The following is a 72,089-nucleotide window of genomic DNA, read 5'->3' as shown; positions in this document are numbered from 1 at the left end:
TAATTAGTTTACTGCTATAAGCAGAACACTTCAAGAAAAAAATACTTAAGATGGTTAAAGTCTCCCAGAGAATAATCATATTTGCTCCCTTGAATCTAAGCACTTCAAAGTTAAAAATTCAAAGACATAAGAATCTTTGAAGAAGGACTATCTGAGAAATGTGGAGATCGGTCTACCTGTTTATACTTCCTTCCTAGTCCTATAGAGATACAGGAAATTCAGGGAAAACATTACATATATGCATGGAATCATCTTTGAAGCTTGAAATACTCTCAAAGTCAATGATAATTTGTAGCTAACTTCAATAGAATCACAATTTGATCCACTTTATGAACTTTCTAGTTGTAAAAAGGTCCATGAAATGGGGAGAGTAAGGGAAAGCCCACTCAATTATGGGGAGTAAAAGCACCAAGCAGTATTTTATACTAAAGAAGCTGAATTATTTAAATAATAATTTAAGTATTAGAAAAAACCCACCATGGTTTGGAATCTTGTTTGCTTTAGTCTTTTTGCAATGATGAACTACCTACATTTGCTCAAAATGACTAAAACTGAAAAGGCATTTTGCTACTGATGTTTATAAGCTGCTGAATTCCATAGGATTGCCATGCTGAAATGCTGGATTTCTTCTCTAGTACGTAGTTCTTTAGGGGAACTTGTAGAGTGAAATAGTAACAAGAAGCTTCTTTCTTCTCTGTATTTGTAATATCACAGGACAAAATTAGTTAAAAAGATCTATTCTGGAAAAGGGCACATCTGTTTGAAGAATGATAAAAGTAGAAAAAGCTACAGTCCTCTTACAGGATTTTTCTCTGTTAACTGCTGGCAAGCACATTTTTAAAATAATTCTTTTCTTCCCTTCTTTTGTACCCCAACATCCTCCTTTCATGTTTGGGGGACAGTGATGACACTTAACAGCTAAAATCAGGAAACCAGTGAGTCTTTTGTTATGTTCTCCTAAATCAGTGGTATTTGGGATGGTTGGTTTTAATTAAGAAAATTATTTGGAAAGGAAATATTTGGAAACTTAAAGCAGTTACAAATCAAAATGTTGGGTAAGTTGTCCTTAAGTAGGTGTGCATGAATAAACTTCCCATTTATAAGGTGTACACTAGTGCTTTTTTGAAAGTTCCTTATACTTCTCTCAGACTGTTTCCCACCATTTTCCAGTTCATCTATCCCCACCATGTGTTAACTCTTCTCTCACTCTCTTCTCCCCATTGGAGTGTGGAAATAGTAATTGTGAGGTTCAACATGACCTTTGCAAGACAATGTTCTTGAACAAGCTGGAAAGGAGACACAGTGAGGTCCCTCCATCCTGAGTAGAGCTGACAATAAATCATGTTTTAAAAAGTTCCTTTCATGGAAAAATCAGAGTCCAGCTATATTAATTCAAGACATAAGGCTGAGTAAGATTTTTAAGTCAATGAAATTTCTCCTGCATTGGAATTTGCAGGGAACAGACTCAGTATCAGCAGAGAGTAAAAAGCAGTTTCAAAAAGGTGCATGATTGCTCAGCTTTTTCTGATGGATTCTACTTCAGATTATTCTACTTCCTGCATTAAACTCATGGAACTATGAGCATCAATTACTTATTTCATGGCTTTTGGACAGGGAAAGATCATAAGAGAGCCTTGAATATGTCTCAGGCTTTTCCAAATTCACTAAACTAATTTTTCTGAATTCAGGTTTCCCCTCCTCAACCAAAGAACGGAAGTACAGAAATAATGTGTAATATTTCTTTAAGATCCAATCAATAAAAAAAGACAAGTATATTTAAGCCTATATACATATACACACAGTACTATCCTAAAAATATGGTCAAGCTAATAGAGGTATTCCAGCTGTTAATTTTCTTCAATTTGTCTCCTGTGTAGCTATTTGATACTCAAACAAGTTTCATGTATTGGTTGAAGTTTCTTCCTTTTGGTCACTGACCTCCACCCACTCAGCCTCAGACCTTTTAGTCTTCCACTTCTGAGCCTGCCATGGTTCTGTGAACCTTTTGTGAAACTTAATGTTCAGTGGGCACAGTGTTGGCTCCCAGGCATATGAGCTTTAGTGAATTGCAAACTGAAGCACTGCATTTATTTCAATTCACTTATCAATGATAACTTTGTTCCATGACATGCAGCTAAGTAAAAGTGGAAGGAAAGAAGTTCCTTCTGCAGGGAAAAAAAAGTGGCTAGAACAAAAAGAGGTAAAAAAAGGGAAGAGGCCAGAAAAATATCTAAGAGAATTTCCCAGAGAAAAGTAGGCCTTTCATTATGATAAAAGGGAATCTGAGGGTATTTCTTGATGACACTTCCAACTTCTCAACTTTTCACGAAAATACAATGGCCTCCAAGGGGAGGCTGGTGCTTTATGTCCTCTTCCATCAAGCTGAGTTTCTCATTTTTCTTTATGGGTCCTGGCCTTTTAAATCATTCAAGGGGGTGTAATTCCTTTTGTTAAAGAAAAGTCTCACTGAAAATTCCTATGTATATTAGCAAAAACTTCTAAAACCAGCAGCAGCAGCAAAAAATTTCTATGAATGCTTTCTGAATTTTTTTCTGTGAATAAAACCTTGTTTTGACAAAAGCTTTTTGGGCACCCTGGTTTTAGTTCAGTGAGTGATATATGGGAAACTCTGCCTCAGCTGCACTTTCTTCTGAAATTTATAAGCATTCTCAAAGTTTTACTTTTTTGACCTTGAGTTGACTTTGAGCTGAATGCTTTAGTGGTTGCTCATGTTTCAAGTAAGGTACAAGTGCCCAAGCACAGAGTTCATCCCCTCTGAGGACTTTCAGGTGAACACTCATGACGTTGGGAGCAGCCTTTCACAGCTTCCTCTCATCTGCCACTGCAGTTCAGTGATTTCCTCACTCCCAAGGAAGAAACATAAGCAATTAATCAGAAGAGATCAGTAATTCTTCTGGTTGCCCTAAGTGACAAGTTCAAAATAAACAGGGGTATGGTGACACTGTTTAGGCTTGAGCAGAATAGATGATGACAGATTATTTATGAATTGGATTGAAACAACTCCTTTCCCTTGTCTGTCCCATTTTCCAGTGGAGCAAAACATAATTTTATAAGTAGTTCTTATGACCATTACTGCAATGCAACTTGTTCTGAATTTTACCTAAGGGGAAACTGCATATTTTTGCAGGGAACAGACTGTGACCCACAAGGATCATTGAAATCCAGCTACTGGCCCTGTACAGGAAAACCCCAAGAATCCCACCATGAGACTGAGAGCATTGCCAAACATGGAAGCTGTATAAATTTTATAAAATTGTGTTATGACTGCACTGGCAGTGTTACACCATTTGTTACTGTAGATGAAGTTCTGTTTGTTTTTAGTGGAACCATAAATACAGGTGGTAAATGAAAAGGTAGGAAAGTTCACCAATACAGAACCACCTGAAGTCTTTAGGTGAATGTTAGAAAAAGCAATAAGCATTTCATTATGTTTAGATAGCTAATAACACAATGTGTCAAAGTTTAGAAGAATAGGGGACTGCCTCTGAGAAGTGGTGGCTCAAGGGCTGTGGTAGATTATGAACTGAATAGGGTAGACATGGTAGCCAGAAAAAAGTAATGTATCATAATGTATTTTTCACATGGTTACCAGATTGTACTCTGTCTCTATTTGTTGTTCCTGTTGGCAAGTATGGAGCAATAGAAAAAAAACAAGGTGTCTGGGTATAAACATTGGGGTGTTTTGAGTGTCTGAAGTTAACTCTGAGGAAAGAGTATTGAAGCTTTAGGGCAAAAAAAGCAGCAGGCATCGGTAAAATAACAGCTGTTGAAATGAAATTTTGTGGTAGGGGAGCTGTATTTCACCAAAAGATAAATGTTTGTCTTGTAGGAAAAGAATAATAAATTTACAGAAAAAAAATATTGCAATCGGATTCATCCAAATATGAGTTGAATATTCTCATTGATTTAAGCTAAATAACTAAAAACATGTAAGATTTGTTTATCTGTGGAAGGGAAGGTAGCAGTGTGAAACCAGATTGGAGTCATTTGCCTCCCTCTCTGCGCCTGTGCTGTTTAAATAAATTGCCCAGTAGTTTGTCTAATATGGACATGAGATGTCTGGTGGCTGGTTTTGTACCATCTCCTGGAAGAATCAAACAGGCTGGAAACCTGAGTACCTGTGTTTAGTATACCACATCCACTTGTAGGGAGCAAAACAAGGATGATTAAACCTAGAGAAGAATTAGAGACAGGGTATGAAAATATCAGAGAAGGAGCATTTATGTTTTGTGGTCATTTAGATATTGAGGCTTTGGTGAAAAAGGTGGAAGTCAAATATATCTTCTGTCTTTAAACCATTTGTAGCTAATGTTCATTGTTCATTTGTGTGTGTTAGTAGGTTAATCATTGCACCCAGTTGGTTGGTTAATTGTCAGCAATGTTGAGTTTATTGAGAAAAATAAAGAAGGGAAGGAGTACAAAGATAAAAACTTGAGAATTCGAGAAAACACTTGAAGTAAATTCTGTGGCCTTCCTGAATGTCAAAAGGCTGTGGGTGTCCTCTTTGACACGGTTCTTGTTGGGCCCTAAAGAAGGACACACACGGTGTTGCAGATCCACAAACTCTAATGGCACAAGGCACTGGGAAAGGTATGACCTTCCCCACCTTCCTGCCATGGGTAGACTGAACCCTGTGGTATTTTTAGATATTTATGTACCCTCTAAATGAGAATTCTATGAGACATTCTAATAGATGACCTAATTTACATGATCAATCATTATTTATGCATTTGTTTTCAGAAATTGCAGCTAACAGCTTGATTGCAAATGCTAATGCAGAAGAACAAAGTGAGTTTAAGAGGTTATGAATTTGTGTTATTGACTTAGGTTTGCCCACTCTGCACAGTCTCTCTGGTTCTCTGACAAAAGCACAATAAATATGCTTTGTATGCTGATGCCCTTTCTGTTTGCTTTAAGTCCTGAATGAACCAGGGTTAGAGCATTGCTCAGTAGATCCAGGTGTGTCACTTCTAATGATGATATGGAGCAGAAGGCTTTAAATTATGGGCCTGTTTCAGTTCAAATTAAACCAAACTGAAAAATTGCCAATTTTTGTTAGGTGGTTTGGTGTTTGTCCTGTGGTTCTTGGGTTTTTGTATTCCAGCTACAGATAATGCAGCTTAAACATTTTGAACATGGGTAGTTTAGCTAAAACAAGAGCTTTCACTGATCTGAAGCATTTTACGAAACTTCAGACTTTAAAATCACAGCAAGAAAACCATGGAAAAGTCTCAGAATTTTTGTCTATGGCTTCTGTCCTCATGATGGAGTACTGAATGATCATGTATAATGCTACTGAGTGTTAAGTGTCTGAATAACTACACAATCTGTATTAACAATCTTTCTGTGATTATATAGATATAGTTAATTCATACTTACTGCTTTATAAAAACCTCACATATACAATAGAACAGACATAAAAGACTCAATTTGTCATCTTGTGATTCTGAAAATAGTTGGGCTCTACCGTTCAAATGCGTCTGAAAGCTGAATACAAAATGCACTTCACATGTATATATTTATCATGAAAGCTTGTAGCATTTTTTGTTTCACTTATTTTCTCACTGTTTCTTCTTTTCTTGAATGTCCTTCAATTCTGGATGATAAACTAACATGCTGAAACTCAGGAATGTTGGGAAAATGTAGCATACAGTCTCTTGATAACACAATCCATCTTACTTGGTGCTTGAACTTGGGTCTTATTTATAGAAGAATAAATTATTTATTTACTAATCCACACAGTCTACCCTAATTTGTTACTTTATCTCACAAAGAATAATTAAGTTCCATCTAAACATCTTATCGGTTAATCCTTCCTAGAAAATGAGCTCATTAAATTAGTGTAGAAGGGTATTTTGTGTCACAAATCCTTCTCCTGGTTGAATAAACAGAGCTTCATTTATGTTGCTGAGTAGGAACATTTTTAATTTCTTGGTGATATTTTAATTATGACTGCTGATGCTACAGTTAGGAGCACAATGAAATCAGCACAGTGTGACAATGCCATTCCCAGACTGTGTCTAGTTGTCACATTCCAGAATACTTAGATTTTTCTTTCAGTCCACATGAGAACACATGCACGAGGGGAAACACAGAGGTAATTTTTAAGCAAAGAGAGCGGTAAATAGGGCCAATGGTGTAAGTCCAAAATGATGTGATCTTATCTGTAATTGTCACTTCATGGCTGCTTTTGTTTCTTATGAGTATCAAGCTGGTTCTCTGGACTAGTTACTGGGGATTGAATTCAGTGAACAAAATTCCTAGAATATATCAATGTAAACATTACTGTTCTAGTGAGACCCTTGTTGAAGGCCAGGAATTGAGAGAAGGTGTGAAAATGCATTTGGTGATTTCCAGCTACACTGTTACTTAAACAGAAGAGTGCTTTTTTTGTGTCAAAGAGCTGGTTAAAAAAATTAGTTTTCAAGTTGCCTTGAAAAGTCAGTAAGACCACAGTAATTTCTTTACAGTACTTTGAACAACATAGTATGGCCTCTACTTAGGATATGAATAATGATAAAGGCAGGGAGAATTAATAATCTCAGGCATTATCTATAAGACATTCATGAAGAACAGGTGACAATTCCTGCTTACTTCCCTTTATTTGAATAAATAAAATATTACATTGTCAGAAGTCTAGCAGAGGAAGACATTCTTAATTTTAGAAATGTTCATTTCCAGTATTAATTTCCCTTTTTGTAGTTCATAAAATTACACTACATGTATGCTTGCTGCATATTTGCATACACTTGTTTTCTTTGCATATGCTTTTTCAACATTTTAAGCTATTGCACAGATATTCATGAAGTGTGTTATTCTGTGTAGGTGAACTCATTTAATTTTTCATTCCTGGATGATTTCATTCATCTATAAACCTCACTAGATATCTCTGCTATGGGAAAGCTGACTATTTCTTTAAATGCCTGTCTTCAAAATAAATAAAGAAGCATGTGCAAGAACAAAGTCTCAATGAGCTAACACTAGTCTGATTACTAAAGAAATTCAGTTTTCTATTACTTTTTTTCTTTAGTCTCTTTGAATATCTGTTCTAAAGAATCCTGATTATGAACCAGTCTGACAGCTGTCAATCACAGGCTAACTGGAGTGTAACTGTGCAAAGAGCTTGGACTCAGTTATATGTTGAAAAAAATGCCTTAGAACTAACCTTGACTTCTTGTATCTTAAAGTCAAAATAAGGAAATATGTGTTTCAGTTGGGGGTTTTTTTAGGACCATATCTGTTGTTTTCAGAATGTTTTTTCTGTAAGGTAAGTAAGATAAGGAGAAAGAAAAGTAGATGCTTTTCTACTTTTCTTTCTTTTTCAAGCAAAAAGAATGCAGATTTTTCTTTTATGAATAAGTGTTAAGGATAGAAATAATGACTTTAAGGTGCCCTGCACTGTAACTCCTCTGGAGCCATTGTGGGTTAGCGGAATTTTCCAGGTCATTTATGATAATCCTTTTGTTATAGCAAGATTGGTAGAGTGATGCAAAAAGTGAACTAAGATCACTTAAATCTATTTATGACAAAGGCTATAGCACTTTGATTATCATGGGGATTCAGGAGAGACTGATTTTGTATTTGAGTGGCAAGGTCTGTCAGGGGATGGAGATTAACTTTATAAAGAGGTTATATGCAATCTCTCTCGAATCTTTGGATGATTGTTCCAGCAAAGCTGGAAAGCGAGCCTCCAATCTGTTGTCTCAGCATCTTTCAGTGTCTGAAAAGACATGGAGATAATCAGTGATTCAGATGGGGTGGATGAGGTAGGGACGTGGTGGGGGGAAGAGTCTAAGATGTAGTTTTTATATCCTGAGTGGGATGGAGATACAGTATAATATAGAAGTGACACTGGGCAAAACTTGGAAGAATTGTTTCTCTTATATTAATCTGCTCTTATCTGTGTGTCTGGCTCCCTTATCAACCTTTCTTTCTCTTCCTTTGCTAATGGTCATTTCCTGGAGAACTCTCATTTATGTAAAAGTGCCTTTTTCAAGGAAGCCACAGTATTGTCTGGGGCTCTATGCTGTCTGTTGTGCTGACGGAAACTCATGGCGGGCCAAATCAGCATTTACAAATATCTCTTTGAACTCGTCATCAATCAAGATGACACAGAGCACTCCCAGACTGGTCTGCTCATGTGCTTCTCATCAGTGTGTGCCATGATGGAGAATTAACCCTAGAGGCTTACACTTGACATGTCAGTAGGATTTGGTGATGAAGCAGATTAATTTCCTCACTTCAGATTGGGAATTTGGCTTTTCTGATAAATAATAATTCTGCCTTTACAGAGGGTATCCCAGTAGGGCAATTAATTTGAATTTGCTGCATAATATTAATTGGTTTAGTCAACGTGCTTGATTACTGCTTCTTAATGAAACAGGTAGCATGTCATTTTATGTATAGTTGTTCAAACTACTGCGCAGATTTCTTGTTTGTACCACATATTTTAATCTCTCCTTTTCTATCAGAGACAGTTTTTAATTTTAATTTACTATATTTAAAAAATTAATTCTGATCTGTATTAAGTCATATGATGTACATTAGTTGTGTTGCTCAGGCACTGTGGGATAAATTCTCATTTTTTTCTCAGCTTTCTCATCCAGAATTGAAAAGGATTTCTGTATTTAACATCCTATTGCTGTAGATGGAAAAAAAAGCAGGTACCACCAATTCTTTTTATTTATTTTCTACTTCAGTCTCGTTGGAGCTCTGATTCTAATTTTCACTTTCCTCCTTCATGACTGCATTGTATTGAGTTGAAATTAGGGAGCAGTAGCTCCCAAATTCCTAACCATGTCAGTTTGCAGCAGCATAAGCCTAGACCTCATGTCAGCACTTTTACTACTTGCTTTTGTGTTTCGTTTTCCCACTTTGGGCTTGTAGGTTTTTTTTGCTAGGTAAAAGAATCCTGCACTCATCTGCTATTTCTATCAGCTAAGCCCAGGAAGTAAAATGATACTATAATCCACTTCAAATCACATTATAACAATCCTTATTAATTGAGGCTTTGTCTTTAATCACCTCATAAGATTATGATAGAGTTTTGCCTAAAAACTGCCACCCAAGCTGTCAACTGGGCCACTGGATCTCCCTGGAATCCTCTATTTCTATACAGTTGAACATGTTACTTCATTAAAGTTTTAATTATATTTATATTGGCTCAATTACTACCCTAGCAAAATTTTGTGATGTAGCTGGAGAGGGTCCTAATTCAAATCACTACTTAGGTCTTGCTTTCTTAACATGAATCAAAAATGTAGAAATACAAATACAACTAAAGTACTGGGATGTTCAAGAATATTCTCAAATCTCTTTACTGGTGGATGTAAGCTTATTCCCTCTTATTTTTTTCTGCTGCAGCTTGTTTGAATCTTCCTTGTATTGCACATAGGGCTTTTTTACTTCTTAATACTTTCCAGCTGAATTTCTGAAATCCATTATTTGTGCTGCTTTTTTCTTCCTCTTTCTTTTTGTCTTTTCTACAGAATAAAATTTTTATACTATTCAGTATAAAATACAAGACAGACTGCAGATATGAGAATGTTTTATATAGCAGAATACACCTAACATTTATTAACTTTATTAACTCATTGAAGTTGAGCAGGATTTTATTTGTCTGCTATCTATTTCTTGTGAATCATTTGATAGCCCAAAAATAGTATTGCTACATTATCAACCTTGCATTTTAGTCATCATATATAGACCCACATTTTTTGCATAGCATCTTATAGCCTCTATTAACTTAGAAATAAAATACCAATATCATCTCATCAAAAGATTTTTTTAGAGCAAAAATATATTTCTCAAAATAAAGTATAAATATACCTTTTAAAGAAAAAAACCTTAAGGAGCACAGAAAGTAAAATTTTATGTTTCAGTATTTACCAGGCTATTTTTTATACTGATGTATAAAAATATACTCATGTCTTGCACATCATATGGTTGGATTGTATTCAGTTTAGACTAGAGCAATTGCACATTGGTCTTCCTGATTCAGGTTTCTCAAATGGTACACTACTGACTCATAAAGAGTAGACTACTCAGAGGTTGATTCTGTACCTGCTGAGTACCTGCTCATTTAGTATCATCTAATCCAAGTAAATTCCAGTATTTGTTTAACACTCACTAGGGTCAAACTCATTTCTCCAGTTTTTAAGTCCAAATGCAATTTATCATAGGGAGGAAAATTATATTAAAAAAATCCAAAAACCAAAAGGGCATTTATATTCATGCCACAGATCCAGTTTGGTAATTCAGCATCTTACTGACAGTAACAATACACTTTTGCTCCAGAAGATAATTTTTTAATCACATACAAAGGCTGTGTTAGTTCAGGATGAAAGTCTCAGAATGGACTGGAATGCAACAACTACTTAGTTATTCCTTTCTATGTCTTACTGTCTCCTTTGACTAGATTGGACATGACTAAATGGGGTGGTTTTTTTGGTATTTAGGCCGTATACAGTTGTTACAAGTCAGAGCTCTGGGGCACTGCTGTCCCAGGACTACTGCTTTCTAATTCTGACATAGGTTGCCTGCAGCCACAAAATCATTCCACAAGCTCTTGTGTTTCTTAATCCCATAGTCCCTTGTGGCATGAAACAATCTGTCATCTCACTTTTTTTCCTAAGTCTTTTCCCTATATCTTGTCCTAACAAGTCTTGGCAAAAGCAAGAGTGAAACAAAAGCATGCAATTGAAGGTTTAGCAAAATTGAGGTGAGGGAATCTGCAAGGGAATTCTAGCTCAAATGTTCCATTAATATCACTGAGAACAGAACTTCCATGATTTGTTATTTTAACAAGATCTGTTGAGAGTGAAATTCAATACATTTCAGCCTACGTGAGTCAAGAGCCCAGACTGATTTAGGCACCGACATTTCAGTTGCTAGCTGTGGTTTAGATATCTGGCCATCACGTGCTCAGTCATCGTATTTGGCCACCTTAGCTTTCCTAGTTCATGACAACTCTGTCTAGGTATGCACAGCTTGAAAAACAGCTTTGTAAAAAACTCCAGGACTGTAAAGCAAATTATGCCCATACAATAAGAATTTGTGGAGAAAAGAGGAGAAGAAAGTGGCAAATGAGTGAAGAGTTCTGCCTCTGTGTACCTGCTGAAATATCCACTTAGAATCAGACTTCCAGATTACGTGAATCAATGTAATTCACGCATTTGAGTAGCTCACCATTTATCTCCGTGCGAAATTGGAACACATTTTTGGGGGTTACTGAGATGGACATCGATCATGAGGTGCTTGCTCTGGCTCATTTAAAACTGTGGTTATGTTGTACATATGGCTTTAAGTAAAAAGGAAAGCTTGAAGTGAGTGTCAAACCCAAATTTTCCATTGGTTTCCACAGAGTTTAGGAGAAACTGTGGTTCCGTGGTTCTGTTCATCCGTCTCAGGAAATTATGCAATGTCGTATTCCGTGCATGTCAGAAACTGAAATATTGTAATTTATGACTTAAACATTTTCTTGAAGGACTTTTAAAACTGTATTACAAAAGCTGTAGAAAAGACTACTGCACCCTGAATGGGGCCCTGAGTGAGGCCTTACACGGATCACTGATGAAGGTAAGATAAAGTAACAACTCAGGGCTGGGGACATTCACGAAGCACAAGCTCAACACCTCCAAGGTGGAGACCACAGCCCCAGGGCTATCAGCTGCCAGGCTTGCACAGACCCTCCAGTAACCGGTGGAGGGAGGACAGGCTTTGGGTATCTTGGAAAGGCCTCTGGTCAGAGATGCAGTGACTGCCCACCCTCCACTGTGCAGAGGAGCTTGTCTGAGGGGTCCTCACCGGGGGGTGCGAAGCTTATCCACAGCCGAAGGGGGTGACATGACCCATCACAGGGGCCCCCTCAAAGGGGTCCCCAGACCCTGCACAAAGCACCAGAGATGATGCAACAGACCCTCAGTGTTGCAAGGGACAGTGTCAAGCTAGCCCCTGCAAGAAGAGGCACGTGGGTGTTCCCACCTGGCCCAAAGCGTGTATTCATCCATGGGATTCTGTACTCTTTGGCGTGTGGCGGTGTGGCAATGGGGGACCCTCACCACCAGCAGACCAGATGGAAGGGAGCAATGAGACGTCGTTGGGACCCTCGGATGGGTGATACGCTTCTACCTAATCCCTGTCACCTCTCCCTGTTCCCCCACCCCCCATGCACACTCCTTCCCTCCTTCCCTCCGCCTCTTTTACTATTAAATACATCAATTTTTTGGCATCAACATCTAACCTCATTTGGTTTTAATTTCGTTTCTGGGAATATTTTGAATCTTCTAAGTTCTTTCCGGTTTATGCTCAGAGACTTAGCTTTCTTTGCTTTTCTCGGTTTAAACCAGATCGCAACAGTGCATGAATCCTGTTGTGTTGCAGGTGTCTAGACAGAAAAGTTTAAGTGCAAATTAACACTGAAGCTATGGCAGATAGAACACTCACTTGAACTTGGGGAGAAAATTCATATATATGTGTATAAATTAAAAAAAAATGTTAACGGCATTTTAATAATTTGATTAGAGCTTTAGAACTGTTTCATTAGGGTTGAGAGTTCCTCATCATCATCCCACAATTTAAGCTCTAAATACACATATTTAAGACATAGCTATTTTTCCTCAACGACTTTGTGCCCTTGGCAGAGTCCCAGAGCTGATGCAAATTTCTCTAAGGTTCAGCAGGTTTTGCACTCTTTCTGTTATGTTAGCCATGGAAATATTTTTAATGTATTTTATAGAGATAAACACTCTACCATTCCCCCCCCCCCCCCAAGCAAACAGTAATTAGGAGCAATGAAAAAAAATCTGTTTTTTCTGACTTGCCCGAAGACTGTGTTTGACTGTGTTTTGTATTTACTGAACAGCAGTCTCACAGCATCCTCCTTGGAACATTCAAGAGCCATAAGGCAACTGGTTGTATTTAGTAATCTTCTGCATCGGTAGTTTTGCCTTTTGGGCTCCAGAATTGATTTTCCTCATCTTGGTGTATTTTTACAGCTCTGCCCCTTGACCTCTGTTGCTCTGCACTGGCCAGCAGTGACATGAGTGGCAAAAGAAATGTAAGTCAGACTGATGATTTCTGGAACATCGGAAGTGACAACTGTGGAGTAGAACTGATGGGTAGAGTGAGTTGAGACAGTTCTTTTGAAATATATTACAGCTGGGAATCAGTCACCACACAGAGACCATTCAAGCTTAGGAAACTTTCTTCTTTATGAAGAAATTCACTGCAAGTAAGGGAAGGTGCCTACCCTGCAACTACAAAACCCAAAGGCTGTAGAGACATTTTAGGCACCTGCTAAGAATTCCATAAACTGTGTGAGAACCATCTATCTCAAAAATCATAATGTCTTGGATTTTTCACTAGAGACATGCTGGTGTGAAAAAGGCTTCCACAAAATGTATTTTTGTTTAATTTAGAGTTCTTTTAAAGCTGACTTAGCCACAATATGCTTGTGTGCTATTGCCTAGTATGGGCTAGACTTTTGGGTATTGATAGCACATTCCAGTACTGAGAATTCTAATGTACATGAACATTACCATTACTGTAGTGAGATTTCCAGCTTTTCCACCCTTTTTCTAATTACCTGCCTCTTAGCTCTTTGTACAGCATTCACTGCTGAGAAGTCCCAATTGCACACCACAGAGCCTAGCTGCTATTAGAGACAATAGCAGTAATACCTAGCTGATACCTGACATTTTTTCTCAGCAGAATATAAAGGTCATTGAAGAAGCCAGGGAGAACAAAGTGAGTAGATACTTGCATAATTTTTTCAAATCCGGTGAAGCGCAAACAATTCTTCCTCTTAAAAGTCATTTATTTAAAGAGGGAAACATGGGCATTAGCAAGCAACTTGGCATTATTATTGCTATTTCACGTTATTGACAAAGCAACTTAGATATCTGTGTTCATCCAGAAAAAGACTTGGTAATTTGAGTCCTTGGACAGTTAAACCATACCTAAGCCTTTGGGTTATATCACCTAAAATATGGTAGTGTGACCATGGTGAATTTTTTCTCTTGACTGTGTGGAAGTGGACTGAAAGTTATGTTCAACTGAGCAATTTCCTGAATCTCAGACATCCTGAGTTACCAGTTATTGCAGCCAACAGGTTGTGGTCTGGTCTGCCTGTTTTTTTGCCCGCAGAAGTCTGAGTTTCTTGGACAGAAAACTGTTGGCATACATCCAATGTTAATGGTTTCTTGGCCTTTCTGAAACACTTGGTTTAACTGTGGAAATAATCCAGTTAATACATTTAAATAAAAATTATTCAGAGATAGGGAATAGTGTTTCTTGTGAGAACCATTTGTCTGCCTTTGGAGCAAAGACTGTTCAAGGACAACTTTGTGTCCTTTTCAACCTCATTGTTAAGTGGTGCCACAATGTTCCTCCTGAGGGGACCACAGAGATAGCCCCACACCAAGGCTGAGGATTTTCCCCAGAAAGCTGTGGCAGGCACAATTCTACTCTGTGTCAGGTCACTCCTGCTGGGAGACTGTTTGGGTCAGGGCAGCCAGACAGGGCAGTGGGCAGGGGAACATTTTCCAGGTGGTTTGGGCATGCAGGCACTGGCTGCTGGTGAAACCCAGGAGTCATGGATCAGTAGCTGTGGCATCATTTCCTCCTCCCTTCATACAGGTGCACATCTGCTGCTTGCCAGCCAGCCTCAGCCTGTGTTAAGCTGCTTCAGCTCTGACTTTACACCTTTCTTACCTTAATTATTCCCTCTGGTGTTGTATAGGCAAAGTTCCTTTGTGTTATTTTTCTCTGTGTGCACTGATGAGAATTGGATGTCCATTCTAACTATGCAAAGTACACTCTGTGTAATGGGTCAAGTGCCAGAGCTGAGATCTCAGGCAAGTTCTTTCCTGTTCCTACATAGAAACTAAAAGTAGTAGAAACAAGTTATATTTTCCATCTAAGATTGTTATGTGATTCATTGCAATTCTGTTTGTTCTGTGTTAGTTTCTGTTCACGATCCTTCACTGCACTGACCTTGATGTAAACTTGTTTTCTTTTATTCTTGCATACCATCCAGCTACAGTTATGGTGTGAAAAGAAATCAGTGATTATTTGCTTTTGCACTGACTGTGCTTTAAGATATTATCAGTCATTTTATCTTTTAAATATACTTCCCAGCTATTAAATGCTATATATAATACAACAAAATAGCTAATAATCTGCATAGCTTGCTTGCAATACAGAGATACAGTAGCTTGTCTGACATTTTTTAGAGCCAATATTTACCTTTATCACTGGTAAGTGCCTCCTGAGACTCATTATTCATGTAATTCCCATTAAGAGGCAGTAGTAAAACAGCCTGTTGTCTTACAACTCTTGTTGTTAAGTACATTATGTTTAGCCATAAATACGTCAGCTTTTGTTACACAAGAGAATTGTTATTTCTTATCTCTAGACATTTATAAATAAATGAATCATGTTTATTTATAAACTTCTTTCCATTTATTTCTTGCAGCAGCCAGATAAAACTGCTTTTCTTGAGGTACGTGGTTATATCTCTCGAAGCTTATTTATTCCTTTTGAACCTAAGGCTGTAACAAAATTAATATTCTTGCACTTTTTATCTTTTACTTTTCAATTAACCAAGATGATATTTAAGAAAAAAAAAAGTTGTGTTGAAAGATAAATTCTGTCAGTTTAGAATAATGTGGTAAAAATACCTCACAGAATTGAGTTACTTAATTGCTATTCCTACTGCCACTACTAAGGCCTGATATAGGAACATAAAAACTTGTGTCTTTGTCTGATCAATGGTTCCATGCAGATCTATGAAAACCCTCAATATAAATTTCAGGCTGTGTTATATAATTAATAAAATGTTTTGCAGCAATGTGAATATAACCTAGAATTCTTTGTCTCTTTCAAAGCCTTGAAACCCATGTTTCCATGGCTTCCCACCTAAGTATTTATGGTATTGTTCACATAGCTGCCATCGGAAGATTTTTAGCCGCATGCTCTGGTAAAATTCAGACTCAGAAAATTTTGTTTGCAGAACTTGCTGCACAATCTAATGATGTTTTTCTTGTTATAATTGCTTTTTAGCATCACCAGTATGCTTTTAAGAGTCATTCTGTACATGGAAAGAAATAATGAGGTCTTCAAAATCATCAGGCACCTGTTTAATTCTGCTCATATCCACTTGAAAGCGTTTTTGTTGTTTTATTAACTCATATGCTAGGACCAGACCAGTGCTCTCAGGGGATTGAATGATGGATGGTTAGTCATCAACTAAAGCGACAATAAGCATCTGAAAGTGGACTTTCTGCTTTACCAGTTCTTTGTATTGGTTCCTGAGTTGCAGTGTATTCTATTACCATCCTCATGAGCTGTTGAAATCAGGTGGGGCAGTGTTTCCTTGCCTCCTCCTTCCGGACTATCTTTCTGATTAATGGCCCATCAGTGCCTTGCCTCGTGACTCATCATCCATTGTGAGATGCTCCACCCAGAAGGAGGAACCAAGCATTCCTTCCTGGATATAATCTGAGATTCCAAACACCACAGGGACCTTTCCACTGGATTCCCAGGGGACAGGAGCTACATAGCAACCATTGGACTTTCCAAGGAAGAGCAGACCCTTTCTACAGGATCACCGCTTCAACAGAACCACATCCATCACTTCAGGAGGACTGCAGCCACCATTCTACCAGACTGCTACCACCATCCTGACTAACAGGGTGTCAGGTTGTATCCTGACTGTCAGTTTACCCCAGTGTTTTCTGCCTTTATTTTTTTGATTTCCCTATTGAAGTGTTATTCTGACTTGGTGCCTCCCACTGGTTTGTTTTCAAACTAGTACAATTGGCCATAATGACCTTTCTCTTCTGTCTCAGTAGTCTTAAAATTATTATTCTCTATATTGTTTGGGATCTGTCTGTTCAAAAACTGTTAAACGGATGCAGAACTTTTGGCCCTGCAACCTTTGTTGGAAAATAAAGCCTAGGTTAGGATCAGAGATGAACATAGACATTGAAATTCAGGAACTCAGTGACCAGAACAGAGTTCCAATACATTTTTAGAAGCTGCTAGTGAAGTCATGGCTGGCATCCTCTGGAACTGGAAATTATTTACCGTTTCTGAAATCTGGTTATCTTTTGAGGGGTGAGCTGACAGGGATGTAAAAGAAGTGCTTGCGGGTGAGAGCATTCTGGCTTTGCAGCCATTAAACATTGTATCAGTACATTAATTACTCTCATAGTTCACACTGTTGTAAGGGGATACACTGCTCCAGCAACTTCATTAAAGTTTTCTTTATCTTCCACAGAGAAGATGAGAGAGGTTGGTCAGGAACAAGCTGGTAAAGGCGCTAATGGACCAAAGCCCCATTTTACTTGATCTAAATTAGCTGAGTTCCTACAAATCAGGGCTGGTGAGGCAAGGTAGGGATGTGTGCATCAATGGAAACCAAACCCTGTCAAGCCCACAATGTTTTTACATTAATCTGTGTATTATTTTGTTATGTCCATGAGGCTTAGCTGAGCAATATGTGTAGCTACAAAAATACTTTACAAGATCATATTAAAGAAAATATTTATTGTAAGATTCCTATTTCCTGACAAATACATCACTATCTTGGAGAATGATGTCCCAGACCTCTTCATGCCTGCCATAGCTCCTCAGGCAGGAGAAGGAGGAAAACAGATGTTGAGTTTTGTGGGGTTTTGTACAAAAAAAAAAAGCAAAGCAAAACCTTGTCTGAAATGCCTCCTGAATTATTAAAATTAACAATTTCATCAAGAAAAAGAAATGAATTATATTTGATTCTGTGTAATTGAAAAATGTTAGTTTTCTTTCCTAAGTTTATGTGCCTACAGCAGGTCCTAATAATCAGCAGAGGTTTTTACTATGACCTCCATTGTCTTTTTCTTTGATTCAGAAGGTGTATTCATTTGAAAGATTCTTGGCTAAAATCCATTTTACTGCTTTTATAAAGTATTTAATAAAAAGATACTTTAATTTAAGAAAAAGATCTCTCTACTGTAGCTTTACTATGTTTTATATTTGGTTTTGGATAACCATAAAAGATTTTCTTTTAATTTTTTTCTGGGATTTTTCATATCCTTGCAGTAAATTTGTTACATTAATATATGTCACTACAATGGAGAGCCATCCTAGGAGCTTACAAACCACTTCTTCCAAGTGCGGTTCTGCTGCTATGGGAATAGCAGCAATGGAATAGGTTCTCCAAGTATGTGAGGTCTTTAAGAAACTTTCATTAATCCTATGGCAGCTGAATTATTTTTTTCCTATGAGGCATTGCAGTGATCTGGTGCTAAAGGATGATACATGTAAAATCAAACAAAGAGTGTAGCAAAGGTGGTGTGTGCTGGGCAGACAACAGCAAATCACTGCTAAACAAATTTAGCATCTTGGGGCTGGTTCAGATCCTTAGGCTTGTACCATTTGAGGCTGATCAAATACTGCATATATAAGGACACTTGGAAAGAAATTCATTGTATGTGTTTACATTCAAATGCCCTCGGCTGAAGAAAGAGTTCAGCAAACACATCTTTGCTCCCTTGAGAGCACATTCAGAAAAGCTGTGCCCTTTGTTGGTTGATCTGCAGGTTTTTGAGGGGAAGCATCCCTAGCCTTTGGGTGAGACCCCTGTAACAGCTGTGCTGGAAGTGCAAAATCCACTCAGATCATCTTCAAAAGCCTTAAAGCAGTTTAATCAAATAAACTTATTAGCATCTGTGAAGTCATCCTGCCAGTTTGGGTGGGCCTATGGCCAGAGAGAATGAGCCTATAGAAGCTTGTGGTTTCAAGGCTTTTACCTCTCTTCTTGTATTTGACATAGTTTGCAATCAGATGGAACATGACAGCAACAGCTTGACAAGCTGATAATACACTTCACTTACAAAATTCATGTGCTAGGACTGTAAACACTTTTTTTTTTTTAAGCTATGTCATGTTTATGCATATCACAAGGATTTTTTTCTTCAGTGGATCTGCTCTAGAAAGTCTGAGGAGATCTAGCATTTTTATATTTTAAAGTATGACTGATATTTTTACAGCCCCTAAGAATAAGTTTGACTTTGCCCAGTCACACTAATTTATTTGGACAGTCATTCAAATACAAGGTACAGGCTGAAAGAAGTTATCTTATTACTTGCTCCTTAAGTCATGTGGGCCCCATTTCCCTGACATTAGGGTGTTTCATAAGCTGTTATTATTTACCATATGGATATGGTAAAAAAATAAAAGGAGATGGAAAGAAAATCAGGTTTTTTAGGTCTTAAGAGTCCAAGAGAAAGAATTTCATTAGAAAAGTCATTTGTGTTGTAAAAAAGGTTCTTGATCACTAAGAAAATCCTGCAGTAGCTTCTAGGGATGTTTCAAGGAAAACTGAAGGAGCTTCTGTTGATGTAATATCAGAACAAACACAGAACTCCTGTGTTGGAGTGTCATGCTGGACTGACTGGTAGCTGTGAATCTGTCATCATATGAGGCTGTTCTTCCACACTGTGAAACTGAATAGTGCTATATGGTTTTTTTCCTCTGAGTCAAATCTTGTTGCCTTTAGACATTTTGACTCATTTTTACTTGAGTAAAATCCTGCCTAAAAATGTCTGAGCAATGACAAAGCTGTGAAAATCCCCATGTATGCTCTGCATCTGGCTTGTGAACATAGGAGGTGGGTGTTCAAACACTTTCTTTACCATCCTCTTCCAGAAAAGCCCATGTGGGTTTTCAGAGGCATTCATCTCTATGGAGTCAGTTGTGGGAGGCAAGGAACAAGGATTCAGACTGCGTTATCCTCATTCAAAATAGAGGAAAGCATAATAAATTAATAGAATCTGAGTCCTTCCAGACTTTCCTTCCATTTTGAAGAATCCTTCTTTAGGAATCACATTTAAGAACACTACGAACATTGTTATATACAAATATACACTTATATCAGCCTTTTGTATCCTCTAAAGCTGTATGTCTGCAATTGCTTGTCTCTCCCTACGTAAGAGGACAAGCCTTGCTTTCAAGGATATTTTCCAAGAAAATTTGAGGGCTGAATGCACTGGAAGGACTTTTCCTCTCTCTTTTTTTCTATTTGAGGGAGAAAGAGGAGTTGAAAAGTAAAATTTTCAAGCTATACATATGCTTGTTTGAAACCTATCCCTACAACTATTTTAATAAGTGAAATATTATTTTATACAGCCTGAGATTCTTCTCTAACAGTCTCTTAGATTTGTGTGTTTATTTAACCAGTTAAATCTCCAGCTTAAATAGTCATATTTTTACTCTCAATCTCTGGTTAATCTGCCATTTTATCTGGGAGACAATGCATTTTATTTTGTTCCTACCTTATATTAAAGTCAATGTTGTGTACAAAACCTTAACAATTGTTCATCTGATGCAATTAATTGCCTTACTGGATACACATGGTATGGAGTGAACTCTTTTTTCTGAATGTCAAATTAGATTTGGGAAATGTTCCTGCTATATTTGTCCCTGGAAAATACTGTACAGAAAATCACATCTTTTAAAAATGCACTCATTACCAAATTCAAGGAAGCTAAGTTTTTGAATGAATAGCACCTAATCAAGCAATGTGTCATAAAATGCAGTAACTAAAGAAAACCAAAGTAAAACATTCACTTTCATTATTGAACATTTTTAGCTTTATTATTATAATAGAATTACAGTCTGACATAAAATAAAGAGCTTTTGCTAAACTCTGTAAAGCAATACATGCTTCTGCCATAAACAACCTCTATTAGATTTAGGTTTTATTGCCACATCACTGCACTGAGGTGCAATAAACATTCAATGTCATCTTTTTAAAATTATCTCAGGAGTAAACAGAAACTGTCCTCTATAAGAGTGTATCATTATTTTCAAGGAAGACTTACTATTATTACATGGTTTAGCAAAGCATTGTAAAAAAGCTACATAGAGAATACCTTGTCTTTGATAAACTGTGCAGTCAAGTTTATACAGTATAATACTATTGGCATAGACTAACTAAGAGGTGATATAATGCAATCATTGCATAGCAAAAAGCAGACTAGTTAAGTAATATTCACATCTAATGTGCAAAATGCAGACCAAAAGGTAGCTATGAAAAGGTAGCTAGAAAGATAAAATGTCCTAAATGAACACACTAGTTTAATGCCAAAAATAACAAGATAAACAAGTACACAGAAGTTAAAGAGCCATAGTTTATTTTTTTCTATACATATATCTACACATGATACCAGAGATGAAACATCCCCTTTTAAATAAGTTCCAATCAGATAACTTACCAAGTTTAGACGGGACTAAATTTTAGACAATGAAGCATTATTAAAAAAAAAATCTCTAAATAAAACATTAAATATTTTCTTTTGTAGATAGAGAATATCAACTTTTTGATTTATTAAGAATTTAGAAATCTCTGCCTATTAAACTTGACTCTCAGTAGCTGTTTTTCTGGATGCCCATGTAGCATTGTTTCAAAATCCATTCAATACCATATATTACATTTTTTTAATTGATGCTTGCAAATATCCACCATTCTTCCAATGTCTTTGAAAAAACTTTATCTGAAAGTTTACTTCTAAGAATCAGCAGTAATGATACTGACTATAATTTTTTTAAAGGGAGCACAATACCTGCAAAATGGACATCTTGTATTTAAAGCCCTTACATATTGTTCCTACAAATATATTGCTACAGTAAAAATGAAATGTAGTAAGTTTACTCAATAAAATCTATTTTCCTGTACATTCTTTTATGTATGACTTCTTTGTATTTAATGCTACATATATTACATCACTTATTGTAACAGTTATGTTTCAGGAAATATAGCAGTAATATACAGATGAATTTCTGTCTTAACAAATATTTCACCATTTTTACCTACCAAATATAATCCCATACTTCAGTGTTTATGCATGACCTGAGCAGACCAGTCATTAATCTAATAGTATACAATGGATGACATTGTCAAATTGCAAGCTGCTGTACACTTAACCACTTTACAAATGGAATAAATTCCAAGCACTTTCTGCTTATTTGTTTTTGTAAGCTTTCCAGTACCACTTATTTATTTCTTCTCCTTTAATCCAGGCTCTAAATATGTTTTATAGAACATTTAACAACATATTAAGAGCTAAGAGGTGAATCCTACACAATGTTTTAAGAACACAACTTTAAAAAAGTAAAAAAATGTACAATCTCATGCTGCTTATTTACAGATATTATTTAAATACTATATTTTATCTTTCTGCTATTCATAAATCTCAGTCCAAAGCTTCTTTTAATGTATCATTTTATAAAAGAATACATTCAACATATCTAGAGCTTGCAAAAATTTTGTTGTGTGTTTTTTTTTGTTTTAACCCCCTAAAACATAGTGATGAGTAAAAGCTATCTTTAAAGCATCCAGGAATTGTTTGGATTACACAGGTGATAGTAGAAATTTGGGATCTGCACTTGGTTGTGCAACAGGTTTTTAATCTAGTCTAGTGACAACTTAATGCTTGGAACAAGCCTGCAGTAAGAGAGCAGATTAAAGCATTTGTTACCATTAGATCTTATGTGCTATACAGTGACAAACTGTACCTAGAGTGAGTAGATTACCTTTCTCATTAAAGACTATTTAATATTATAAGTCAGGTAGTTTGGAACATAGAAGAGAAAAGGGATTATGAAAATAACATATCTTATGGGAATCAGCAAATGGAAAATTTTACATCCTTGAAAAGATTATAAACAGTGGCTGAATAAATGATACCGTCTAGAGTGTGCATCAGGAATGTCATAAAGAGTATTTCCCCCCTCCCTACAATCCTCTGAATAAAAATATCTTTTTCATGTACATATACAATATCTTTTGGGGACATTCAGTACTAAGCTTGCTACAAATAGTTTCTTTTTTTTTTTCTGCCCTCCCATTACTTTATAACTCTTTTCCATTTCTAAAATCACTTTTCCAAAGTATATAGTTTATAATGTTCTCTCCCTCACATACAGGTTTTTTAAATATACAGATATATTTTACCTTTAGCTAACTAAAGAAACCTTTATTTTCTTTAAGACAGAGGCAATGAAGTAAATGGGAATTACCATATGTGAAAAAGGAAAGCAATTCCCAGAGCAAAAGACAAAACAGAAATATACGAATAAATGAGGTTATTGATGTGGAGTTTGAACTTTTAGCTGGGGCTCCCGGTTTAGATAGGTAGCCCAATAGACTAAGTTAAAGATTCCAAAAAGCAATGGGAAGGCTATTCTTGATAGCCGATCAATTTTACTGACACTGTTAAAAGTTTTCTTGGGTTCTGCAGGTTTTGTTTCTGGCTTAACTTCTTTGGGCTCAATCGTTGCACTTTTAGCAATGGTTGCCAGCCCAGGGTCCCTTGCAATATTAGGGGTGTAGCTCGTAGCTGCAGCTGTGTATGTGTTGTTTTTCTTAATGAGAGGATCCTTCACTTTCTTTGGCTGAAGAAAGAAGAAAATATTTTATTCTTAATATCTTTCTGAACAGATGAAATTATGAAAAAGCACTGTAACATTTTGCAATTAATTGAATTCATACCACAAAGTGTAATAAGCTGTAAGAGAGAAGTTAGTTCTGGATATTTAACTCATGCAAAATATTTAGGTGACAACAAAGACAAAATCATCCATTTGTATTACTTGTATTAGGTAAACCATATTAGATGATAGATAAAATATAATGAGACCTGATAGCTAGGCTCACTGGCAAAATCACCTTTAAAGATAATCTGCAGTGAAAAACCACTCATATTTCAATATTCCCTTATTCAACTGTTTTCCTTGATCAGGATGAAAACTTGTAAGATGCCAAATTCTTAATGTAGCTTTCCAACATTACGACAAATATTATGATATGAAGACTTTTAACATAATTCATACAGAAAAATACACACTAAATTATCATGTAACCATGCACTAAAGGAGTGGTTTATGCAATAAGATGCAAAGCTGCCAGTATTCTACTCACTAATGGTTTACACCAAGGGCAAGTGCATTATGGATTAGGAACTTAATGTTCTTGTTTGAGTGTTACAGTCAGATCATCATGGCTGAGATGGCATTCTATATACAAAGACTTTAATATCTGTATGACTTTTTCATCCACCTACTTATATTGTTAAAGCAGGAATATATTGAATATCTTTTGAGGGAGGAGGACTTATTGATCTTATTTAAACTTATTTTATCCCTAGGTCCTTATATTTTCTAGTATTCTATATTTGTGATCTAGTTGTAGGAAAAAATTTAAATTTTGACATCTGGGCATACCAGTTAGAATTCAACTGTCCCAGTTTCTGGCAGACCAAACCCCTTCTTCAGCCACTGCCCAAGGATAAACACAGAAGAGAGAGGTAGTGGGTCATTAAGAAGGTGTAAGTATTTGTCCAATCATGAGAAAAAAAACCCAACAACAAAACATATAGCAAAAACCAATTCTAACAGTTTAGAAAAATCTTCAGGCAGTATTTGCCACAAAACGAAAGGCAAATGTTATCCCTTTAGTCCTCTTGGGATGGAGGGAAAGATATGGTTGGAGAGAAAATATCAGTGGAATTTGATCTATTATGTCATTTCACAAGACAGCAAACACAATTCTCTGCTTTCAAGAAGCAGCTGTCCCAGGGAGGCAATATTTTTTATGTGGTCACAGTACTTTTAATGACAGATCAACTATAGGTTAATGGCTACTTTGACCCCCTAATAGTGGAGTTTTGATAAAAAATTCTCATTCAAGACGTGAACATTTCACGGAGTGGACAGCTCCTGTGGGACACCTGGGAACAGGAAACGAAGCTGCAAAAGCATGAGGGCAAGTGGGAAGATGCTTGTGGAGGAACGGCTTGGAGCCCCATGCTGGAAGGAAATGTATGCTCAAATGTTAAAATTATGCTACTTAGTAAGGCAAGGGATTCACCTAATGACTCTGATGTAGATGTTCTTTAATTCATGGCAATAAAATTCTTAGCTTTGGGCCAGAAAAAGCTTCAAATCTTTTTAGAATATTTCTACTGAAAAGGAAGAACAAAGAGGTTGAAAAAACATTAAAAAAAAAAAAATGCATGTCAGATTTTTTTTCCCTGCCCCCCCTCCCCTCCCAGGTGGGGAAGCTGCTAACATGGTTGCTGAGTGTGAAAGCCAGTCCTGTTTGTTTCTTATTCAGATACTCTGGAGAGCAGCAATAAATCCAGCAGACAAAGAGCAGCTTCACTGACGTCTCAGAGGAAACCCTTTCTATGGATTTAAATGTCACTAGTAATCTGATGCACAGAAAACATTGGCACCAGCCTGGGCCTTAATATTTCATGTCAAACTCAACTTCATGAAAAAGCAGTATGACAGCTAATTAGAGCTCTAAATTCGTTTAAGCTATGATGCTCTGATCATTGTGAGCTTGCCTTGCTTGCTTTTCCTCACTGCAGAAAACTCACATCACCAGGTACAAGCAAATGACACGTAAAGCCCCTTACCTGCTGAGGAACACAAAGTCATAAATCTTCCAGTGTTTTAAGCAGAGTTTATTGGTGTGGGTGTTTTTTAGAATGTAATTTTCTTTGTAACAAATGAAACAGCTCATTATAGTAACTACATTACAAGGGAGGATAAATTAGCAAGGCAGTATTTAATATTTAAGGATACAGTTCTATCAGTACAGCTCATTTTTATAACAAATGCAATGAAAACAGGAAAAAAATAATCAAAAAAATTATTTTCAGTGAAAGCATCATCAATAACTGAAAGCTCAACATTCAGCAGCAGTTGTGCAACTCATTACTGTAAGTTTGTTTTGTTACTTCACTCGTTTGTTCTACAATACTTTTGTATTAGTTGTCATTGTATAAATGCCCTAATTTAATTTGGGGTTTTTTTCCCTGACTTATGCAACTAAAATACATAAATAATATATAGGCCTATAATCCTGAATTAAAAACATATCTTTGCATACCAGTGAGTTACATCTGCTCCTCCACATATCTGTTCTGTTGAATCTCTAGTCTGTGAATGCTCATGATAACCAGTTTGGCAAGTTAAAATAACCCAGCCAAATGAGCTTGCTCACAGAAGAAGCTGACGTGGTAACTCATAGGAAATGGGAAACTTCTTCATCCTCTAAATGTCCTCAACAATTTCTTGGTGCACTTGTGATTTACAGACCAGGTCTCATCCCAGAAAAAGGAATCAGTGCAAGTTTTCTCTAGTGCATTCAGGGAGGTACGGATCAGGATTGCACACTCCCAGCACAGGTCTCAATGTCTCCTTCTAAACAAACACATATTTCCTATAGTTAAGAAAGGAAGAAAGAACTCCTGTGATGATTTTTTTGGTCATGATGATAGAGCAGCCCTTCTGAACTTCATGTTGGGGAGCACTATACCTTGGGAACTGTCAAATACTGCAGCCACAAGATTTTTTTCCTACATATATACTAAGACATCCACACTTTCTCTTGTTCAAACACAAAAAATTAATTGCCTTCCCTAAAAATTATACACATTTGTCTTTTTTTCTGCTCAGTTGCAGAAATCAAAATCTCAGTAGAATATTTCATTATTAATAGCATTAAGTATCATCCAGTATGTCAGAAGTAGTATGTAGGTACTCAATGTCTAAGTAATCATGGTGTAGAAATGCTATGTGTGGACACAGAAGGAAACTCTTTTGGAGTAATAACTGCTCTACATAATAAGAATTTTTAGTGTGCTAAACCCTCTCCCACAGAGTGACCAGGCATGGCCGAGTATGATGTTTTGGGATGGGTATGAGGGTGTTACCTTTTCTGGAACGACGCTTTTGCCATCCCACGCGTACCCTCTCTTGGTGAAATAATTGACTGTGGCAAACTCAATAAGTGCTGAGAAGACGAAGGCGTAGCATACAGCTATGAACCAATCCATAGCCGTGGCATAGGCCACCTTGGGCAGCGAGTTCCTCGCACTGATGCTCAGCGTAGTCATTGTCAGCACAGTTGTCACTCCTGCAAAGCAAAGAGTTTGTGTCTTCAGGGCAGGGGCTGGTTTTTGTGCTTCATTTCCCAGCTGCTGCTATAGGTGGGAAAGCCTTTTCTTACACCCCTGGTTCTTACAAACTTCACCACCTGAGTTCAGTTTCTAATTGAGGATATCAGATTTCACGTTCTGTGGAAGTTGCAGGATTTTCAAAACATTTTTCCTGCTTTTATTATTCGATGTTGTTATAGTAGAATATTATTTTTGAAGCTGGAATAGAAATATGATTTGTGAACTACTTGTATTTGAAGGATTTGTGAAACACTTCCTGCTATTTGAAGGATCATTGTCGCTGTTCTTTATTCATGCCCTGCAAATTGTACTACAGATGTAACAATTTAAGATCTTTAGTTTTTTCTTGCAGCATTTCTGGGATACTTAGAAAACTAAAAAACTTGTTTCAGCTTATTTGGGATATTATACTTCAAAGGTATACTCAAGGGCACCAAGATTTATGTGTTATTTCATTTTTTTAAATTGTTGTTTTTACAGATTTCTGTCCCTTTGTTCACTGACTCCCTGAAAATAGCAAAGACTTTATGTAAGAACAAAGACAATGTAATTTGCATTTCTGATATCAGAGCTTCTCACTGCTGAACCTTTCCTCTTACCTGGCCCCAGAGAGCAAGCAGGACTGTACTGAATTCACTCTGCTTGCAGCTGCTTAGAAAAATTAATCTCCAGGTGCACACAAGGCATTTACATCAAATCATATGTCCACAAGTTACCTTGACAACTGCACTGTCAGGTCTTGAATGTGTCTGGTGAGTTCATCTTCACTGCACTGAGTGTTAGTGGAAATGAGCAGTGGTCTAAAATAGGCCAATCAATGAACAACATATTTACACTGTAGTGTGAAGAGCTTGAATTATTAGTGCCTAATGAAGAAGCAATTTCTCTTTCCTGAGACACAACCAAATGGGTTTTTTTGACTTATTACTAATGAGCTTATGGTTCTCTTACATAGTAGCAAAAAAAAAAAAATTATCATTTTTATTATCTGTGGTACTAAGTGGGGTAAAAGATGAAAGTTGTGCTTCTGTGTGTATATGCATTCATGTAAGATGTTCTGAAACTGTTCTTTTTGAAATGAAAAAGCTATCTTGATACATAATGATGGAGTAAACACAAGAGTATTTGCTAAATAACTGCCTTCTAAAAGAAAAACTGAGAAATTTGTGGGTTCTTGAGCCTGTGAAGATAGCAGTCTGAAAATTGTGCAGTATTATATATTATTCATTGAGACTAGAAAATTCTGTTCTCCATTTAGTGACAGTGAAGTACAGCATTTCAAACTGATGATCAGACATTTCTTTTTAAATGGTATGTGCAAAAAGAGGTAAAATAGTTACAATTTCAATAGCTTTGACTATAAAGGGCCATAAAAGTCCCTAGTAGAGTAGTTCTCAGCAAAGCTGATGTTAAAAATTCTGAATTAATTTTAGTAGCTAATCTAAACAATATTATGTAAATCAAATTTAATTATACCATAGTCTAAACCACTGTTCTGTAAATACACATCTGTATATCAATGGAAAGCCATTGCTTGGTTCATGAGGTCTAAGGTTATGCAAGTTGTGATTGATTTCTAGAATAAACTGGAAAACTAAAGCAGAGCTGTGAAGGATGCAAGAAAAGATCCATAAAAATAGCTCTTGTTCAACAAGAGTTTCAGAGGCTGCATTTCTCAGCACTGGCTCTCTGGCTTTGCCATTTCCAGAATAAATGGGTTCATTCTCTTTGGCAAAGCCAGAGGGCCTAAAGCATCCCGCCCTTGCAGTGCTCTGAGGCAGTGAAACGAGTGTCAAAGCCAGTTTGGCTGGGGGTGCTTCTACCTCCTGCCAAAGGTGTTCAGCAGTCCCATCTGGATATCATCAAAGACTAGGTCACATAGCAGAAATATCAGGCTGTAGTTTTCCTTAATGAAAATTTGGTGGGGTTTTTTTTTTAAGTATGTACTTGACTTGGATTAATATCTTCAAAGAATATGAAAGTTGTTTGTTTCTAATTTTAAGATAAGCATTTGCAAGCAGTGGTTAAACTCTAGGGATCAGCTGTATAAACTTGAGAGTCCTTTCGATTGCCTTCTCACTGCATTCCTTGAGTGCATGTATTCACTGATGCACAATAAATTGTTGCTGATCTCAACAGTAGCCTGTAAAAGTGATTAAGGAAAAAAAATTTAAAGTAAGAATTTCCAGAGGGCCTAAAGATGTCAAATGATGGATACCCTTTGATTAAAGCCTTTTTGATAATCTCATGATTAACATTATTGCCATTGTCAGAGATGTTTTATTCATATTCTGATTACTTTGGAAAATACAAATGGTAATAGATGGCTTGAGGTATTTTCAGGTCTCTTTTTACAAAGAGTTTATCAGTTTAAGATCAGTTTAAAAGCTTTGGACCTATGTCTTCACAATGAAATTTGTCAGCTCTTGTGTACTGTACCATGTCTAGGCTTACACCGTTCTCCAATACTGCTTTTACCATAACATTTCTGAAACCAAATTGCCTCATTATTGCCAGGAGGCTTATAGGTCTTGCTTACCAAATACAGTTCTTGCTGGAACAGATTCTCTGTTAAGCCAGAAGGACACCTGTGACAGTATCACTGTCATGATGCATGGCAGATAAGTCTGGATGACAAAGTAACCAATCTTCCTCTTCAAATGAAAATGTGTAGTCATAACAACATATTCCCCTAAAACCAAGAAAAAAGAACATTAAAGCTTTTATAAATATACAAATCAGAGGTCTTTATAGGAAGTATTTTTTTTTATTATATTAACTCCTATTATAAATAGAAGTCCTCAAATCAAAGTGGGTCAGCTTTAAAGAAAACACTTAATAAACCTGGTGCGTTTTTTAAATTTTTCCCTAATAATACAAAATTAGACATTTCTGGGAAATGCTAAGTAAATGTACATATTTTCATCTCTGCTGAATAGTGAATGAAAGCCTGCATTAACTGATGGCTGTTCAAAGCTCTTGTGGAAGAAGATGGACAGCCACCACAGCATACCCACGTAAACATCATCTAAAAACTAAATCAAGACAGGCTCCCAGAAGTGTTTTTGTTGGGCCAAGCTTAAGATGTAATTGCTGATGTGATGTTATCTGCATTACCACTGTCAGTGCTTTATGTACTCTGAAGTGTCCCTGTTCAGCTAATTTAGTACCTCAGTAAATTATTATTCTCTCCTGAAGTAAATTATTACTGCAAGAATAACACACAATATTTTCATTAGCACTAATGCTTTTGGATCTAAAAAATCATATGAGCTGGGTACTACAAATGCTATGAAAAGGAATTGTTATATATATAAATACATTTTATTTATACTTTTAATAATTAAATATAAATATATTTAATATTCTACTATACCAATGTCGTTCCATAAACTTTTCTTGCCAGCAGAGCAAATAATGCTCATTTTCAGATCATTATTTATATAATTTAAAATGGATTTTGAAAAACAGTATATTCTCCAAAGATTGAAAAAAACTTTTTTTTTTTTTTTTTTTTTTTTTTTTTTTTTTTTTTTTTTTTAAGTAGACTGGTTCTTCTTATGCAATAAACACCTTAGGAATGAAACAAGAAGACACATAACTGAATGGAAACTTCTGTCTATATCAGAGATGATGTGAAATTACTGTAGTTCTATTTTAAAATGCAGGCAGCTGGAAGGAGAAAACTGCTCTTGTACAAGAAAAGCTTAAACTTGTTTGAAAAACTATGTCTAGACATTGATTACTTATGCATTGAGCATGTCAAATGCCCATTTCTGTTATGCAGAGTCCAGAAGAACATTAATTTGAACAATCTTGCTCAACATCTAACCCCAAGGAAAGCTTATTTATAAGATGTGACAATACTCCCGGTATGTTTCAATATAAAAGACAGTAGCAAAGAGGGAAAAGAGAATAAATTTTAAATTGAGAGGAAAAGCAAAGGATATACAAGGAAATCTTTTTATTTCAAAAATAGGAGTGGCTATAGTATAGTGGGAATTATTACTTGAACTTTGCTCATCTTTTTTTAATTTTCACTGAAACAACCTCCTTCTCCTCTGTACGAGAGATTATGATTTTACGAAGGGTGCCAGTCTTGGCTAGGAGAGCCAATAATTTAATTTTATCTACTTAAAATATGATGTGGGAAGCTCTTCTAATGCAATCAGATATAGAATGTGCACAACGGTATGTCAGAATTAATTTAGTGATTGTAGATGGCAAGCTAAGAATACAGAGTGAACACACCACTGTACTCTGAAGCTTTATTTAGCTGCTTAAATTATCAAAGTATTTTTAACCTCTGGAAAAATGAGAACAAGATCCAAAGCATAAAGGCAATTAAAAAGACAGGGATTACTCTGGTCTGTTAAGCACTGCAGCAGGTCTCAGCTGGAAATTATCTAAAGGTAACGCTGGGAAGAGTGAATTAGGCAAAGCAGAGGCCTGGAATAATGCTCTGCACTTCAGTTACAAGGCAAAACCATGCTCTTAAGTTTCCACAGTACCAATGGACTGCACTTATTGGACAGTCTCTTATTAAAAGGTAGTAGATGTTTGATAAGATTGATTGAAATTACTCTAGGACATGAAAGCACTCCAGTTACTTACTGAATCTTTAGCTTCCCATATTTTATGGCTTTCTTTAATTGAATAGCGTTGCCACGTTTGTGACAGCTGCTGATCTGACTCTTGTAACTTCCCAATTCCTCTGTAATTCTATCTTGAAAGCATTGCAATACAGCCATAAAATTCCCTACAATCTAAAATTTCAAATAGCTCTTGAGCAAAATATTGCCTATATTCACAGTGTCTGATTGCTAGTGCTGATTTCACAAGTTGTAGCTAATGCATATGATATTGTCTTATCGCTTATCTTTTCTTATCCAAGGAAGTTAGAAAGGTATTTCTTCTTAGCTTAATCTTAATTCCTGAAGTCTACAAATAACTGTGTTGTGCAGATAAATCTGGTTTTCATTTTATTTATTCCAAGAAGTTTAAATTAGTTCATATGTAATACATGATAGGAAGCATTTAGAAGTTGTCAAACAAGTTCTGCATCTATATTAACTTAATTTTTGAATGACTGTCCATGTTGGAACATTTCCAGAGGTCTGGAAGAGTCTGTATCTGTGTTCAGTGCTTCTGTAGCTGCAGTTTTTAATCAGCCCTTAATTCTACAGTATACTGCAATAATTGAGTCAAATGTGCAGGTGCTATAAACTAACCTGTGCCCTTAGAAGAAAGTAGTTGATAATTCAGTAAAGTTACATTAAAGCTATTTCTCAGTGGTTTGTAAACTATTTGTAAAAAGCCAGATTTATCAGCACCTAAAGTTAATGTGCATCACATCGAAAGTAAGGTTTGAGGTGGGGACTGAGTTAGAGCTATAACAATACTTTTCCTATTACTGTAAGTAGAGACATAGGCTTTCCTTGCCATTAATTTAAAACAACGTATTTATCATTTCGTATTTATGCCATGTAACTCAGTAAAAAAAACTCTTAAGAACAACATTATCTCTGTAGATTTACAAAAGATAAGAAAAAAATAGACTGTTTTGAGTTTGAATCCTGATGATTCTCAGTGCAAAGCAATGTTTTCAAGGTGGCAAAGTAATTCTATATAAATAGAAACTTGCACAAGCCCTTTAAGTGTTTGTTAAGTGCTCACAAAAAGGATCATTTTAAACTCTTTCTGAGTCAATATGAATCCATAACTGGAGAGTGACACAAATTTTACATGCAAATAAAAAATGGATGACTCTGCTTAAACAAAACAGCAGCAGCAATAATTATCATTTCACTTAATACTATTTTTAAGCCTGTAGTACCTGCATATTCCATTGCTAGAATAGATGAATAAACTATACAATAAAAAAAGTTTTCTTGTTTCAAGCTTCTCTTGTCATTAAAAAAACAGTGTTTGTAGTTATCTTGCTCTATATCCATAAATAAGAATTGCAGGTGGCCTACTAGCCAAGGAAGAAATTAAAGAAGAAAAAAGCACTCTATAGATTGTGTTGGTTTTGCAGGGCCTGGTTTTGGTAGCAGGGCAGCCACAGAGGTGGCTTCTGTGAGAAGCTGCTGGAAGATTCAACTACGTCCAGCAGAGCCAATCCCTGATGGCTCTGAAGATGAACGCGCTGCTGGCCAAAGCTGGGTGAATTAGAGATGACAGTAAAACCTCTGTGATAACACATTTAAGAAGAAAATCAAAACAAAGTACACCCAGTTTTTCTTCTAGTCAGAGAAGAGGAGGAGGTGAGAACATGTGAGAGAAACAACATGGACACACCAAGGTCAGTGAAGAAGGAGGGGCAGGAGGGGCTCCAGGCTCCAGAGCCAAGATGCCTCTGCAGGCCGTAGCGATGACCATGGTGAAGCAGCTGTGCCCCTGCAGCCCATGGGGATCCACGGGGGATGCAGAGATCCACCCACAGCCCGTGGGGGAGGTGCCCGTGCCGGAGTGGGTGGGTGCCTGGAGGAGGCTGTGATCCAGTGGAAGACCCAGTGGAGAGAGAGGGCCCTGCTTCCAGGCTGGAGCAGCCTGTCCTTGGAGGACTGCACCCTGTGGAGGAGTGACCCACAGCACAGCAGTTTTGGGGGACTGTGTGCCCGTGGGAGGGACTCATGTTGCAGCAGGTGCAGTAGGACTGCTGCTTGTGAGAGTGGACCCACGTTGGAGAGGTTCATGGAGAACTGTCTCCCATGGGAAGGGACCCCGCGGTCTCACAGGGGAAGGACTCCTCTCCCAGAGCAGTGGAAAAAAAATCTCGGATAAATGAACTGACCAAAAACCACCATGCAGTGTCAGTGGGAAGGAGGGAGGGGTTGGGGAAAAAAAAAAAAGGTGTTTTAAGGGCTTATTTTACTTCTCATTATCCTCCTCTGATTCTGTTGGTAATGAATTCACTTTGCAAATTAAGTTGAGTCTGTTTTGCCCTTGAAGTGTTTTCTCCCGGTCCTTATCTCAATTCATGAACCCTATGTTAATTTTTTTCCTCTCCTCTGCCCAGCGAGCGACTCTTGTAGGTGCCTGGCGTTGGGCCAGTGTCAAACCACAACAAGATCCATGAAATCATTTAATAGTTTTGAGAATGTTTAGAATAACCTGGCTCCACCCGAATCCTTGGGCAAACAAGTATCTAGAATTCCACACAACTCTGAGTATCATCTTAGAGTTGCCCAAGATGTTGTATATTGCTCTGGTGATGCACTGAATTAGCTGCAAAAGAGCTTTATTTTCTGGCGTAATAAAGGTGTGTTGAGAACTCTTAAGTGAAGATTGACTTCAATTCCTTTTGTCTTTTTGGAAGATGAGTCACTATCCATGACTCTGAAAGCGGGGAGGAATTTCATAATTTTCATTAGATATGTCGCATCTTAAACCAGAGATGATCAGAGGACAAAGATGTGCTGGAAGATTCTGTTGAGACTACCTGCCCACCTACTTCAAGAGGGAGAAAAGGAATTATTAACTACTTCTGATCCTCACCTTTAGTATGGGGAAAGCAAAGTATTTTTCTTTCCAAAGCAAGTAATGAAAAATTTTCCTTGAAGACTTTGAATTTGCTAGCAATAAATATGTTTCTTCCATAACTGTATATTCTTATCAGCTACTAATTAAAGAGGATTGTAAATTTGTAAATACTAAAAAGATTCTCTAATGGGATTGGTTTTAGTTTTGGTAACTATTGCATTTAGTTCTTTGTATGGTTTATCAGCATCTAGACAACAATATCTTCATCTCAGCATATTTTATATATTCACTATACTGTATTTAACTTTATAGATAGGAATGGTAAAGAGTTTCTTCAGGTAGAAAAAGGAGGCAGAATTCAAACCCTTGAAATAGCATGGGCAAAAAAAAATTGGTTTTTAATGGAAATGCATAAAGAAATCTTACACTTATGTTTCAGTTCTGTTTGAAAATTTCTTATCTGCCCTTCTTAACAATTTATAGCATGCTCCTCACATTGCTCTCTAATTACCCTGAACCATGTCTGGCACTTCTATTTGGTTTAGTTATGTTCTCAAACTCATGAGTCTTTTCTGATTATCCTACTGCCCTTAGAGCACATGCAGCAAGCAGGGAGCAAAGGCAGCCCCACAGGCTGGTGAGGTCACTCTGAGAGAACCAGGAGCTGAGCTCCCTCTGTTCCCCTCAAATCCTATTGACTTTTCAGCAAAGGGCAGTTGTGGTGAATTACTGGCTGCAGAAAAGCCAATGGCAACATTTCCATCTGTGGGAAGGTCAAGAGTTCTCCCCTTTTCTTTTTACCTGCCTGTTGCACACCTCTGTGCTCAGCAATGAGAGCAGTTGTGTTGATGCTGTTCTTATGCAAAGTTCCTATTATTGCCATCCCACTTACTTTTACAATTATATCAACTGAACAGAAGCTTCCAAGCAGTAACCTAGAAACTTGTCTATGAGAACTTTTCTAGGCTTAATAGAGCTTATGAATATATTTTAGCAAGCTAAATAAAAAATTCAGACATAAATTACAGCTCGCCTTAAACTGACTCACTTTCCCTTAAATGTTCATTGACTTTAACAACAACACATTAGGGAATTTGGTTTATGCAGCTGTAAGTGAACTTCTCGCTAAGTCACAAAGCAATACAACCACTTCTCCTAAAGTAGTGTTGCTTTTGGTCCATTGACCAGTCAATCTGGTCAACAGAGCTCTTGTTCATGTCCAGTGCTCAGTTTCTTACTGCATTTAGATCTTCCAAATTATTAGAAAATAAACTAAAAAAAAATTTACATCTTGAAACAAACACTGCACAGTTAAAAAATAAGGGGCTCTAGCCAGCTTCAAGGTTACAGGTATATCATACTAAAAATGTCAGCTGTATTTCTGTATATCATTAAATTTTTGGAGTTAAATCTGGTGCCAGCATTAAACTAAATACTGTTTGGGTAGTTCAGATGGTTTTGAATTTGATGACAGTTTTTTTCATTCTCTAAATACCTCCCTGAGAAACTGTACTTGCTTTTAGCAACTTCACTGCCTCCAGAAATATGATCTTTGAAGATTCATATTGTTATGCTATTTTTATAAGTCTGTATAGTAAGCAGATAATATAAGAACATGAGAAGTGCTTCTTTATAATGTAAATTATTGGTTTTTCTGTCTAGATATGACACTGTAGGAAGCTTTTTAATTGTTAAAATATTTTTACTACCAGTTGAGGTAGGAAAATAATCCCAGAATGTATTATCTTTTCAGAGTCATGTTTGCCTAATCTGAAGCACCTATATTATAATTTACCCCTCAGTCTTATGTCTTTGTATTTTTTAATCCTGCCTGAATTATGTAATGACAGTTAAATATCACCCTTCCAAAAAAATTTTCACAGACCTGTACTGGACTGCACAATTCCAGAGTCCACAGTTTGTCCAAGCAGATCATACTGGTTTAGTCGAGAGCCATCTTCAGCCACAACCACTGACCTTGCTGGTTCCCGTGTCCATTCATACACAACCTCTGCTCTGGTGTAAGCATCTAATTTAAAAGAAATACATTGCATTTAAGCTTTGCACTTTCTGTTGCCTTATGGCTTTATCAGAACAATGTTTTGACCAGTAGTTCGAATATTTAATTCTCTTTAATTATCTGTGGAAACCCACAACTATCTTACTGGAATTAATCTGTGGGAAATACAATTGACTTTTATAAAATTGCTAAATACCTGCTGTAGGGCTGGATTAAGTTTGGTCCTCAATGGCATGAAAATATTTCTCTCTTATATATTTCCTGCCTATGTAAAGGAGTGAGAGTGAGAAGTGGAATTTCACAAGCATGTAAGAACCCCAACCCTTTTTCTAACTTTTAGCAATTTTCAGGTAAGTTGAGCCCCAGACTTTTCAATTTTTCATAGTGTGATGTTATCTGGACCTCTGTAAGTCCTTCTCAGAGTGGCTTCAGTGATCTTCTCATCCTCAGCCTGGCTACAGCTCCCCATTTGGTCATGCCCCCATCACACTGCCCATGCTGTAAAACAGGCCTAGCAGACATGTCTGAGGCTGCCTAGGAGAGAGTGCATTTAAAGCACGATTACTCTATTTTTTTTTTTTGCTTTCATTATTTCTGAGTAGTTCTCACACTCAAGACTTGAGTTTGGAACAAGGCAAAAGAAAAGCACCATGGGCTCTCCAAACCCAAGCAGTCTGGTGTGTTACAGAGATAGTTCAGTACCATCTACATATGCCACTGAGGGCTTTGTGCTGTTATTTATGTTATTTCGGGAATCGAGGTACACATAAATATTTTTAATCCTAATTCCGTAGTAAAATTCTCCTGTCAGTTTGTGCAGTCTGGAATCTGGCAGCTCTCACTCAGAGTATTTGGGTGGGAGTTAATTGACTACACAGAGGCGTTTCATGTAATTCTTTACACCTAAAGAGTATCCAAAGGCATGAATGGGAATGAACGTGTGGCCAGAGCCTACATCAAGCTTGCACCCAACAAAGGCAGCTGAAGTCATATGCAACATCTTAGGGCATCCAAAATGACAGCAGGATTCTACCTACAACATGAGAATTTCCCTTTTTTCAGACTGACAAGCAGGAAGGGAAAGGGAGGAATCTGATTCACTTGACCTCATTTGTGAGTCAGCAATTTTGTCTTACCAGTGTAAGAGATAACAGCTAGTAATTGACGAGGTGGTTGGATAGAATGTGCTAGTAAATTAATTGCATGGCATTTGATTCTGCATTATTGAAGCTGAAGGGGGCTTTGATCCTCGAGCTTCATATTTGCTAAGCACTGTAACTTACCTTGGAATATGTTTTTGGAATCAATGGCAAAAGCAAATCTGCATCTTAATAATTCTGACTTTAAAAATAATGGACACAGTAAACAGAGAAATTGACTTGCTAATCTAGTCACATAAAGACAGAAATAATATTAATTTTCAAGCATTTGTTCTGGAGTAGGAGAATATCTTGGAAGACAGAGGAGTGCTTTTCTGAGCTACTGAGAACAGCTGGATTGGGTTAAAAGGAAGGGAGTGCACTGGGCAGTACTAGAAATGAGCTGCCAGATTTGGTGCTCGATTCAGCTGCCCCCCTTGGCTTCCAATTCACGTTGCATAAGCAGCAACACAGCCGTCTGGTCCTGTCACTGCTGGTTTCCAGAATGGACACAGTTTTAAACTGACAATCAGATGTTTGTGGTAAGAGTTGAGGAGAGCATCTGCCTTTCTGATTTTGTTTTGCCAACATATGGCATTTTGTTTTTCCAGAATTTCTTTAGCATTTGTCACATTGAATTTACACGGAAGTAACCTCTAGCTTAAGCTGCTGTTCGGCAAATCACTTTAGCCTTGGAGCTGGGTCAAACATTTATTGGTCCCTACAGTATGGGCAGAGTCCACAGGAGATGTACAACTTCTTCATTGTGAGGCTTTTAGGAATCCAGCTCCAACAAGTGATGAGTAACAGTGGAGGATATAAAAAACCTCTTATCCAATTTAAACTAAAACAAATGGAGCTAGGCAAACACTACCTTGGGGAGCTAAGTGTTAGATTGTAGTCTGCACTTTAAGCATGGATTTTGTGACAATTAAATGCATTTTTCAGTAAATTTTCCAGTCCATTAAGATTATTATAGTTAATTGCTTTAGTTTGACAAAAATGTCCCAAATGTATTTAAATATGATTCTCACTTAAAAAGTGGCAATTAATTATAAGATCTGTTCTTTTTCTATGTATAACAGTGAGTCCCACTTTCATAACGTGCTTGGGTCCAGCCATTTGTCCTGTGGGAGATATTTCTATTTATATCAATAAATATTGAGAGAAATATTCTGTAACTTGATAATTATGGCATATGATCTGATGAGAAGGAAGGGATAGATCCAGCTTTAAGGGCTGTTTTAGACAGTGAATTCTTCATGCAGTGTTTGCAGTAAAACCCTGTTACAGAAGGAACTCCTCCCTATGAGGATACCAGATTAGGAGCTCGTCTGAATTAGTGGGTGAATGCAAAGTTACCCTGAAAACTCCCTGATTTTGTCTAATGATCCTTCCAAGCATTTGGAGTTACTTGTTTTTCTAGGCCCAATTTAGGACAGCTGCATGGAACATTAGTGTTCAAACAAAAAAAAAATTTAAAAAACCTGTAAAACATGACAGTCCACAGCTGTACTCTGAGCTTAGAATGTCAGTTATTGCCTTTGAGTGGTGTAAGAAATGGCCTTTCGATAAAAAATATCAGTGATTTTTTTTGGTCAATTAAGAAAATTATGTGCATTATGAAAATATTTTTTTTAGGAAAGAAATCAATTTAGATACAAAAGATGCAGATACACTTGCATGTTTTTCTGCTGTCTTGTTCTTGCCTTCTGGTGTGGTTCTGGACTTTATGCAGATCCACATTATCTATCCCTTTTATTTAATAATTTCTGCAAATCTTAGTCATTTAACTGAGGCAAAGTCCTCAGTAATCTGGAAAGCCGTGCACTTTGTGAACGAAGAGTACACTAATCTGGGACAAAGTGAGCCAGAAAGAACTCAGTGTAGGAAAAGAATGGGAAATATTGTTCATACTAGGGAAGGTCTGGTATTTGGGCTATGGTTCAGTGATGCACAGATGTGGTGATACGTGTCTTGTCAAATCTATATAATTTAGTCTAGTAAGTCAAATTTGTTCGGAAACTGTTCCTGGTTTAAATTGTCATTAGCAGGTTTTTTGCAAGATTAGCCATCTCCCTACCTCGAAGTTCCAGCATGGACCCCACAGGGACACTTTAATGAGGACATCAGAAGAAATTTGATCCTGCAGCCCAGATCTCACTGGGATCTCGGGTGCACAGATCTCTTATTAATCAAGAACCCACTGCAGTATCTGTCCTATTATAAGCTGGAGTAAAGCTCCCTCCCACTCCTCTCTGTTTCACGGGAGATTTGGAAAGATTTATTAGAAGTGCTCTAAGAAAACATTCAAGGAGTAAACTATTCTTGTCAGTTATACTCCAAGGTTGTATGAGCTTTTTGTTCTCTAAGCCTTATCTAGGAGATTAGCAGCTCTTTAAAAACAAAACACCAGTGCTGTCTCATGGCAAACATAGAGCTGTTCAGCCCAAAGTAAATTATCACCCTGTTGGGTACCATGTGAAGAATGAATTGTGTTTTTTTGTTTGTTGACTTCTAAAATTGATCAAGCCACTAAGTATCCATTATCAGTGAAACGACCAATTTCTGTTAGAAAAAAAGTAGCCATTGAGGAAACAATTTGTACACTTCCATCTTCCATATATTTAACTTCCCTGTCTGTTAAATGAACTATAGTAAATTAGTCTCCCTCCCCCCTTCCCTTTTTTTTTTTTTTTCATTTAATTTCTAAAAATATTATGTTTAACCAAGTGTCAGGTTGGTTGCTATTCAAATTGAAATTTTGGGGAAAATTCTCAACTTAGGAAAAGCTTTGTCAGTTATTGCACTGATTTCAATTATATGACTTTGTTCAGTATGTTCTCTCATCTAGGGCTATGTATGCTGCTGCAAGTGTAGGACTCTATTTAGAGATTTCTGAGATTTTTCACTTCCAAAAATGTTTCATGGTGTAATATGAGTATCTTCTAATCCTAGGAAAAATGTTGATCTAAACATACCGAGACTATGGTAGCAGAACTGTTTTCACCTAAACCAATTCAGTTATCCATGGCGTGTACTACTTTTCTTTAACTTTCGGTCAACTCTAGGTTTCAACAAAACAAAGCAACTGTAAGATTAACAGCATTTTCTATGTGACAAACTACTCTTCTAGCTATTTAAAGCACTGTCATTTTCATCTTTTGTGAATGTCCAGGCATCACATTGTAAGATATTTAAGATAAATAAAAGAGTTCCATTATATTAAATATATATATATTAAATATATATATATAAAATACATATAAATATACTTTATATTAAATATATATATATAAAAGAATAAAAATACAATCCTGACAAAACCGTGAAAAACACACAAGATTAAAACCTTGAGGTTTTCTCAGTTGCAAAACACTCTTTTAAAGTGGCCTAAAAAGGGAGAAACCTCCATTTAAAATAAACTTACAGCTTCCAAATTTCAAGGGGCAAGCATGTGCATCCATAGGAAAGTCTTCTAAATGCATTGGACATTCTGCTCTCACAGTCAATCTATAATGGATTAATGAGCAAAAGGATACATTTATTCTAGTTTCATAGAAATAGCAAATAGATTTCTATTAAGATACATAGCATAAGTATAGCACAGTACCTGTTATGTGATTCATAAGCAGTTACAAAGGGACCAGAATTGTCTGGCTAGGGGTATGACTGCTCTGCCCCTCTGCCCTTCCTCACGGTACATCAGAGGCAGTCTCAGGCTTCTAACTTGGTGTGAGTATTAAAATCTATTAGCAACTGCAATTGCTTCCTTGCTGCCATCATTAAATTGGCCCACTCTGGATGCTCAGACATTTGCTGAAATCATTTCATTGCTATCAGCTTGAGTGCGAACATGTTTCTCAACAAAAGAGATTAAATGAACTGGAAACAGTCACATACCACGCATCAGCAAGGAGTGAACAGTAGTACTTGAATAGTAGGCAGAAGATTGCACTAAGGCACTTGTCTTTACAGTGAGGAAATAGAAATGTTTATGATCAAAAGAAGAGACACATGTGAACAATATGCTGCCACGGTAGTTCTCCTGTGGATTAAATCCCTAACAGCTGAGCATTTAGAAAGACAAGAAAAATTGATTGACCTAGGCTTGTGTAGCTACCAGCCAAGCAGATTTTGCTTCAGTCTAGGCAGTCGTGAAAGATGTTGCACAATAAATTGAACATCCCAAATGCCTGGAGACTTTGTTTTCTCCAAACCCTTGCTCTGATTTTAAAAACATCTTTAAAATTTTTTAAAGAAAACTCAGTGTTTACCTGTGTACTAAGTTATCCATTTTGACTTGAAGTCAACAGAATCCCTTTATACCTTGTTTTGATTCCATGGGAGACATAAAGGGGGGATGTGCAGCTCTATAGAGACAACATACCGTTCTTTTCATTCTTTAATTTGTAGGTTTTTAATCCAGGATGTTTACATGACTGTATATCATCATTATTTCAAAAGGATTTATTAACTCAACTGGACAGGTAAAGTTCAGTTATCCATGAAGAGAATAATATATTTCCAATGAATGCTGTCAGCACAAAAATAATTTTTTCTCCTAACTTTCCAAATGCTTTAATCAATGGAACAAGAAATGTCTATTTTTATGCTGTCATGCTTTATAATCCCAAGCACAAGAAATATTAAGAATGGTCAATGAATTCTGTGTGCATCTGTTAGTTGTTAGAATCTGCTTTCTATGGGATCCAAAGATTAAAGACCCTTGCACACAATTTAGGAGTACAGATTATATTAAACTTTCAGGTTTTATTATACTTGCTTATGGAATCCTTGAAAGCAATGCCAAATTAAGATCCTCTGCAAACTGATGGATTACTAATACCATAAGAACTCTTTTAAATGCAAGCATTAAGACACATCCAAGGACTATAGAGGTAGCACAGCAGGAGAGGAAAAATAAACACTGCAAACAGCTCAGTTTGCCCATCATCTCAAGGTCTATTGTGAAAATAATTATTAAGCAGGAATCAAATTATGCTCAAAAAGGAACCAGTTTCCTGTCTGGAAAATATGCTTTCACAAGTTAAATTGTAAAACTAAATGAACAATGTAATTTTTAGGGCTCACCTCATTGTGTATAGCAACGTCCCATCCTCTGTAATTCGTAATAGTTTATTTGGCATCGTCATGTTATGAGCCACTGACTTCTTTCCATTGTGAAAAAAGGTATCAGGTGTCCAAATTTTGCTGGCCATTAAATTATTTAACCGGAGAACTGTCATAGGTCCTTTGAACTTTAATCTCTCATCTTTCCAGCTTTGGCGGAAAAATACATCTATAGTGTATTCCTACATCAATTCAGAAAAAAAGGGAAACACTTAGGATGTCATGTGTTGCAATATGAGAACTTGAAAAGTGTGTTCTTACCATTCCCTAGAAGCAAGATGACTATTAATGAAATTTGTCATAAGCAGAATGTTTATTTTCTGTATTACTTACAATGTACCTAAAGCTGGTTATTAAACAGTTACAGTATCATTACTGTGTTCAACAGAATAAACATCAGGAAGAATAGTATTTCAAAATTTGCACATGAGTTAGATATGATAAAATGGAAACAAAATAATTCACCCTTTTCCCACTTAAACTGTAATTTAAAGCTGCAGCTGGGTGGCCAGTATGCGTGGCACAGGAAATGTGTGTCAGAGTAAAATAAGCCTTGTGAGACCGGACCTTTTGTTCTAAAAGTCTCGTTAGCATAAACACGTAATCAACCTGCAGAAAGTTCACAGTTCACTAAAATTATGTGGTCTGATTGATGAGATGTGGAATGGTGCATTGGGCTAAATCATTGGACTACAAAGAGCACAAGCTGAGGACAGCTTTGGGCCGAAAGTTACAATCTGATTACACATGGACTGGGCCAGTGCAGAGAGAAGCAGTGGACATGGGGACAACCAAAACAACCAACACTCACTACAATATGAAAGAAATATGAAAGAAAGTAAGAAAGATATGTTGGAATATTTTACACAAAATATAGAGGTATGTGTGGTAAAAATGTGAAAAACTGAATGCAGTGCAATATAGCATTTTCCTGAGGAAAAATTCCGCCCTGACATGGGAGTTCAGTATGGGATTATCCTGCCCCTTCCATCTTTGATATTGTGATAAACACCAAAAGCAGTTATCTAAATGTGTTTCTAAACTACCCTGAATGAGACTCTCTTGGCTGAGAAATGGAACCTTTGCTGAGATGTCCCACCAATGGAGATGACAAATCCTGAAATAGAGAGAACTTCCGTGTGTGAAGGCACACAGAGCTATAAGGAAAAGAGCTGTCCTGATACACATGTGAGTAAAGAAGAACATTCAGGAAGGAGTATACAAAATGCCTCCACAGCAAATTCCTTTAGATTTGTGGTTTTTTCTTTTTAACAACCAGCAACACTCTATACTACATAAGCACTTTTGAGCTGTTTATTCCTTGTGCAACCATTAGCAAGAAAGAATGGTGATTCTTACTGATGGGTATTTTTCCTGCTTTTAGGGTATGAAATGCCTGAATAAATTTTTTGTTGACATGGAAATGTAGTTATGTGGGGTGTTATCATTTTGGGTTCATTTGGTGGATTTTTAAATTTAATTTTATTTTATTTATATCCCATACCTGTGAATCATTTGGGTGCATACTTAGTTGTATTTCCATTTTTTTAATCACTTGCTTAGTGAACTGCTGAAGCCTGAATTTATTCAGCTTCAGCGAAAGCAGTTTGCGCTTGTAACCAATTACTTGCTTCAGAATTTTGCTGGGTCATGGCCTTATGTTGAACTGTGACAAAATCCTGTCCCAGGTGTGCAGCAGAGTAGGAGAGAAGGAGGTGTAAAAGACAGTATCAATCATTAAAATTTTGGATTTCCTCCATGTTTTACTAGCACCAAAGAACATTTTCTCCTACACACATGGGAAAGGTAAAAGACATGCCCAGAAGGTGACATCATTTCAGTGTGCATGTTAGCCATTCCCTTTTTCTCTTTCAACTGCAAAGGAAGTGAGTGGGAGGTGGAATAGGTTGAGAAAAGAGAGTATGGCTTTTCACTTTATACAAACACAAGGTTCATTTGCTGGAAAAGGACAAGGAGTCAGAAAGATTTGATAACAGTCCTGACAGCTTAAGATAAAAATCAACTAAAAAGTAGCTGACAGGTCATGCCTGGCACAGACTGAATCTTTCCCTGTCCCAGGCCATCGCACTATATAGAATGAATTAATTTTGGCTGAGATATCTCAGCTTTTCAGCTTTCACTACCTGCTTTAGCATGTACATTAATTCTCCTCAAATGGATCCTGACAGACAGCTGATCTTTAGGGACAAGCCATCAGATACTCTGATTAGGGCTTTCTTCTACAGCAGGGGGGCATACAGAACAAGGGAGCGGAAGGATTTTCTCCAGACTGTGTACAATAGCAGTGGCCTCTGTTCAAACATATGAGTGAGATGGAAGTTGGAATTAATTCTCCGCAGCAGAAACTCTTCATTCCATAGTATGCAAGTTAAAAAAAGAAGATTCCTATCTGCAATTTGAATAAATTATATGGTATTGAATATTTTTAACACTTTGACTTAAATGTTCTCTAATTTATTCTTCTAATACCTCTCCCTGGAGATTTTTTATTCACAGACCACTCTGTGGTCTACATGAGGTGCTGTACAGGAAGATAGCAAGACAGATAATCATTCCTGAAAAGCTTACAGTACAGAAAAACTGGGAATGAAGGGTTACTAGAAAAAAAAATCTGTCTTTATGAAAAAGTTAATTTTAAAATGCTTCTTATTCCAAATAATACACTTCAAAAAAATTCAAAAAAATGCCAATTTTTATGAGAACAGCCAAATAGCTGTTGATCAGTTCAATCCACCATGTGAACATGCCTGAAAACCTGCAAAGTTCTTCCATAAAAAGGTTTCATTTTAGAAAGTGCTTTTCTCCTGTTTAACTTTATTCACAAGTATAAGAACAAGCCAGGACAGTCTCTTTATAGAATAACAGGTTATGTCTATGCTGCTCTTAGAAGAGTGTATTGAGAGTGGGTAGGAATACCACGCACTCCCTGATTTATCCATGGAAGTGCCTCACTGGCTCCCTGCAAACAGATGGCTGAAGTGTGCCGGCATCTCAGCGTGGCTGTGCTTTCCTTACACTCAGTGTGAGCTGGAAGAGCCCCTGGCCAGCCTCAGCCCCAGCCCGGGCTCAGACACAGCACATCCTCCCTTTGCCTGCCAAAACCGCTGCTTGTGCAGCCTCCCGCACCCCACAGTTTGGGCTGCAACACAGGGGGAATCTGGGGAGCCCTCAGCTGAGGATGTCTGCAACCAACCTGTCATATGCAGAGGACTTTGCACTAAGTGTGCAGTGAAATTAATATAAACTCTGCATTCTGGTAAACTCTTTAATTTATCTTTCTGTCTCTGATTTCACACCTAGTTCCTCAAGCAAAAGATTTAACATGAGTAGGCTGCACATGTTACTTTTTATGGGAGGTGAGTAGGAGTTTTAGACTAAATACTTTTCTGTGAATTCTTTAGTTTTCAAAACATATGAACACTTGCCTCTGTGTTTCTTTGTCACACACTTTACTAAGAGGATGATGGGTTCTTTCTCCTGTTTAACTGACTGAAAAAGAGGAGCCAGTGTGGTATGGGTATCATGACACTGGTTGCAATTATAAATTTGACTGTAGTTTTATGAATGCTGTTTTCCGAGCAATCAAAAACTGGTGTCTTTTCATAAAGTTCACTTAGAAAAATAAACTTGTCTTGTAAAAGTTACTTTTTCTGGTTTTCCATTCCTTAATATTGTTTTGAGTAGTCAGAAACTTGTAATAACCTGGTGTTTAAGGCCCGTCTACATTTTTAGTTCAAATTAAGCAGCCGACAATTTTGTAGTAAGAAATGGTACTTGTTTCCTCTAATTATTTTTTCTTCTTCTTTTTTTTTTTTTTTTATCTTTCTTTTGGTAAGTGTATTTAGCTAAATGTAGCCAACTACAAGTTTGAACTGCTTTCATTTCTTCATTTAAATTAATAAGGATGTTTCTAGCATTCATACTAATACAGCATCCACCAGATACTGGTGGCTGCAGACCAGGCTTTCCCTCTCAGTAGCAACGTCCTTGTGCAAACCTCATTTATATGCAAAATTTTAAGTACCTCATCCGTATTTCTACACAACTCTTAATATCTCTTAAGACCAGGGCTCACAGCATCTTCATTCAGTTTTCTGAACTTCTCCATTCCCTGCAGTTATCTAGCAATTTGATTTTAATATTCATTCCGTAAAGAAGTGACACTAATTCTCTCATTAATCTTCTCTTCTCTCTTTAGCAGCCAAGATCTAGGAAATTCACTTTCCATTGATCAGTAGCTTTTAATATAAAAATACAGGTTAGACTGTACAGATGTCATACCGTAGGCGTGTTAATTGTGTTTTCAGATGATCATCTTTCTTGGCAAATTGGATCAGTGATGTGCCAGCAAGGACCTAAGCAATCACTCTCAGAAGAATACTGATCCAAACCCTAATGCATTTCATAATATATTATGTAGCAAATATAAAGTCTGTTAAAACATGTTATTAAAGTCACTGAGGCTTCTAATTTCAGGGCACTTAAATGCAGGGACAACAGCAGGAATGGTAGCACATAAAAGCTGATGGCATTTTTGGATCAAGGGCTTAAAGAAAGCCCAGCCTTAAAAGGGGTAAATAAGTTATTGCATAGATCTTTCATCCTCCAAATTAAAAAAAGAGAAAATGAGTGCTGTAGAAATATAGGCCATCACTTACCATATCATGGTCTGAAACAGGCCCAAAACTGGTGACGAAGATGTCAGTTTTCACTTCAGTTACACGCTCTGATGAAGCAGGAAATTATGACAGTGAGTGACTATCAACAGTCTTCATTAGATCTAGCCACTACCAATTCTCACAATAAATAGGAAAATTACTGGCTTTGATTAGCCATTCTGAAATTGGTCTGCAATATGGGCCTGGTAATTTAATGCTTCTAGATGTAATTTCACAGTCAGTATTGTCAGCAACAGTTTTTTTATTAGAGGTTTTCCACAGAACTTTTTGAGATGTAACAGTACAGCAGCTGCAGTTATGCTGTTGTGGAAATCTTTTCACTATTTGATAAATCATCTTGTCTGACACTATAACCAGTGCTCTATAATCTCATTGGGTACTCAGTTTCTGGGAAAACTAAAATAAGGTCTCTAATAATTAACCCTGGGCTTGCGAGTTATGTATTTTGTATTGGGACACAAGAACACAGAAGAAAGAAAGAGAGAATACATTATGGTGTATACAAACATGAATATACTTTATTGGTATGAGTTAGAAATGGCTGTATTACCCTTTACGTCAATAAACAAAAAGGAGTTTAAACTTTTCCAAATAAACATCAGCTAAACTTCCCTACTGAAATAATCTGTGTAAATGTTTTTTGAAAGTGAGCTCTCCAGTCCTATAAGCCTCAATGATAGATTCGTATAAATAATACTTCAGAAATCTGTAACATGTACATAACACAGATTATATGTATATGCTGTATCATGCAGCTGGACTCCTCTGTGGTTTCCAGGATGTACATTTGCTCCATGGCACAATGCCTTTGGACATTTCAGAAGAAACTAGTGACTTTAGTGGTCACAGGTGTTGAGACACCTAAACCGGTGTTGACCTCGAGAAAGAGATCAAACATCTGACTTCTGTAGATGGACTGGCAAAAGAGCCTTTGAGAAAGACCCAGGCTTCACCTCCCCCCTTCCTCTCCTCTCCCTCTACACACACACAGGATCAGTCACTTCTGAGCATACTGGTATTTTATAGGGCACACACAGCAAAATATTCACCCAGGATGGCATATATCAAAATAACTCTGTTGAATTAAATATAGCTGCAGGGAGTAACACCACCTGGAGGCAGGAATCCAAGCAGTGTTGAGTGGAGCTAACCCCATCAGCTTTCCAAAGTTACGGTGACATAAGTCTGAATGCATTTACTGAATACATTTACTATTGTGATTCACGAGTCAGCATGGGGATTTTGGTAGAAGTTTCAAATGTGTGCGTTTCTGAAATAACTTTCAAAAAATAAATAAATTGAGCAATCTGGAATATTAAAAGTAATCCTAAAGAAAATACAATAGTACATGTATAGTAAGCAGACATGCAGCAGACAAATTTTTTCTAAGACTAATAAATATATATGTAGCTATTTGTATAATGTTATTTAAATATTGTAAAATAATTAATGAAACCCCCCCTAATTTAATACAACCCTCTGAATTCGAAAGACTTTGACCTGCTTAAATATGATTTAATTCATCTGACAAGAAAATTTAGACTGAAGGGAAATAAAATAAGGAATCAGCATTAAGCAGCCAGTTACAATATACATTTCTGTATCTGTGCAAAAGTTCTAATAAGAATCAGTGTTCCACAATGCTCATACAGGTCTTTCACTTTCATTCAAAAAAAGTGTGCAACTTCTAAATATATAAAAACAGAAAAGAGTTCATATAAATATCTAGTATAGATACAGTAAAATATAGGAGACACAGCAAAAATCAAGAAGTAATATTAGATCTGATTCTACTGTCAATCTAGAAATGCAGTGGATGACCCATAATCTGTTAATAAATTAATGCAAAAATTATGCGGTATCAATATTAATCTTCAGGACTCATAAAAATGATGAAATTTCCAATTTATTATTCACAATCAAGGAAAGTAAAATACTGGGTTGTGGATGAACTGCTTAATATTATTTTTGTTCTTTATATCTGTGACTGAGACATGTACAAAGTACAGTGAGTATTGAGAAAAGCACTGGATAGGTGAAATTTCCTCCTTAGGTGTCCAGTTGAATTAATATGGGACCTCATTGTTGCTTACAAACTTTGCAATTGACTTAAAGAAATTTCAGTATTTTCTTGACATCTAGTGGTCTCTGGACTTAAAAAAGTTCATGGTGAGAATTTGACTTTCTGGAACTGAAAAAGGCATATGGTTGTTCAGAAATTACTTGGCTTGAGAGGAAAGGATTCTGTCTTTCAACCCATCACTGTCACAAAACTCAAGAGGCTATGGTCATGTATGAAATAGTGGGCAGAAAAAGGACATGGAGATTTCACAGGGTCCAGTAAAACTTTGCTGAATGGACTCCAGCTACCAAATCCAGCTGCCTTTTCTTAAGACTGAGAAACTGATACCATCCTGTAATCTATTGGCCTTTTAAATACTGAAAAGTGAATCTCAAATAGCTTTTATATCTTTCATGCTTCTTCCCCACCCCTCTGTCTTCTTTCCTCTGAGGCACTTTGGGAGAGAGAAGATTCTAGAAGCTCTTCAGACGCAAAAGGATGCTCCTTAAGAGTCCCAGCTCTGAGCAAGGCTCTATTTAATATGATTCAGCTGGTTTGCCTTTCACAAACACAGAATATGCTCTTTGAGTCAGCAGCAATCCATGTTGTGCTATCCTCAATTCTGGCTTTGGGAGACAGGTAGTCATAGAAGAGAGGCTGAAGCTTAAGGAAATCACTTGAGGACACAAAATAGAGACTTAAGACTTTTGCACCAAGGAGGAAGATTTCCAAGGTAGTGAAAAAATAAGCAATGCTTTTTATTTCTATATGATGTTGAAAATAATTTAAGTGGCATGTAAATCACATGAAAATTAGAAAATTCAGATTGTGAACTCAGAAGAGATTGTGTTATCTTCACACTGATTACACTTTTGCAGTGCACCTAATCACTTCAAATGCAGATAAACCAATATACAAACCACCAATTTTTTTTTTCCTTTGGTGTGTACCTCACTTTCAAGACCAATGAAAAAGTGTGTATCAACACAGAAAAAGATTAGCCACTCCAAAATCATATGGAAATTTTGAAATTTTTGTTTACTGTTTTACTAATTAGATGATTCAACTGTGCTTTGTTAAGTGCTTCAGAAGTTGTGAGTCATTCCTGCACAGGACATGTGTTTACTCATACAGTTAGGATATATATTTAGAATCAAGGTTATCCATGTTCAATTTGCATCTTGATTATCATGGGAAGGCTTAAATTGTGCTTCAAATGCTCAGAACGCATTTTTCAGGAACCACAAATCCCGAGTTATATTCAAAAGCTTCACTGAGAACTAGAGAAAATCTTAGTCATTGACGAAAACAGGCACAGGTCAGGAGCTGGCTGGATTGCTGAAGAGAAATCCAGCAGTTCTAAAGATGTATTAAGTATGTCTCTTGATCATGCTGTCTATCTCATGAACCAGTAGTAAGTAATGTAGAGATATCTGTAGAACATGTAACTATTTAAGTAAGAAACCCTAAGGAAATTATTAATGACTTACTGGTTTTACTATAAGGCAACCACAGGGTCTGAGTAGTTACTGAGCAGCAAAAAAGCAGATGAATACCACACCCAGACACTCTGGAATACAGCTTTAGGCAATTGATCCACATACAGCTATGAAAGCATCAGTCAACATCAACTGCTGTAATTTTACTGTTCACAAATACCGTGTTTTGCTAATGATGCTAGACTCGCGTAAACTCAAAATTAGTAACAATAAATATTTTGATTTAAACTCCCAGGGATCTCATTATTGCTAGAATTGTGACTGGATTATAAATTGAGAACAAAATAAGAAATACAGATTTATTTAAACAGCAGGAAATAAGCCTATTTATCAGGAGAGACCATACATTAACTGTTTTCCTTTATGACCTGTTGGTATTTGAGCACAAGGCTTATTTGAATTCCATGTTTTAGTGGTTTAAGTTAATTCCATTTTTTGGTAATGCAATTGTTCTTCCTGCATGTCTTGTGTACGTCTGTGCTACAATTATTAATATGGAGGAGACTTTCTTCTGGCTTTGAACAAAAGGAATTTTGATACCTTAGACTAATCAGCCCATCTGTGTCCTGTGAACTGTTTTGATTGAAGAACCACAACAAATGCACTCATAGGAATTTTGTGCTGCTGCTTTAGTAAGAGTAGAGACCAAAAGGGAGAAGAGGGAGCCGTCCTGTGACCGCCCACTGCAGCCTGCGCTGGATTTACTGGGACTTGCACATGCCAATTAACAGCTCAAAACTGTATCCTACCTACCTGCTCATATCCTACCTACTTCCCTACTCCTTAATTAAATCAATTTTCCTAGGATTTTCTAACACTTTTTACAGTTGTCTTTACATTAGTGTGGTGCCTACAGAGTGGAAAAAAAAGACCATAATCAGCCCCTTCAGTTTTACAAAGTGTAGCATCTGGTCCTTTACTTACAGAATCATGTGTAGGGGGTGAGGTCTTTTCATTTAGAGGAGGAACACTTAAGTTTAATTTTGGTTATGCATACAAACAAAACCCTTATTTTCCCTAAACTTTATATTAGTTCAGATATGTTAAAATAAAATGCAATTTCCATTTGGACCTCAATAACCAAGAGGAAATTTTATCATGTTTATGTGTAATGTTCTCATGCAACTGAATCTTAAAATTTAATTAACATGCGAGGTTCATTTTCCCATCCCTTCCGCTCTGCAGAAGTAAAGAATTGCCTGAGATTGACTGATGTTCCACTTAAGGGCAGTCCCACTCAATTTTGATAAACATCACACAGGAGACATCAATAAATACCTTTTACTAATAGCATAAAATAAGTATAATTCTGTTCAATACTCAAGTTGATAATCTACTTGGGGTGATCTACTGGGCATTCAACCCAACAATAAAACCAAATTTGATTCAGGAAGATTCTGGTCTGTCAAATCAATCAAACCATTGTTGTTTGCTCTGTATTAACCTTTCTACTACAAAATCCCTCTCAAAGGGATAAGCCACATTTACCATTATTCTATTTTAAAAGGCCCCAGAGCATGTGGTATCCTTTAGTTTTAGGGAGAGGAGATGTGCTATGAAAACGTGAAAGTCTTAGAAAATCTGTAGCTGCCCCTGATCTCATGTTAATGAATCTCATCACCAAATACAACCTGCCCTAAGTAAGTCTTCCCTGTCTCCACTGTGGCACTTCAAATCTGCTGTGGTGGCAACCGAGGGATCATCTTTATGCCCCACATGAAGACAACCCTGAACAGGGAATGGTATATACATTTACCTGAGGAACCTATTTTTCCCACCCTTTTTCATTGCTCTTCAATTCTTTTAACTCCTAATCTAGACACAGCGCTTCACTAGGAGACATCACTACACACTGAAGTGAATTTTTTTTCTTATTTCACTCCTTCCCAGCACATTTGACCCTTCATTTTTTTCAGGACTGTGTATTTGAATAGAGATCAGCATCTTTATTATTTAAGCCATTTTGATCACTTCTAGTTCTACAGTCCAGGTAGTTCCCACAGAAAATTATGCCATTACCTCAATGACTTCCCTTGGTTTTTTTCCCCTAATGTCTGGCATGATTTCCTCTTTTCAGCTTCAATACGTTACTCTCTGCAAATGCTCCTCCTTGCTTTTTGTAAATGATTATCCTCTCATAGAGTCAATAGGTGTCCTCTAGTATGATTCACAACATTTTTACATTTATTTTGGAAATTCTATTTTCCATGCATAAATAACTAAATGTAACTACTTGTTCATGTTTATGGATGGGTACAACAGATGCTATTTCCTAGCAGTGTCTAAGTGACTAAGCCCACATACGAAGGAGGAAAAACAAGTAAATAACATAATTTATATCAATAATTATTGATAAGAAATGCAAATGTGCTAATGCATAATATGGTGTTGCATGCTCTTTTAAAAAAGAATAAGATTAGTTTTATCAATGATGTCTTTTTTTGAATAACAAGCATATTCAATCACTATAATTTTTCTTTGTGGGTCACCAACTCCATTGTTTTATATTCTGGTTAATGAGAAATAATTCCTTCTTTCCCCCTTGTTTAATGGTAAAAAGTTCAGAGTTTCTCATTTCATTTCAGATATGGCCTTATTGGGTTATCTGATGAATGATAATTTCCATTCCCATACTTTTTATGGAGCATATATGAATTTTAGTTTCCCTTTTGAAGTAGTATCTCAAAAGAAGATATTAAAAAAGGCAAGGGTGGAGTTAATTTTAATCTATCACTTATTCTATGCATGCTCAAAGAGGGATTCAAAATTCAGCACCTCTAAATTTTTCATTATCTTAATGCTCCACCTTTTACCCTGGCTTTCTCATGAATACACACTATAGCTCCTACAACGAATCTTTGTAATGAGATCTCTCCAGAAGGTTGTTCTTGGCTTCATGGTACCTCATGAGCTGCACCAGAATAGTTCTACCAAACAGTGAAACTGTTCACCACACTAACAGGATGCTTGCAAATTTGAAATTGAGAAATATCATGGTGTTTATTTCAAAAAAGGATTAATTTAGTCCTCTAAATAAGTAGAGTCAAGATCAAGATCAAACCCCTTTCACAATTCATTACAATTCTTCAGTAACAAAAGATACCTTTTCATCAGTGAATTCTTCATGCATACACATAATGGCAAGGAAGGAAAACCAAAAAATCTTACTGAAGAAATTCTATCATCTCCCTTTTATCCCATAGGTGAGAAATAAATTGGTCTCTTTTCTGTTTCTGTTCCTGTTCGTGCACACAATTTTGTTTCTGTAGGTGTAGAGATTTGTAAAAAGTGCACTACAGGAGGAGAGGTCGTACTGGGATAACCAGAGTTTTCAGCAATGTGCCCTTTTCCGTAAGACAAAGTAACTGCACCACACATTGTTTTACCTCATCTGCTGTATCTCAGAAGGCATAGAAAGAACAAAACAGACATTTTGGATGATTGGAAAAGTGCTATAGTGCACTCAGTGAGACACAGATTTACACTGTTCTTAACAGCATAACATTTATCAACGTAATATATAAGGAGGCTGTCTGGTCTCTTAAATTCTCAAATAGCTACATTGCAGCTAATATGGAAGGAATGAGTTTTAGAGCTAATTCTATATATCTAAAAATGCTGTAGCATTGGTAGATTTCTTAACTTTTGCTTCAGAATGGATAAAGACTGTGTTCTGATCAAAATATTTAACAAGAAACCATCACTTATGTTGGGAAGAAAAATGAAACCACTGCTTTTCCATACATTTTAAAATTTCCAGTAACAAGTCGTGATATCATGGAAAGCTATTGAACTTCCAACTCCAAAACCCATGCTACATTTGATATATTGATTTCGATTTCTCACGGGATATTTTTATGCATGGATCATTCCAGAATACATTTCCCCATTATACCAAGGATCTAAATCAACTGTCACAATTGAGTCATCCTGAGGTGCTTCACTCATATTTAGATTTAGATACCTGAGGAAGAAGGTATTGAAGATGTGAATTTCCGAATTCCTGAGCACATCCTTTATTGTAAGTTGCTACCAGGACTGAAAACATCAGCCTAGGTATTTGTCTCTAGTTTTTGAGTTCTATAATTTATATCTTTTGAATAATGCCTTATACAATAGTTAAAAGAGTAAATCTGTTTCTTACTATACCTGATTTAAAACATTAATTTACTGCCCACAATTTAATCAGATGTGGAATTATTTTTTAAAGCCATGGTACTCTTATTTCTCGTGTTCAAAGCTAACAAGCATAAGAGAGAAATTTGCTGAACTGACACTGTGAAAATATAGTATACTGTGAAGGAGGAAAATTGTGATATTTGAGGTTCTTGGTTACAGGCAGGAACAGGCAACACAGTTCAAAAAAGGAAGGATGCAAAGATTATTCAAACTTCTCTAACCCTTAAAGAAATTACTCAATTCTTCCTTCTCTCCAACCCATATTTCCCATCACTCACTGTTGCTTTCAAAAGCCATACAAATTGCTATGTAACTTTGTGAAGAGATTAATTTCCTTTCTGTCAGGAGTAAATTTTAACTCAACCAGATGATTCTTTCATGAGTACACTTTTGAAGTCTGCATTCAGAAACATATAGATAAAGACACTGACATAAGAGTTTATACTGATGTGCTTAGTTCTCTAAATTGCAATCCAGAGAGTTAGAGAAAATCCTTTCCCTGCATCTCCCTTTGTTTTCTCTTCTAGTATCTGTTAAACAAATCAAAATAGCTATAAAACTCATATAGGAAATCATCATATGCTCAGATTTTTCTTGTAGACATGTACCAGACTCTACAAAGTTTACAGAGTCTCATTTATTTATTGTCTTCTGAGCTTTATTTACTGTGATAGAGTAGCTGACTGAACTCTACAGTTCCATTAAACAAAGAAAAAAGGAGCATTTATCTACCCTAGGTCAAGGCTTCACAAGAAAGCAGGCAATAATACTGGTAGAAAAAAGTGAAAAATTACTCTTTTGTTGTATATTACCTGAAATTGCACACAAAGATTTACAAACCAAGACATTTTTTTATGTGTTAATTAATACTTTTTGAACAGAATTTTATCTTTAGCCATTCCTCAAAATCAGTGAAGTCAATTTATTGAGGAGCCTGGCTCACAATTCAATAACAGCTGCAAGATGGTAGCCTCAAACCACAGAATAACCTTACGCTTAATTACCTTCCATTTCATCCACACAAGATGATACAAGAATTCTTAATGCAATACCCCCTTATATTGCAGTTCCTCTGAGAGTGATTAAAGGAAAACAATCTGAACTATATTTTTGAGGGGTTGCTCTGTTTTATTTTACCTGAAGGGTCCAAAAGGGAAAAAAAAAATCTGAAAGAAGTAAAGCCAACCTTTACATGCACTGGAAAGAACAGATTTGTAGATTTGTGCTTGTCTGTTTAGAATTTCCATGTTTGTGAACAGTAAGCTTTTAAGACCCAATTTTGGGAACATGTCACAGTAGAACAACTCAAAGAGTGAACACAGAGGTGTTGATGAAGACCAGGCTTTGTAACAATGTTTTTATAAAGACATAATTGCTATGTGGTTTTATGCCTTTCTCAGGATTCAGCACCAAGTGCAGAAAAATAAATGCATTTTTACCAAACTGTGAAGAAAAAAATGTTACAGAAACAAATCATTACATACCTAAGTAGAAAAAAAAATCTTAAAAACTTCTCTGAGACAATCTACTAGATTGTATCTAGATTGATACTTTCACTTTAAAAAGCCCAATTCATTTTATGAAAATAGTCATAGATATATGGGCTATTTAGGCCTCATTCATGAACTTGTCATTTGTCAGGTCACAGGTTGCATTTTTTTATCTTTTATTCTTTATACATTCAAAGTTTTACTACCCATTCAGCAGTCTTCTTGAATTGCAAACCATTTTCTTCTTTTAGGTACAAGTGTGAGAAAACCAAGTATGTGAAAGACAGGGAAGGCATGGCTTTTGGGAAAAAAAAGCTATGTATCAGCATTACTTTATGTATATATATAAACAGAATTTAAATAAGTATATTATGGAAAAAATAATAATGTTTTAACTGATTTTTTATCCAGCATGTAATACTGAAAATCATAATACAACACACCTCCCAGTCCTGGTCTCAAGCGGTTGTCGTAACCATCCAGAAGACGATCCAATATTCTGGTGAACACTGTGGTGTTGTCTTTAAGTTCATCTTGTGATGAGGTTTGTCCGTAGCTGAAATACACAACAGTTAACACTGAAAAACAGTAATCCACCAATAACCTTAGAAAATGGTAATTCCAAAATCCATTTAATCTTGCTTACACTGGTTTATGGTCACATAACCTCCTCCATTTAACAAGGCTAGTGCTTTATAGAGTTCTTGCACGATTACATTTTCTCCTTAAATTGTAAGTTTTTAAAAATCATTAAAAAATCAGTGCCCCTCTATAAATGGTGAGCAAGTAGAATGTTAGTTCCTTAATGTTTATCTCATTACTCCTTAATGTTTATAATGTGCTAATATGTGTTTTCCTCAGGAAAATGCTCGTTTGTCAGCAAAGAGTAATGTGTTTAATTCGTAATAGCTATAAATGGTTTGCATACAAAGAAAGATACAGTAATTTAGAACACTGAAAAGTACTGACAAAAATAGAGATATCTTCTTTTTAAATATAGAAGTAGATCGAGTGAGTGTGCATTTTCATAGATCGACATATAATTTTGCTTTTATTTCTCATTTTTTGGTAGCAGTTATATTTGGAGGAATATCCCCATCTTTGCCTTTCAAATGCGTAACAAAACCATCTGTTGATATGAAAATCTCTCATGTCTATAAAGCTTCCCTTAAAGATACCTATGTATGTCTCTAACTCAGTCAAAGGTCCTGAAATTTTACTTGAAGAAGGATAAAATTAAAACTCTTTGAACTCAGCTACCAAAATCTAAACTTCCGTCAATACAAATCAGAACTAAATCCTTAGGTTTAAGGGTTTCTGTCTGCTGTAGATGACACAAGAATCAACCTCTTTCTTAAATCTGAGACCTTTACCTAATACTCTGCCACAGATGATTTTTTTAATCATAGATTACATGATAGATTAAATCCTAACCCAGTAGAGGTTTTTCATTCATTGCTGGGAAGACTTCCATTACAAACAAGTGGAGTCATCAGGGCTAAAAGCTGCTTTTCAAAACATCATTTTGTTGCACACATTACTACTGAACTGGAGAAACAGTGCAGCACCAAAACTTCTTCTTAGGATCAGGTCTAGTGACAGAAGTGATTCTTCCACTGGTCAGCCTGTCTCCATTCAGAGTACATGGTTCTTGGTGCCCTGCCAGTCCTTCCTGCTCTAACCACCAAAGACTTTCTCAGGAGGAATATGATGCTACATGAAATGATCAGGTTCTGTTAAACTATGAAATTATTTTTCTGTGTGCTGCATCAGTCAGACATCTTTTGTGTATCCTACGCTTACATTCCACTTGGATCAAATACAGAGAGAAGGAGGAAGGATACTCTGAATATAGGTACTCTGGAAATGCTTCCAAGTTTATTTTGCAGCACAGGTTTAAGTATTTAACACTATAAATTTAAATCAGTTTCAGCACTGACATCCACAGAAGTTTTAATAATTTTTGGTTTATTTCCATAGGGTGTGATATTTTAATGCATATAAATCACTATTTCCAATTAAAAGGCAAAATCCCTAACAGTTAAAAAAAAATATTATGAATTTCCTCTAACCGTATCATACAACTTCATAAAAAAATAAATTGATTTATATTTATTGATCATACCTACAGTTGAATTTCAAGTCACACATACTAATTTTTTTTATGATTCCTCTGTTACCAAATAACAAGTTCTTCTGCTGTCTGTAGCCAGCATTTTATCTTTTAAAGGATCTTTCCTCAAAAAGCTTCCCCAGAATTTCAACACAGGACCTTCAGTGGATTAAATTTTATATTAACACTCATTGTCAGAAAAAAAGCTGCTCTTTATACATATCTCAAGGATATCAGAAGGTCATCAGTATTAAGGTGGAAAAAGGACACAAAAACACTTCAGAATGTTAATGGTAAATAAATGAGTATGTTTGTGAGGAGGCATCAGGAAGATGGGCTGGAGGCAGCGCAGTTGGATATTATGCACCACTTCCATGCTGGGAGTCACATTTGTCAGTGCCCTCACCTGTTCTTCCCACCATTTTAACAAAGGTAAAAAGCACCATGAGGGCTGGGTTTAATTGGCATATGAGGGCTGGGTTTAATTGGCATATGGTCACAACAGGAAGATTCTGAACATTTATGCACATGTGGGGTAGACTGTAACTCCAGAGTGATTGTGACTTTTCATTCAAACCACGTATTAAAATAGTCCTATTGCTGGGCTTTTTTATGATAAAAAGAGTGACACGGGAAGACTGTCTTTCTGTATCTCACACACTTTATCTAATTTATCAATTGTTTTTTATCATAAAGCGTTCACAACACTCCAGAGGGAAAGCAAGGCTACTAGCTATGACAAAATGGCTTTAAACCCACATCTGCTTCTTGTAAGGTGTGTACATTTTGAGAAAAATATGACTGTATGCAATTGTGTTTTCACATTAAACCCCAGTCTCATAAAAAAACTGTGCAGGGACTCCATCTACAGGTCATTATAATCCTGACACACCATCGGATTTTTAAACTCTGGTCCAGTGCGTTTTAATTCTCACATTAAGAATGCACATGCACCCATTACAGCTACGATAAATATCTGTGCATAGATGTCACTAACAACCTGCACATCTATAGAATAAGCATGTTTTCAAAAAATTCCCTAGCTAGGTCAGATGAAGTGCTTCAGGAAGACTTCAAATCTTGCCTTTAATATATTATAAAAAATAAATGTATTGTTTCTGAAACATTATTCAATACAGCAGCTGTTACATGAATCACCCACTCCACAAAAATTTAAAATCTTCAAGGCAGTAAGAAAATAAGTTCCTCTAGAACCGTGAATGCATAAGAAGACAAGACTAACCGTAGAGATCAAGGCACAAATAGATCTTTTAGGGATCACTATTGACAACAACAACAGTCTACTGCTTTCTGGTCATTAGGTAACATCATTTTCAAGCATATTAAATGTGTTTTATAATACAAAAATATATCTGAGAGTCTTCTTAAATGTCTTCACTGAATTTTGAATTGGAGACAGTACTTCAAGCATACCTCAAACTGCTTTATAATCTTTAGTTAGGCTACTAGTTGTTTGATGAGGTGTTTTATGATTACAAATTGTTCTTTAATTAACGTTATTTTTAGATTATTATTTCAACAAATATTCCACAAATACAAGTGCAGAATGGTCTTTCAAACATAACTGTCATGGGCTTTGAGCTTACAAATTCTTCTTCATGCAAGCAATCTCCCTTCACCAGGAAGGTCTACTTCAGATTTTCAATACAACTACTAAGAAAGCACACAATCCCGACCAACAAAGAAGTGAAATTATGCCTCTGCTTGCAGGCACAATTAAGTTACTAAAAGCATTTACATGAGATTTAAAAAAACCCTTCATTATACTTTTTTTCCCTCTGAAGAAACTTGTATTTCTGAATAGTCATTACATAAGAATAGAAAAAAATTGCACAGGTTTTTAAGAGTTAGTTTAGTTTCAATTTGTTTCAGAAAGCTTTTGCTTTATTTTTTCACGGTATTGACCAAAAAAGTTTCATGCAAAAAAATTGTAGTTTCCTTTTAAACTTCCCTTACATTTAGCTGGGACTTGAACAGGGATTAACTTCCCCCAATACACTTAGTGGTAGTGCAGCCCATGCAGAATTTGTTTTATGCTGCTACACTAAATTAAAGGTTCCTAAAATATGAAAAAATTTAAAAATATCTCCCCACCTTCTTTCAGTCAGTGCATTCAGGAGAAGGCTCCAGGCCCAGAGGCAGTCACAAAGCACCAGGAATCCCTTCATGGTGGACTCTGGAACTAGAAGGAAAATAACCATTAACATCCCCCCTGATTAAAACAGGTATTAGGGAAAAAAAATCTGACATTGGAAACTTCTGCAGAATAATTTGATGTCAGGCAATGGCCTCACAACAGTAGAGCTCATGGCATTCAGAATAGGGGTGCACGGCCTTGGTTATTCTCCTGGTTACCTTTTACTTTTAGACCCAGAGACTGAGGATGAGGTTTATTTTGTGGTAAGGGTGTATTCTTTTTGCATTACTATTGAACTTTAACAAAAAAAATTACATGTAAAAGCTGCTGTCCCCAAACCCTGTGGCAGTTCTTACTCAGTTTCCCCCTGTGCTGACAATGTGTCAAGGCACTTCCACAGCATTTCCAGATAACCAAATGTAATTGGTTTTTTGTTTGACTTGAACCAGCCTGAGCCCTTCCAAACCTCTGGGAAGGTGTCAGTATATGGTAGTGTGACTGAGGAAAGTGATGCTTTCCTCACAGCCACTGCTTTGCTTTGGTGTGACGGAAACAACTTTCTTCTACAGATACAACAATCCTCCTCTTCCCTGAAATAACAGCATCAGAAAAGGACTAAAATGAGCAGATTCTAGCTCTGTGATCTGCTGCTACATAGGCACTCTTTAGGGCTAAGGGGCACAATTAGTAGTGAAACCATGTGCTGACAACATACACATCATCTCCTAAATCTCTACCAGTCTCTGAATGCTGCTAGGAAATGTTTTTGCATTAGCAGCCTTTTCCTCCTCTCCAAGCATTTTCTGTACTCTCTCCAGACTTCACTGACTTACTCTCAGTTTACCTTTGAGTAAAAAGTAACACAACTCAGAAAGTTTCTTCTGCTTTCTAATAAACCATAAAATAGAAAGTTAGGTGATATTTGTGGAATCAGTGTGGCAGATTGAACTAATTGCCCAGGAGAGGTTGCAGGTCCCTCTATATATCAATTCAATGTGTGCTGGGATACAGCCGATTTTTAGGATTCGTTACATTAAATAAGGTTAACAAATATGAAGCCTGCATTTTCCCCCAACAGTGAATTGGAGGGCTTTTTACGTGCCCGAGAAAATGAAGCACCGTATGTACAAATGTTGTTGTAGCTTTAAATAAAGCTTCCCCAATTCACTGTGCACTCTCAGGGACAATTTAAATCAATAAAATACCGTTACAAAGCGGTATGTAAGCAATGAGATATAATTAATGCCTTTATAGCCAAATGATCATCAGATAAGCATTGAATGGAGCTGAGCTAATCTAACTGGATAGGAAGGAGCTGGATGTGGCAGGAAAGCGTGGATAAAGATATTCAGGGACGAGACTGCATCTTAACTTGCTCTGTAATCAGCCCCCTTACATAGGGAAAGACAACATCAGTGGCTTCAAAAATCACCTTCTCTCGGTCCTGCCAACTTCTGCCTTTGCAAAAGGCTCCTCGGGATAAAGAAAGGAAAGTGAATTATTCTGAACTATTTTGATCTGTTGAGCTCCATGCTCGCGCCCCTCCTCCCAACATCACCCCCTGCTTCGATAAACCCATCCAGGCACTATAAATCCCGAAGAAGGAAAGTTTCTTGCAGCTGGAAAAAGCAGATGTTAACTAAGACTTTGAATGAGCGTTAAAACCCAACAGCCCCCGGCCTCCCCCACCCGCTCCGCCTGACAAGCCAGCGCCGGTTTTCCCATTCAAAATGGGAGCAAGAGCCACGGTTCTGGGAGCGTTTCAGCAGCGCCCACTGAAGAAAAAAAAAAAAAAAAAGGGATAATTAAAAACAAAATCAGGGGCAAAAGGGGGGCATTTTGATGCATTTTGACTCACGGTGAGAGATTGAGAGATTTGCTCCTCTCTGAGGCTCAAATCGAGACTTGTTTTCTTCCCGGCATTTCAACTTTGCATCCCCCTGCCCGGAGCAGCCACCCCTCCCACCGCGCCCGCGGGAGGGAAAAACCCAAACCCAAAACCTTTCTGCGAGGGACCAGCGGAAATCAGTCGGCGCTAAAAAATAAATAAATAAGATACTTGACAATGCCCATCGATCGCTGCGGATTTTCAAGCTGGAGGGATAGGGGGAAAAAACCACCCCGACCCGGCGGTACCTGCAGAAAGAGGGGAGAGGAGCCGCCCGCGCGCGGAGACGCGGTGCCCGCAGCCGGGAGGGCCCGGAGGGGTGCGGATGTGTGTCCGTGTGGGTCCGTATGTGCCCGCGCGCGCGTCCGGGGGTGCGAGCTAACAGCCGCCCTTACCGGAGCCCTCGGGCGCGGGTCCGCGGCGCCGCTGCCCGGCGCTGCCCTGCCGGGTGCCCGCCCGCCGGCGCGGAGGCTGCGCGGCTCCGGCTCCGTCGCTCACTCCGCCTCGGCCATCGCCGCCGCTGCTCCGCTCCTCCGGGCTCAGCACCCAAATTTCGCTTCCCAGTATTCCGACCGCCGCTACACAACAAAAGCTTTCTCTTTATCAAGACAGTAGTAATACGTCCCAGGGTAAACCGGATGTGAAATAGGCTGTGACTTCATGCCAGAGAGATTTTATTTTAGAAAGGAAGGTGGTACCAAGCTCTCATCTAGAGACCAATCCGCCCATTTTTTATATGCAGCACAATTTAACTTCCAGTGCTCTCGCCCTAATCCCTTTCTCTCTGGCTGCAGACTCAAATCCTTCTACAATCTGCAGCATTATTATTACTGGGGGGAGGCTGCGCGGCGGGGGGAGGCTGCGCTGAGCATCTTTATAGACACTTGCAGTTTACAAAACAGTCTATTTTAAGGGTCGTACATGAAAAATACAACCGATCTGTGTTAGCGTTCAACTTTTGATCGAGTATTTAGTCGAGGCATAAATATGAATGAAGGCTGGCCAGGGGTATTGAGGATGCAGCACTACGAGCGTGTGCCTATAGACTGTATGCACCTATAGGGACCTGGCGGCAGACCATGGCTGTAACCAGACGGGGACAGAGATGCTGTGCAATACTAATTAAACGTAGGTAGCACGCATTTTGGGCGAGACCCGTAGGAGATGGATAGGCTCCAGGAGCCGGCGGCTCTTCCCCACTTCCACTCGCCTTTAGTCGGCAGGTACCACGTTCGCCCGACGCGGTCCCGGGGCTCAGCTGAGGACTGTGCTCGGGGGCTGCCAGCCCCTGCCCACTGTCCCGCTGTCCCTCAGGACCCCGCCGGCCACCGGAGCCGGGACATTTCCCGGCACCGGCGGAGCCCGCGGAGCCCCTGGCTCGCTCCCGCGGCGGGTGGAGCTTCAGCCGCTCTCCGAACAAGCGCGGTGGCCCTGCCCTGCCCCACCCGTGGTGACCGAGGGGCACAGTCCTGCCCCACGTTAACGTCACTTTAACCCCTATCCAGACCTCCTCCCCTCAGGTGGGAACGAGCTGGGCGAGCCCGGCGGGCGACGGCACTTCTGCGGAGAAACAACGAGAAAGTTGGATGCATCAGGTCCAGAGAGGCGTCGGTGTGCGGGGGAGTGCAGGCAGCGCTCACCTGCCCAGCACAGGTTATGGTCCCTTTAGCTCGAGGCGCCTTTCACCAGCTCCAAGCCTTCTGCAGAGATGCCAGACATTGCTGCCACAAGCACAACGTGGTCAGCTGTCCTTGCTCTGGTTAATGCAAAGATAAAATGAAGTCCTTCATCAACGTATCTCTTCCTTATAAAGCACTACCAGCATCTGTGGGGTGGAAAAAAGAAATTCCTTATATCATATACACCTACTGGATTTCAAATACCGTCTGCTTTCCCTCTTCTCAATGCCATCACTGATTTAGTTTCTGTTCCCTCCTATGATGCTGCTCCAAGGGAGATCAAAATCCATATATCTTGTCAGAGATAACCTGAATTGATATCTTGCATTACAGTTAAGCTATCTGTTGCAAGCTTTATCCAGATTTTTAAATCAAATATTGCACATTCTGTGCATCCTCATGAAATGCATGATCTGTTTGTCTCTGTAACAGCACAAGAAGGTTTTGATTTGACCCAAGAAACCAATGACATTCATAGCTAAGGCTGGCAGTAACTTCCAAGGTGGCAATCATTTCGGATAAGTGCCTGACATAGCAGCCTAAACACTGCAATGATTTTCCTAAGCACAAGGAGAATAGAAATTTTGCTTATCAGAGTGCCCTGGCGCACCAACTTTACCCAGTCATTATGATCAATGCTGAACAGCCACAGGTTATTTTAAAGGCTTGCAATGGACTTTTTGCTTAGTTTCTTGGCATTTCCAATGTAGCTCATCTCATTTTGATTCAAGGCTGTTAGCAGTGCACAGAGAAGTAGGGAACAGAAAAACCTACCCACTTCCCAAGGAAATTACAAGCAGTGACTTTTCAAATCACTATTACATAGACAGAGTCTTAGTGCCTAGAGGGATGTTTTTAAATATGCAACATTTTCACCTTCGTTTGCTCTTAGCTAACACAATTTACTATGTTTTTGTTCTTCCACTGAAGCACAAGAGAGTTTTGCTTATGCAACAAGTAGACTGAGGCCCTCGCCTGAGTTTACAAAAACAACACAATGAATTTTTATTAAAGGACATGGACATTTTGTGGCTGTAAAACCGCTGAGATTCCTTCCCCTGTCAATAGGGCATTAATTATATCCTTATAATGACCTTAAACTATTTTTTCTAGATGAATAGTATGTATTTGCAAAAATAAATAAATATTCAACATAGCTTTAATATTTCGTTTTCCCCTTCATTACTCATTAACAAAGAGGTTGTAAGTACATTTGCTCTTTGTGTGTGTCTGTGATAGGTAGCTGGACAGAAAGATGGGCTAAAAAGTGGGTGATTGAATGGATAGAGATTCATGTACCTATGTGCACTTAAATCTGAGCAAGTGGAAAGCTGAAGCAGTTTCAGAGCCCAGGAGACATAGCCTTGCATCCTATAGTTTTCTTGACTTATTTTAATTAGTATATATACAATGGCAACTGTTTTTAGTTTACTAAAGTGTCAAGGGTTACACATGATGTTCTTAGCCTCTTTGCCTCCATGGACATAATTGCTGTGTGCCAAAGGATTATATGTTTTCCTGAGTTCTCACTGGGTGAAAATATTGACCTAAAATTGAAAAGTTGTTAATTCTCTCTCTAATTCACATCTGCTCAGAAAGTAGGACAAAACTATTTTTCCTCCATGGCTGAGATTCCTGTCCATCAGTGCTCACATATAACCCAGATTTTCTCTTTTCCTTTCAAAAGCTGTTATCGTAGTTATAATGTCATTCCATAGTAAAGGCTAAGAATATTTGGATGATATCAAACAGATAGGCTGTTTTATTATGGATTGTGTTATCAAAACAAATACTTAAGAAATAAATAAATAAAATACGAATTGTTTTTACCAGCAAAAGTGCTCTTTTGAAGGAAAAAAGCTAAGTGTCTTGCTTTTTCTCTTTTTCATCTGAATTCCGCTGACCTAATCCAAACATGACTAAGGGTAATGCATTTATCAAATAAGTCCATCTGTGGATTTCAGGCACCTAACTTAAGAGGATATCTTTGGAAATCTCAAGCTATATATAGCAATGTGCATAGTGCCAGTGAGTCTTAGGGTCATATGATTTCATTCTTGAACAAATTGTTCAAATGAGAAAGGAAAGATGCCTTTGAACATATATCTCCAGGTAACTTAGTATACAAGTGATGTGCATCTCTGCAGTTTTACAGTCACACTTGGAAAAGGAAGATGTCAGGCTAACTTTTTTTTTAGAGCCAGATTTATTACTCCATAAAGTTTCCCAAAAGAGGTTATGTCTTTCATGTCACATGGGAATGTAGAACTATATCCTTTAAAAACAATATTATTAAATCTAAACAGCCAAAGCAAGCTTGGCACAACTCCTCTGTGTAGTGCTTTGAACCCTGATGTTATTGCAAGTGATTAGTAGCAGTGAAGTTAAAACAATTGAATCCTAATTTGGTAAAATATATATTTTTAAGTGGTGGATTAAAACTGACATAGAGAAAGATTTTCAAAGTAGTTAGAACTATTTTTGCTTTTAAATTTCTAGTAAGCACTTTTTGAAGTCTGGCCTATTCCTTTGATATATATACACATAGACATATCTATATTATTTAAATAGGTCACCTGAAAAGAATATATTTTTCCAGTCTTGTGGGTTTTATCATGTTGTTCTTTGTGTATGCAAATATGCATATGTTTTATTTTAGTTTAGGAATATATAACACAACTGAAATTCCACAGCAGAATGCTTTGACACAATGTGTCCTTAATAGCCAAGGGATTTGAATAAAGCAAATGAAACTCAGAGATTTACTGGCATACAGCAGATCAGATGAAGAATTAAAACAGAAAGACCATCTGCTCCAAAGCTTTGAACTCTCTTATTTACAAGTCCTGCTCTTGTGATTAAATGGAAATATTTTGTAAAATATATGACTCCAATTTGATTTCTAATTTAATGTTTCAGTAATATATCAAAGTACTGTTGTTAACCCTTTAGTAGACATAAAAAAAAATTCAATGGCTTAACTTTTTTTTCCTCCTTTAATTTACAGCCACAGTAAAGAAAATAAGACATATACTTGTCACTTAGTGGTGGATTTTTGTTTTGGTTTTGTAAAAGGCAAGTAATGATACACAAAACAGTTCACTCTTTTAATTCCTCTTTCATTTTAAAATAAGGTTTTATTCATCATCTCTTTCCTCTTCAAAAAATTAGTAGAGGGAGAAGAAAGAGAGAAACTTTTAGGGAAATGCAACTGAGAATCTTCATGAAAACAAGTTGCACTATTTCCAGAGTCAGTCTCACTTACAATGTCAATTAAAGACATTTGAATGTTCTTTCTAGAACTGTGTTGAAAATTGGAAGTGACATTTCTTTGAACTCATTATCTATTAAAAATGGAATAAAGATGTAAAATAGCTGATGCCCAGAAATTCAGAGATGATGATTCTCTTGAGCTTTAAAGTCTTTAAGTACAGTATTTCAAACAGAAAACCGAGTTACTGACAATTTTCTCAGATTTTCTAATCCACAGAGGCAACAATTTATTATGCCTTGCCATGCTATTGCCAAACATAACCACAAAGTTTAATCTGTAAAGCCAAAAATGGAGTATTCTTTCCTAAATAATAATAGGATCTCTAGTTTGGTGTCAGAAAGGAAGAATGGCATATTCATCTATTTTCTAAAACAACCCATTGTGGAATTTACAAAAACCACCAAAAAGAACAAAGGTCACAACTGGGAACTTTTGGGGATTACACAAGACTTGTAAATCCAGTGGTGATCACTGATGAGATCTTTGTCAGGAGACTTTTCCTCCAACAGCTGGATTTATCTGCAGTGGACTACAAGCAACATATGTGGTTATCTCCTACAATCTCCCTGCTGCTGCTGAGGTGAAGTCTTGACTAGAGATCTACAGTCTCCTGGAGCTTTCATAGTACAAGATCAGCTGTCCTTAAACAACAAGGCAGCTCTCCCCACAGAAAATGAAGAGGGTACTCCTGGCATTGTGGTGTGTCAGTCAGTTATATTTCAAAAATAAGTAAATAATTTTGAGGGTTACTGTCCTTCCTGATCTGCAGATGGAAGAAAAGATTAGTTTAAGACTCAGATCTTAAAATGATGACTCGCAGTTTGGTGTACTTAATGACAGTTCATGTTCCTATGGACCAATGAACTCACCTGTATCTTCATATCTTCTTAAGTAACAATATTGATCTGTAATGATGATTTTTCCTAAAGTTGGATAGGACAAAAATCTATGTAAGGAGAAGTTCTAGATTACTCAAAATTCTTGAAGATCTATACTTTTACTTTTTTCCTTTTAAAAAATTATCAGACCATACAATGTTTAGTGCATTAAGAAGCCCTTGATACTGATCATTTGTGGTTAAGGAAAATTAGTGACTATGAGAGGAATGGCAATAAACTGAAATAAATATTAACAGAGATAAGAAAAAAATATATATTTTTAAAAATTAACAAAAAATCATTAAGAAAAACTTCAGTTCACCTGTCCTTCTATAAATACTTATGTTTGATTGAACTAAAAAATGTAGAGTCAGAATATCTCAATCTGTATTCAGATAGATGCTTAAAACATGTTTAAATCCATTCCTTTTCAGCCAAACATTTCAGAATCCACTAAAGGCCATGGGTTATAAATATTCTTAAACTTAAATGTGTCCCTCTAGGCTGAATTTTGCTGCTGTGTGCTTTGGAAACCAAATACCCTGCTGACTTCTCAGGTGACCTTAGACACATTTACTGTCTCTCCCTGTCTTGGTGCCTTTATCTGGACTGAGAAGAGTGCAGCCTGTAAAGTTCAATTAGCCCAAATTCCTGTAGATTCCAGTGGGTGCAGTGTTAAGCTGGAACTTTTCTGCAAATTTTTGAAGTCACAGAACTTTGTAAAGCAAAGGTAACGAACACATTGCCTTATCAGGTGCTGATCCCACCCACAGTTAGAGGCACAGTGTTTGATTCACCCATTCCTCCTACTCCAGTGCCTTCCTCACTTCCTAGAGATAGTGACAAGGAGACTCATCAGATGATTTTATCTTCCAGTTGGAAGCACCATATGCTTCCTGACTGCTGATGTCACTGCATAGAGCTCTGCTTGCTCAACTGCAGTGCACTGTCAGAGTTCCCCTGCATGCACTGTCCTGTTCTAGAGGTTGAAGGCTGCTGTAGAAACAGCCACATAAATATTTTAAGTGATATTCACATTTTCAAATTTAATTTTTGCATGACCTGCTTAGTGCAAAAGTCCAAGTGTAGTGAGGGTTAGCAAATGGTGATGGGGAATACACGGGGGCAATCATTAACAGAGCGATGTAATGATACGATTTTTAGCTTAGATTTTGTACTCATCTCCTTTATAGTCCTTATCTAAAAGATAACTCTTCTGCATTTTCCTCCTATTTTAAAATTATTCATGTTTAGCTTTATACCTACTGAAATTACACAGGCAAAACCTATGTAATTTTTCCAGAACAGCTGTGCTGCAAAATGAAAGCTCCGGGTGTTAGTGGCAGACATTTACAGGCAATAGAAGAGCAGGGCAGGGTAGATGGAAGTTCTGCTGCCCAGGGCTCCTTGTTTCTAATCATTTGCCTTCTCAGGTGGACTTCTCCTGATTTATTTTCTAGTTTGTGTAGCTTATTTTTGGCTGTTACAGATTATATAATGATTTATATATTTTGAATCTCCTTGCAGAGCCCCCAGTGTTAGTCAGGCAGTACTGAAATTTTTTAATTGATTAATATAATATAAGCTAGAGAGCTGCTTGATGAACTTTTAATTTTTTTCTTGCTCATTGAACCCTGCTGACTCAACTACAATTCCTATTCCATCTATTTAATTCGTAGAAAAATACCTCACAATTGTTATATTTGTATGGCAAGCTTTGCAACATCAAATCTGCATTTGCAATAGTTTGCATGGATGCTTATATTATACTAGGAAATGATTGTTTTCATCCAGAAGCAGACAAAATAATCACTGGGCTATAGAGGCAAAACCCCAAACAATTGAAATTCAATATTTTTTGGACATTATTAATGAATGTAAATTTTAGTTGGAATTGAAATTGTTTTGCAATCTAATTCTGCCCTTTATTCTAAGGGAGAACTCTAGAAATACAATTTCTGAAGGTCTCTAATAATCCAAGATGATCCAAGCGATTTTTTTTTTTTTTTTTTTTAACTGTTGAGTAGTATCCACAGTTTTGTAGGTGTAAGGATTAGCTGCCCCATACATGTAACTGGCCCAGCTGAGCTGAGTTCACCTGGGTTGTTACAGTTCGATCTGGTCCCTGCCCACCACGCTGTTCAGACAAACTGGGATAAAAAGCAAGGAGGCTTGCTCAGGTAATATGTGAAATGGCAGCCAAGTTCATATGGAGCCACATTTAGCCTCCATAGTCTTTACTTGCTGCTTTCATAAAAACTGTAATATTTACCAAGTCTTTGCTGTGGGGATATTGGTGTGCATTTTTACCTTTTGAGACTCCCAATATTAATTTGGTTTTGGTTTAGAAATTAAACTGTTTCTTATGAAAATTAGGAAACGTGTCTGCATAGAAACAGTACCTCCTAGGTCCATATTGGTTCCCTAAAAAGGGTTATCGAGCTTTTTTGTCTTTTTGACTGCTGCCAATCAAGAGCAAGGAAGTAGAAATTTGAGGAATATTTGAGCTAAGAGTTACTGGTGTTACTGTTAGGGAAGCCACTTTTGCTCTTGTGCTCAGTTGTGGGAAAAAGAGGTCTGTATTTTTGAGAGTAACTTGTTGGCATGGTTATGGAACCACCCTCTTGATTGCCATGGTCTACTCTCAGCAAAGAGAATGAGACTGCACAGGCTTTGGACAACACAATGCTATTATTAGCAATATTTCACAGACTGACTAAAAAGTTATTGTGACTTTCTCATTTTGTGGGAAGGTAACCACTAAAGCAGTAAGTTATTCATTTTCAAAGTATAACAGTTCTGCTGGTTATTTAAGGCAGGGTTCATCTCACCCATCTCCAGCTGTGACTAATTAGATGCCTAAAAGCCTTATGCAGACACCATTTTTAATTGACAAAAAATGAGATGTACCCTCACAATACCAATAAACATTTAGCTAAAACTTAGTTGCATAAATGTAATAATGCAAAGCCAGACCTATAAAATATTGCTGCTATTTTGTAGCAGTTTTGGTGGGTTGTGCTTTTTACACTTTTTAAATTTGTATCTCATCGACTGAGAGTTTGAGGACAAATATGCAACACAACAATATTTTGATACTGAGCCATGTGTGATGCCATGACAATATCTTCTGTTTTTTCAGGACAAAACCCTAAACCATATTGGTGTATGGGATCTCTTGTCAAGAGTGGAAATACTTTCCTCCTTGCAAACTAAAAGCAGTGTTATTCACTAACATATGTAATTCAAACAATAATTTGAGACATCTAAGTGTTGAAATTACTTAAGGCTGCAATACAACAATTTGCATGTGACGTTTGCTTTACCAAAATTCTGTGACAAAACCTTCAGCTGTAG

General features: G+C 37.1%; 1 protein-coding gene across 1 annotated transcript; it reads right to left on the bottom strand.

The window, feature by feature from the left end:
• Positions 1-20,634: 20,634 nt before the first annotated feature.
• Positions 20,635-63,694, bottom strand: GABRA1 (gamma-aminobutyric acid type A receptor subunit alpha1). The gene is given in 12 exon segments (XM_032124586.1): positions 20,635-23,460; positions 26,790-26,992; positions 29,575-29,727; positions 36,406-36,549; positions 41,110-41,192; positions 42,774-42,994; positions 47,492-47,559; positions 57,186-57,298; positions 60,971-61,058; positions 63,150-63,442; positions 63,444-63,482; positions 63,484-63,694. Coding segments are annotated over 12 exon segments (1,794 nt in total). The 5' UTR covers positions 63,564-63,694; the 3' UTR covers positions 20,635-23,151.
• Positions 63,695-72,089: the final 8,395 nt, after the last annotated feature.

Source organism: Corvus moneduloides, chromosome 15 (assembly GCF_009650955.1).
Source record: "Corvus moneduloides isolate bCorMon1 chromosome 15, bCorMon1.pri, whole genome shotgun sequence".
Lineage (NCBI taxonomy): Eukaryota > Metazoa > Chordata > Aves > Passeriformes > Corvidae > Corvus > Corvus moneduloides.
This window is presented reverse-complemented; position numbering and strand designations above follow the sequence as displayed.